Below are 72,089 nucleotides of genomic sequence, written 5' to 3'. Positions count from 1 at the left end.
ACTTACCGCTTCTCTCTTTCTTTCTCATGCCACCATGTGAAGACATGCTTGCTTCCCCTTCACCCTTCCACCATGATTGTAAGTTTCCTGAGGCCTCCTAGCCATGCTTCCTGTAGAGCCTGTGTAATTGTAAGTCAATTAAACCTCTTTTCTTCATAAATTACCCAGTCTCAGGTATTTCTTTATAGCAGTGTGAGAACAGACTAATACAGCCAGGATGTGGGGCCCAGCGGAGGTTGGGTGGGGAGATATTGGTCAAAGTGTACAACATTTCAGTTAGATAGAATGAGTAAGTTCTGTAGATTAATTGCATAGCATGTCAACTATAGATAATAATAATATATTGTGTACTTGAAAATTGCTGACAGTAAATCTGAAATGTTGTCATTACAAAAAATGGTAAGTATGTGAGGTAATGGATATGTTAATTAGCTTGAGTGTCATAATCATTTCACAATGTATACATCTATGAAAACATCATGTGATATACTGTAAATATATATAATTTTATTTGTCAATTGTGCCTCAAAATTGGAAAAATATAAAATCAGTATTCCTGTTAAAAAACAAAATTTGAAAAACAAATATAATGTAGTATCCCGATATGAGATGTTTTAATTTCACCTCCCTAAAAATTATGTTTTACTTTTACTATATCCTTTACCTTACCTGTTACAGTTTTACCTTTTAAGCTTTTTGATTTCCTTAAATAAAAATGTTATAATGCATCAAATTAATCAAATCAAATAACTGAATCACTCAGAGCTCTAATTACTTTGATTAGATCATTCAATTATAAAGTAGCTTTTTCATTATTAATCAATTAATGTCACCTGCCTACAAAAACAAATAAATATGACAGAACAGTTTTCTAAGCTCATTTCACTAAAGATATATATTATCATGTGTTCATCAAATGAGGATGTTAGAAAGTTTGCTAAGAGAGCAGAATCATATATTAATTCTAAATTTTTTGAAGGAAACCTTTACTGTTTTCTTGATTCTAATTTTTTTTGTTGATATTGGAGAATCCACACTTAGAAATAGTAACACCAAATATAAGAAAAAATTCTGAGAACAGTATTTCTACAGTATTTCTTCATTTTAAGGAAAATAACATTGAAACATACTGAAAGGTCATGTGGTTTGCATTAGAAGATAATATTTGTCTTGTATAACAAAATAAAATTCAGTAATTTTTATTTTACAAAATATTTACTATAGAGAACAGAATACTGTCATTATTATACGTCGTTGTAATATAAAAGTCTTTAATTTTAAAGCATTTTTTGTGTTTAATAAGAAAAATTTCAACCTCTACATTTCATAATTATGAAATTTACAGCTAATAAAATAGTGTTCACAAAATGACTTTTATTTTGAAGGTGAGCTCTACCCTTTCCCAAATAAATTTGAAGAATGGTAGTGTAAATTATTTTAGTTTTCTTGCATTGACAGCAAGAAGTAACCTCTGAGTTCTAAGGTGTTAATCAAACCATATTCTAATTTCAAAGGACCAGCTGATGTGGTACCTCACAGCTCTCTAGGGGCTTGCAGATAGCCGTCATTTCAGCAGGACCAGGATACAACCTCCCCTCCAACCTCCTCACCTTTCCCAACTTTTATTTCTATTAAGAGTTGGTTTGTTGTGTTTCAAACATCGCCCCTTTCCCCTCTATTTTTGGGGGTGTTACATGCTCTATTTTTTAAGTGCATATACTGTCTATTTTAGGATATGTTTTTAAATTTTAACTTACATGGAAATTATGGCTTTAGTCATCATTTTTTTTCTTGTTTTTATGCAATCAATGTTTACTAAGCTTTACTCTCATTTTCACAAACATTTTTCTTACCCTTCCTCCATTTGTTTGAGATGATTTTCACCTATGAGAAATGTGGTTGGTGGTAAATTCTGGTTTTATTATCTGAAAATGTCCTTATTTTCCTCCTTTTCTAAAAGACAATTTGCCAGAAATGGAATTTTAGGTTAGTTTTTCTCTAACTCAATGCAGATAGAATTCCATTAGGTTCTATCTTCATTGTTACTAATTGCAGTTACTCTATTTTTACCCTGAAGGTGGCCACCTCTCCAAAGTCATACACTTCCTATAAGATCTCTTGCTTTTGTGTTCTGCAGTTTTTCTGAAATGGGTCAAGACTGATATACTTTTTATTTATATTCTCTGAAATCTTAGCCCCCTCTTCTTGAATATCTAGATCATTATGGAACTTCTTTATATGTATCAAAATATTACCCAAATTTCCAAGATTTATTTCAGTGTTTTTCATTTCTATGCCTCTGGACTACATTTGAGATAATATCATCAGATTTATATAAGAACTATCAAACTCTCTCTTCAACTGAGTAAATGTGGTGCTTAAATAATGATGTATATTACATTTTAAATGTAACAATTACATTTAAATTAGCATTAAATTAATTTTGAATCTATTTCTTGAATTTTTTTTTTCATTCACATATGCTTAGTCATTGTATTAGTTCATTTCCATGCTGCTGATAAAAACATACCTGAGACTGGGCAATTTACAAAAGAGAGGAGTTTCATGGACTTACAGATCCACATGGCTGGGGAGGCCTCACAATCACAGTGGCAGACAAGGAGGAGCAAGTCACATCTTACATAGATGGTGGCAGGCAAGAGAGAGCTTGTGCAGGGAAACTCCCATTATTAAAACCATCAGATCTCATAAGACTCATTGACTATCAAAAGAACAGTACAGGAAAGACCCACCCCCACAAATCAGCCACCTGCCACCGGGTTCCTTCAATGACATGTGGGAATTGTGGGAGTTACAATTCAAGATGAGATTTGGGTGGCGACACAGCCAAACCACATCAGCAATTTTTCTTTTATAATCCTGTATTTTCTTCAAATATTTTGTATTTTTTCTAGCTTTTTCAAACATATGAATATGGTTATATTCTATGCTGTATCTGACAATTTCATTATTTATAATCATTGCAGATCTCTAATCTCTGTTTCAGCTAATTCTTACTAATGTTTCCACTCTCCTACAATTTTTAATTCTGAATTTGAGCCAATTGTTCTCTTTGAAATTTATTAGTAAGAATGCATTGAGGTCAATGTTGAAGTTGTGTTCTTTCAGTATTTGTGTTTACCTCTACCAGTTTCTGGGGGCGTTATCCACCCAGAGTACTTTAAATTCTCTATTTCAGGGACTAGGGACCTTACTGGTGGCATGGATTTGGGTCAAATGTCTGTATGACAGCCTGTTTGAAGTGATAAATTCTCAAGTGAGATATTTGCTCCTTCACCCACCCGTAAGTTTGATATAGTCAAGTTTAGTTTATGTCTGCTGGGAGGCTGATTCTAATTCTTATTCATCCTATTACCATCACTATTGTAAGGAAATCATAAGTATTATTGCCTGTCACATGTCATGTACTTGTTTATTCAAGTAAAAAGTCAAAGTTTCCAGAGTGTGGCAGAAACTCTCCGAATGTAAGTCTGTTCTGGCTCTTGCTTTCTTCTCAGGAATTCTGTTTTAACTCTATCTGGGAATTCTAAGGATTCCTTATTTTCATAATCATTCTCAATAAATTCATTTTTAATGTTTTTTATCTAGCATATTGTTTAATTTAGAGAGTCGCTCAAGGTATTTAACACACACTAGAGTTTACAAACAAAATCCCTATCTTCTTTCAAATAAAGAAAGTTCTGAAGGCAGGTGGCAGATATGGACCCTCTTCTTCGAGAATGTAGGGCTCACAATGCATTAGAGTTCCCTTCCCCTTTTCTCCTATTCTGCTCCATGGGTGGGTGGGGAATGGGTAGGTTTCTGTTAAACTTTCTCTCTTTCATAGGATAACAGTGATTCAGAACAAAGCCAACAAATGAATATTCAATTCACACCCATGCATAGAGTCCATCCTTTTCCTTTCCTTCTTCCTGAAATCAATCTCTAGGAGAATTTGAGGGAGAGGAAGGCATTTGTCCATATCTTCATCTCTACTACAATCTCTACTCAACCAGTGAGGTCACATGACTCTCAAAACTGTCAGCAATGTGGAATGGGAAGTTGAATTAAAAATAAGATTGAATAAAAATAAATCAAAATTAAATCAGAAATGGAGTGGGTTTTCTAATGATTGAAAATGACTACAACAGTATGGGATTTAACTGAGCTGCCATCTCTGTCATTTTGTTTCTCCAAGTCCATTTCAAATTCCTGCTTGTGAACTATTGTCCCAACTTGGATTAGGTGTCTATCCCTTGGTCAATGGGCATCAAGCATCGATTATTGGTGATTCTTCTACTAGGAATACACAAAGTGGGAAAGAAGTGTTTCTGTAAGGGTGTAGATCTTATTCTACTAAAATTAGCTATAAATGACAAAGAAAGAGATAGTGGCCTGACAAGAGAGCTACAGACCATGACAGACTGCATTAAAGTCAGGAATTTATCAGATCAGGGAAAGGAACAGTAATGCTTATTTTTATATATATATATATATATATACACACACACATACACACACACATATATATATGCCTAGAAAGATATTATGGGGGACTAACATGACTGTTATTAAACCCAGGATATTAGGGTTTAATATTTGAACACAAAAGAAACTTAAACAAAATTGCAAATAGACAAGTTTTTGTAAGAAGTCAATCAGGCAGATTTTACATGAGTCATGACTGCGTTAAGCAAAATAAATAATTACATTATTATGAATTTAAAAAGGAGATAATTACTTATATATTAACCATGGTTGCATGTTTTACATTTTCTTTAAAGTCATACTAAACAATGCAAATACTTTGAATAACTATTTTGTATTATACACAGGCATATTAAGAGCTAGTATTTTGCTATTTTCAACTTAGGCTTATATGTTTTGTGTAAAAAATATAAATTTATTAAAAGCAAATAATTTACCCTGAAGAAACAAAGAAATAGTGCAATGTTATATACCCCTTAATAAACGAATAAATGGATTGATTTATTAACAGAATAAATTGTATAGAAACTATGATGTGATCTTTAAAAGCAGATATAATCTGTGTGCTAGAAAATTAGTCACTGGCAAATAATAGAAGGTAGAAATGAGGATTGTGAAGCTTTTTTGTATCTTGTTAATTTTATTTTTTCTTCCCCATTCTTCCAAAGCAGAATTAAAAAGCTCATTTCCAATGTCAGCCAATATCAGGCATTTTGCCAGACAAGCAAAGAAGTGGAGGTAATATCATAACGGGTAATGACTAAATTTATTTTAGAGCCTCTGCTTCTACAGCTTTGGAGAGAAAGTGATTCATAGCTGAGAAATCAGGATAATGCAATCAAAAGTCCCCGTGGTACCATTCTTGACCTTTAAAGCCAAAGCACATTTGCAGAATGGAGAATTGAGCAGGAAACCTACTTTCAAACACTGACCTAACAATGCTTGGTGGTTCACCAGCTAAACAGAGCTCCTTATCAATATTTCAGAGTCTAATGGAACAGATGCCCTTTATAACCAAAGGTCATGTTACAACTGGAAAAGAGAGCGGCTTGAAGAAAGTCATCTTCAGTAGTACTAATCTTAGCTACAAAAGAACATAGAGAAACGTAAACAGAAATATTTTTGGCAAACATTTCTGAAAGGGAGTTTATAATGGTTTATTTAATTCAGAAGCTTGAAAAAGCTATAGCATATTAGTTATTATTTAATTGTAAGAACAGGCACTCAAGCTGATATACATATAGGTGTTTATTTTGGTTAAAGCTCATGGATGATTTTGAAAATATTTGTGGAACTAGAAAAAAATGCACTTCCATGGCACATAGATCTGTTATTGGAAAGTGAAGACCCTGAAACCATTTCTTCTTTTCACTTTTGCCTCTCACGGTATGTCTAACACTCTCCTACTTTTCTCCAAAGACAAGTTTGCTGATGAATTCTGTTCTGTCCTCCAATGTTTTGCTTTAGCATGCCATGGCATCCACTCTGGCTTCAAATTCGAATAACCACTCAATCTTTACACCTAACAGAATCCAGTTAGCCTAGACTCTAAGGTTTCTATATCAAATTTTTATAGAGTCAGAAAGACTCACTCATCGTAGCATATGGATTAAGTTCCTGGGGTCAAACTTTATGGTATTTGAGGGAAAACATGTCCCCCCACAAACCAAAAGAGGTAGAAATAAAAGATAGTTGAAACTTTGGTTGGCTGCAAAGTATCTACAAAAGGAGAATAAATAAGGAAGCAACTATTAGCTTCTCTACAAAAATTAGCAAAGTAAATTTAGGTTAGAAAACAGATTACTGGTCTACCAATCCAAGCCAGTTTTAAGGGGCTGTGTTGTAATCACCAGGATAAACACTCCAATTCTGAAAATACATGTGGACTAACTATATTACATTGCCTTATTTTTTTTAGGATTATAAAAAGCTTTTGAAAATAATGAGATATCACTGACCAGGCTTAGCACAACAGAGATTATTCTTGATCATGGAAAGAGGTAAAATGTTACCAAAGAATCCGAGGAAACATATTTAGGAAATATTACAGCAATTACAACTTGACACATGACACTATTGTAAAATTGTGACCAATTTTTCCTTTTTGATAAGAAGGTTGAACTAGATTCATGAGAGAGTCACTTACTGAAAACTATCCAGTCAAAAAGTAAATTTAAAGCTAAAATAGTCATAGCAAAGTAAACAAGACTCTACCTTTGGTGTCAGAGATCTCACAATCTAGAGATAATGTCCCTTCCAGCTCTAAAATTCTGCTGCCTCATGGGGCAGCGGTGGTGTTGAAGGAGATATTAGGCATAGCATCCTCTTACATGAGGGCCTCAGATCTGCATTGGTGCAGACAACTTTCCACTATAAGCTTCCCAAAGCTAGTCACACTAAAGAAATCTAAAACTTGAAACAAGTTAACACTTTCTATTAATGGAACTAATGCTGAAACCCCAGTGATACTTTGGCAGAAGCTGGATTGTAGAATGTAAAATACATTTATAGGTTTACAGTGGCTTTTGCTTGATTTCTAAACTCCCAATCCAAATTGGGTCTGGCTGCCTCTGCCCAGGGGCAGGCATAGGAGACTGACTTGAGGAAGGCCATGAGTGGGTCCATCTAACTCATCCTGCTGCTTGGCTGGTTGTGGCAGACAGAGGACAGAGAATCCACAGATATCTGCAAAACTTCTACCTTTTTATTTTATTTAAAAAAAAAAATTGTAAAGAGGCAAATGGCTCAATCACTTTCTTAGAGTCCAAAGCAAGATTAGCAAATTTTTGTGATAAAAAAGTGCCCAGTGGGGTTGGAAAAGATCTACTTTCTCGATATTGCTAGGAATCTGCATTCACAGGCTGTGCCAATTCTCTTAAGTCCATATTCCTTGCTATGGCTTATAAGGCTCTTCACAGTCTAGTCCAACATCATTTTCCAACTGTACTCTCAGATTCTCTCCTCCCAACTGCTGGCTACACTGACTTACATGCGCCTATACATTTGTAACACATTCTTCATGCTTTCCTGCCCTGGTACACCCTGCCCACCACCGCACACGGTGATGAATGCCTATTCATCTCTTCAGCTAGGGCTCTCCCATATATAGGAAACGTTCCCTAACTCCCACAGAAAGGCCTGACTGTTCCTTTATTCGTGACTTCCTCAATAAATTTTAGTTTGCGTTTTAAAAACCGTGATGTGTTTTTTTTCTTGTGTCTCTACTGTCTTCCTGATAAATTAAACTCGCTGAAAGTAAAGTAGATGGTGCTTCATCTTTGTGTCTGCAAACTATCTTACCTTAAGACATTGTATAATTTGCAACTGCCAACAATAATCAATAATAAAGAAATATTAAAATAATGGTTTGTCTTCTTTAAAACCAGTGGTTATTGTCATTTTAAAAAATCCCTTCTCAATTCCTGAAAGATTTGTAGTAATTTAAATAAAAGCTTATAATATGTGTTCAACTGATGTCAAAAAATGGCCCCTTTTCTCCAGTCATTCCTGTGTCATCTCATCCTTAACCACGTCACTTTGAAATTCTTCCTTTGACTCTGGACTGAGACTGTGACTTCCCTTAGCCCTTAGAATACTCACTTGTGCCATCTTGCTTGGAGCTATACCACCATGAGACAAAAACCCAGGCTAATGAAGTAGAAGCCTCTCAGTCAAGGTCTTCCCAGACCAGCCCATTCCCAGTTAACCCAACGTATGACTATAGATAACTAAATGATCATGATCCCAGCCCAGCCAAGTCCAGGTCAATCTGTAAAACCATCAAATCAACATTGATATGAGTGAAATAATAACTTTTTATTGTTAGAAGCCACTAAGTTTTAGGGTGACTTATTATTCAATAATAATTAACTGACATAAAACACAACAATACAGAAAATACAAAAGAGCAAAAAATGACTTAGAATTTAGATAAGATGAAGCAAATGAATTAAAATTATAAATATTTTAATATTTTATACAGAATAGCAGAAGCAAAAATCAGTATGCATCAGTATCTGAAATAAAATAATGTATTTTATTATTTTGTATTAGTTAGTATTTTTTATTATTTTAATGTAAGGTTAAAAATAAAATAATGTATTTTTTCTTTAATAAATAAGATAGTAAATATTATTATATCCTGTTTTAACTTTTATTTTAGGTTAAGGGAATCATGATCAGGTTTGTTTTGTAGGTGAACTGCTCATTTTCGGGGTTTGGCATAAAAATAATTTCATCACCAGGGTAATAAGCCTAGTACACAATAGGTATTTTTTCTGATCCTCTTCCGACTCCTATTCCCCACTCTCACGTAGGCCCCTGTGTCTGTTGTTCCCCTCCTAGTGTCCATGGGTTTTCATTGTTTAGCTCCCACTTATAAGTGAAAACCTGTGGTATTTGGTTTTCTGTCCCGGCATTAGTTTGCTGAGGATAATGGCCTATCTTCATCCATGTTGCTGAGAGGACATGGTCTCATTCCTTTTCATGGCAGCATAGTATTTCATGGTCTATATGTACCCAATTTTCTTTATCAAGCCTACCACTGATGGGCATTTAAGTTGATTCCATGCTATTGTGAATAGTGCTGCTATGAACATAGGTGTGCTTGTGTCTTATGGTAGAACGATTTATATTCCTTCAGTTATATACCCAATAATAGGATTGCTGGGTCGAATGGTAATTCTGTTTTAAGTTATTTAAGGAACTACCACACTGCTTTTCATAACCACTGAAGTAATTTATATTCCCACTAGCAGTATATAAGCATCTCTTTTTTCTCACCAGCATCTGTCATATTTTGACTTTTTATTAATAGCCATTTGACCGGTGTCAGATAGTATTCCATTGTGGTTTTGATTTGCATTTTTCTAATGATTAGTAACTCCAAAAAGTTTTTCATATGCTTGTTGATTGTTTGCATGTCTTACTTTGAAAAGTGTCTGTTCATGCCCTTTACCCACTTCTAAAAGGGATTGTTGGCTTTCTGCTTTTAAGTTTGTTTTTAAGTTTCTTAAAGATTCTGGATATTAGACCTTTGGGGAATGCACAGTTTGCAAATATTTTCTTCCATTCTGTAGGTTGTTTACTTACTCTTTTACTGTGCAGCAGCTCTTTAGTTTAATTAGGTCTCATTTGTCAATTTTTGGTTTTGTTACAATTGTTTTGGATGTCTTCACCATGAAATCTTTGCCAAGTCCTATGTCTAGAATGGTATTTCATAGGTTATCTTCAAGGCATTTTATGGTTCAAGTTTTACATATGAGTCTTTTAATCGACGTTGGGTGATTTTTGCATATGGGATAAGATAGAGCTCTGGTTTTGATCTTCTGCCTATGGCTAGTCAGTTACCCCAGGACCATTTATTGAATGGGGATTCCTTTCTCCATTGCTTGTTTTTGTCAATTTTGTAGAAGATTGTACAGTTGTAGGTGTGCAGCATTATTTATGGACTCTCTATTCTGTTTCATTAATCCATGTGTTCATTTTGTACCAATACCATTTTTGGTTACTGTAGCCCTGTAATATATTTTGAAGTCGGGTAACGTGCTGCCTCTAGCTTTGTTATTTTGGCTTAGAATTGCCTTAGCTATTTGGGCTCATTTTGGTTCCATATGAATTTCTAAATAGTTTTTTCTAATTCTGTGAAGAATGCCATTGGTTGTTTGATAGGAATAGCATTCAATCTTTAAATTCCTTTGGCCAGCATGGCCATTTAGACAATATTGACTGTTCCTATCCATGAGCATGGAATATTTTTCCATTTGTTTGTCTCATTCCTGATTTCTTTGTGCAATGTTTTGTAATTCTTGTTTTAGAGCTCTTTTATCTCCGTGGTTAGCTGAATTTCTAAGTGCTTTTGTGTGTGTGCAGACATTGTGAATGGGATTGTATTCCAGGTTTGGCTCTCAGTTTGGATGTTGTTGCTGTGTAGGAATGCTACTGATTTTTGTACCTTGATTTTGTATCCTGAAACTTTCCTGAGGTTGTTTATCAGATCTAGGAGCTATTGGGCTGAGACTATGGGGTTTTCTAGATACAGAATCATGACCCCTGCAGATAGGGATAGTTTGACTTTCTCTCTTCCTATTTGGATGCCTTTGAATTCTTTATCTTGCTTGATTGCTCTGTCCAACAATTCCAATACTATGCTGAATAGGTGTGGAGAGAGAAGGCATACCTGTCTTGTGCTGGTTTTCAAGGGAAATGTTTCTAGCTCTCATACATTCAGCATGATGTTGGCTGTGGATTTGTCGTAGATGGATCTTATTATTTTGATTATTTTTCCTTCAATGTCTAGTTTTTTGAGGATTTTTTAACATGAAGTGATGTTGAATTTATCAACAGCCTTTTCTGCATCTATTGAGATAATTATGTGGTTTTTGCTTTTAGTTCTGTTTGTGTGATGAATCACATTTATTGATTTGCATATGTTGAACCAAACTTGCATTCCATGGATAAACCCTACTTCATCATGGTGGATTAGCTTTTTGAGGTGTTGCTGGATTTAGTTTGCTAGTATTTTTTTTTATAATTGTTTTCTCTGTGTTCTCAGTAATATTTGCCTGAAGTTTTCTTCTTTTCTTGTGTCTCTGCCAGGATTTGGTGTCAGGATGAGGCTGGCCTCATAGAATGAGTTGAGAAGTCTCTGTTCAATTTTTATAAAATTTTCAGTAGTTATGGCACCAGCTTTTCCTTATGCATCTGGTCAAATTCAGCTGTGAATCCATCTGGTCCTGGTGATTTTTGCTTGGTAGGATTTTCATTACTGATTCAATTATAAAACTCGTTATTTGTCTGTTCACGAATCCAATTTCTTCCTCTTTCAGACTTAGGAGGCTGTATGTTCCAGGAATGTATTCATATATTTTAGGTTTTCTAGAGTGTCTGCACAGAAGTGTTCATAGTAGTCTTTGATGTTTTTTTCTTTTTGTATTTCTGTGGGTTCAGTAGCAAAATCCATTTGTCATTTACAATTGTGTTTATTTGAATAATTTCCCTTTTCTATCTGTCTAGCTAGCAATGTATCTTATTAATTTTTTCACATAGCCAGCTCCTGGATTTGTTGATCTTTTATGCAGTTTTCCTTATCTCAGTTTCCTTCAGATCACCTCTGATTTCCGTTGTTTCTTATCTTCTGATAGGTTTGAGGTTGGTTTGTACTTCCTTCTCTAGCTCCTCTACTTGTGATGTTAGGTTGTTAATTTGAGATCTTTCTACCTTTTTAATGCTTAGTGCTATAAATTTTTCTCTTAACATTACCTTAGGTGTGTCCTAGAGATGCTGGTATTTTGTACCTATGTTTTCATTAGTTTCCAATAATTTCTTGACTTCTGCCTTAATTTCATTGTTTGCCCAAAAGTCATCCAAGATCAGGTTGTCTAATTTCCATATAATTGTATTGTTTTAAGTGATTTTCTGAGTATTCATTTCTATTTTCATTTCCCTGTGGTCCAAGAGTATGGCTGGTATGATTTCAGCTGTTTTGAATTTGCTAAGGATTGTTTTGTCTAATTATGTGATCATTTTTGCTGTATGTGCCAAGTGGCAATGAGAAGAATGTCTATTCCATTGTTTTTAGATGGAGAGTTCTACAGATGGCTATTAGATGCATGTTATCAGGTGTTGGTTCAAGTCCTGAATATCTGTTAATTTTCTACCTCAATAATCTGTCTAATAGTGTCAGTGGTGTGTTGAAGTTTCCCACTTTTATTGTTTGGGAATCTAAGTCTCTTTTGTAAGTCTTTAAGAACTTGCTCCATGAATCCAGGTGCTCCTCTTTTTGATGCATATAGATTAGCATAGATACATATTCTTGTTGAATTGAATCTTTTGCCATGATATGATGTCTTTATTTATCTCTTTTTATCTTTGTTGGTTTAAAGTCTACTTTGCCTAAAATTAGGATTTCAACACTTGCTTTTGTCTTTCATTTGCTTGGTGGATTTTTCTCCATTACTTTATTTTGAGCTTATGGATGTCATTGCATGTGAGATGGGTCTTTTGTAGACAGCATACCATTGGGTCTTGTTCTTTATCCCGTTTGCCACTCTGTGCCCTTTAATTGGGACGTTTAGCCCATTTACATTCAAGGTTAGTATTGATAGGTGCAGATTTGATCCTGTCATCATGTTGTTAACTGGTTGTTATAAAGACTGGTTTGCATGGTTGCTTTGTATTATTATCTATAGTCTGTGTACTTAAGTATGTTTTGTAGTGGTTGGTAATGCTCTTTTCTTTCCATATTTAATGCTCCTTTCAGGACCTCAGTAATGAAGGTCTGGTGGTAATAAATTCCCTTAACATTAGCTTGTCTGAAAAGGATGTTATTTCTCCTTCACCTATAAGCTTAGTTTGGCTAGACATTAAATTTTTGGTTGGAAATTCTTTTCTTTAAGAATGTTGAATATAGGCCCCAGTCTCTTGTGGCTTGTAGGGTTTCCATTGAAAGGGCCACTGTTAGTCTAATGGAGATCCCTTTGTAGGTGACCTGTCCCTTAACCTCTAGCTGCCTTTAACATTTTTAAATTTCATTTTGACCTTGGAGAATGTGATTACTATGTGTATTGGGAATGGTCTTTTTTGTGTATTATTTCACAGGGGTTCTCTGCATTTATTGAATTTAAATGTTGGCCTCTCCAGTGAGGTCAATGAAGTTTTCATGGATGATATCCTGAAACATGTCTTCCAGGTTGTTTGTTTTCTCCCTGTCTGTTTTAGGGTTGCCAATGAGTCGCAGATTTGGTCTCTTTACATAATCCCATATTTCCAGGAGGGTTTTTTTTGTTGTTGTTCTTTTTAATTCATTTTTCTTAATTTTTGTCTGACTAGATTAATTCAGGAGCCAGTTTTCAAGCTCTGAGATTCTTTTCTCAGCTTGTTCTATTTTGCTGTTAATATTTGTGATTGCATTATGCAATTCTTGTAGTATGTTTTTCAACTTTATCAGCTTATTTTGGTTCTTTTTTATAATGGTTACTTCATCTATAAGCTCCTGTGTTGTTTTACTGTGGTTTTTAGCTTCCTTGAATTGTGTTTCAATGTTCTCATGAATCTCGATGATCTTCATTGCTATCCATATTCTGAATTCTATTTCTATTATTTCAACCTGGTTAAGAAACCTTGCTGGGGAACTAATGTGGTTGCCTGGATGAAAGAAGGCATTCTGGATATTTGAGTTGAATCAGCAGAGTTCTTCTGCTGATTCTTTCTTATTTGTGTGGGCTGATTATGCTTCAATACTTGAAGTTTCTGTCCTTTGGATGGATTTTTTTTTTTTTTTTTTTTTTTGCTTTTTTTCTTCTTTGATGTCCTTGGCAGTTTGATTATGTTATAACATGTGTTAAGTTGGCTGGCTTTGGTTCTAGTCATCTCCTGAGTCTTGGAGGAGCCCTCTCCAATTACTCTCCCCATGCTTGTGTTTCTTTTGTTGAGTGTTCTGGTCCATAGGGCTCCCTCAGGCAGGGGCCACAGTTGGCAGGTAAGCCATATCCTTAAGAAGTCAACCCTAATCTGATGTCTGTGTGCTTCCTAGGAAAACATGGGCTTGCACCTGTCCACAGAGTTCAAGTGAAAGAGGACATTGGATTGTAAGCTCTAGTGGGTGTGGCCCTTCTGGCTACAGGAGGCGGGCAGGAGTAGGGTTGCCCATCGTATCATCCATGTGTTTCCACGGCAACAGGAGGCTGCATTCCTCAGCAAATTTAGGCAGAAGTAGGACCACTGAGCCAGAAAGTCTAGGAGGCATGGCTCCTTTGGCTACCAGTGCCAGAGGTAGGTAGGGATGTTCACCCTGCAGTCCAGATGCTTCCTGGGACAACAGAAGGCTGTGTCCATCAACTGAGTTCCCACAGAATCAGGACTGGCCCAAATGGAAGCTGTGTTTCCTGGCTGAGTTCACACAGGACTCAACCTGTGTGAGGGAGGGAAGTTGTAGCAAATATTGCCCTCCTGGCTATCAGTGGCTTTGGGGGTGGGGAGCGGTTGGGATGCAGTCACTCACCCTGCTGTCAGGGTCTTTCTTGGAACATCAGGAGGCTGCACTCTCCAGCTGAGTACACACAAAATAAGACTGCTGGACTGGAGGCTCTAGCAGATGTTGCTCACCTGGCTACCCATGGTGAGGGTGGGCAATGTGGCAGGCCAAATTTGGGCCTAGGCGGGACTGCTGGAGCCAAGTCCTCTCTGGCAAGGTGGGTTGGAGCAATCCTACCATTCCCAGGCACAACACGTGCAACCTCTACTGGGAATGCGGCACCCATGCTGGTTGGCTCCAGGACCCAGGGCTTATAGAGGTCCCCTTGAACTCGAGAGTTGCCCCGAAAAAATATCTGACACCTTCCTGCTTCAGTCTAGAAGTGCAGTGATTTTCTCATGCCCAGTCTAGCACAGGTCCCTGTAGAAAGTGTGAATCTCTCAGGCACTCTTACTCACCCACTCAGCCTTTCCCATGTTGGAGAAGTTCTCCTGGCTCTACCCTGAGCCCGGACAGGCTGGGGTCCAGCCTCATTTCTATCTGCACTGTCTTCCCCTGCTGCTATGATGAATCCCAATGTGCTTTCTCGGATGATTGGCCTGTGGATTCAGTATCACTAGTTCTTTTCAGCACACAGGAGATGCTTCCTGTAGACCATCTTGGCACCTACCATTCTTTCTATATTCTTATAATCATAAGAATAATTTTGTCAGATTATTTTGTGAAAAATAGTTACTGCTACCTGAGTTTTATATTTACAGAAAATAATTATGTCACTTTTAAAAATTATTAGTAACAACATAGACACTTTTATTAATACTCTTTTTATTTATTTATTTGTACTATTTTTCTTGTTATGTTTAAGTATTAGGGTACATGAGCACAACGTGCAGGTTTGTTACATAGGTATATATGTGCCATGTTGGTTTGCTGCACCCATCAACTTGTCATTTACATTAGGTATTTCTCCTAGTGCTATCTCTCCCCCAGCCCCCGCTACCCCCGACAGGCCCTGGTGTGTGATGTTCCCTGTCCTGTGTCCAAGTGTTCTCATTGTTCAATTCCCACCTATGAGTGAGAACATGCAGTGTTTGATTTTCTGTCCTTGTGATAGTTTGCTGAGAATGATGGTTTCCAGCTTAAGCCATGTCCCTGCAAAGGACATGAATGCATCATTTTTTATGGCTGCATAGTATTCCATGGTGTATATGTGCCACATTTTCTTAATTCAGTCTATCATGGGTGGACATTTGGGTTGGTTCCAAGCCTTTGCTATTGTGAATAGTGCCACAACAAACATATGTGTGCATGTGTCTTTACAGTAGCATGATTTATAATTCTTTGGGTATATACATAGTAATGGGATTGCTGGGTCAAATGGTATTTCTAGTTCTAGATTCTTGAGGAATCACCACACAATCTTCCACAATGGTTGAACTAATTTACACTCCCACCAAAAGTGTAAAAGCATCCCTATTTGTCCACATCCTCTCCAGCATCTGTCATTTCCCGACTTTGTAATGATCACCATTCTAACTGGGATGAGATGATATCTCATTGCGGTTTTGATTTGCATTTCTCTGATGACCAGTGATGATGAGCATTTTTTTCGTGTGTCTGTTGGCTGCATAAATGTCTTCTTTTCAGAAGTGTCTGTTCATATCCTTTGCCCGCTTTTTGATGGGGTTGTTTTATTCTTGTAAATTTGTTTAAGTTCCTTGTAGATTCTGGATATTAGCCCTTTGTCAGATGGATACATTGCAAAAATTTTCTCCCATTCTGTAGGTTGCCTGTTCACTCTGTTGGTAGTTTATTTTGCTGTGCAGAAGCTCTTTAGTTTAATTAGGTCCCATTTGTCTATTTTGGCTTTTGTTGTCATTGTTTTTGGCATTTTAGTCATGAAGTCTTTGCCCATGCCTATGTCTTGAATGGTATTGCCTAGGTTTTCTTCTAAGGTATTTTATGGTTTAGATCTTATATTTAATCTTTAATCCATCTTGAATTAATTTTGGCATAAGGCGTAAGGAAGGGATCCAGTTTCAGCTTTCCACATATGGCTAGCCAGTTTTCCGAGAACCATTTATTAAATAGGGAATCCTTTCCCCATTTTTTGTTTTTGTCAGGTTTGTCAAAGATCAGATGGCTGTAGATGTGTGGCGTTATTTCTGAGGCCTCTGTTCTATTCCATTTGTCTATATCTCTGTTTTGGTACCAGTACCAGGCTGTTTTTGTTACTGTAGCCTTGTAATTTATTTTGAAGTCAGGTAGCATGATGCCCCAACTTTGTTCTTTTTGCTTAGGATTGTCTTGGCTATGTGGGCACATTTTTGGTTCCATAAGAAATTTAAAGAAGTTTTTTCCAATTCTGTGAAGTAAGTCAATGGTAGCTTGATGGGGATAGCATTGAATCTACAAATTACTTTGGGGAGTATGGTCATTTTCAGGATATCAATTCTTCCTATCCATGAGCATGGAGTGTTCTTCCATTTGTTTGTGTCCTGTTTTATTTCATTGAGCAGTGCTTTGTAGTTCTCCTTGAAGAAGTCCTTCACATCCCTTGTAAATTGTATTCCTAGGTATTTTATTCTCTTAGTAGTAATTGTGAATGGGAGTTCACTCATGATTTTGCTCTCTGTTTGTCTGTTATTGGGGTATAGGAATGATTGTGATTTTGCACTTGATTTTGTTTCCTGAGATTTTGTTAAAGTTGCTTATCAGCTTAAGGAGATTTTGGGCTGAGACAATGGGGTTTTCTAAATATACAATCATGTCATCTGCAAACAGAGACAATTTGACTTCCTCTTTTCCTAATTGAATACCCTTTCTTTCTTTCTTTCTCTTGCCTAATTGCCCTGGGCAGAACTTCCAACCCTATGTTGAGTAGGAGTGGTGAGAGAGGACATCCCTATCTTGTGCCAATTTTCAAAGGGAATGATTCCAGTTTTTGCCCATTCAGTATGATATTGGCTGTGGGTTTGTCATAAACAGCTCTTATTATTTTGAGATACGTCCCATCAATACCTAGTTTATTGAGAGTTTTAGTATGAAGGACTGTCGAATTGTGTTGAAGTACTTTTCTGCATCTATTGAGATGATCATGTGGTTTTTGTCTTTGGTTCTGTTTATATGATGGATTACATTTATTGATTTGCATATGTTGAACCAGCCTTGAGTCCCAGGGGTGAAGCCAACTTGATCTTGGTGGATAAACTTATTGATGTGCTGCTGGATTCGGTTTGCCAGTATTTCATTGAGGATTTTTGCATTGATGTTAATAAGTGATATTGGTCAAAAATACTACTTTTTTGTTTTGTCTCTGCCAGGCTTTGGTATGAGGATGACGTTGGCCTCATAAAATGAATTAGGGAGGATAAGCTGTTTGATGTGCTGCTGGAGTAATTTGCCAGTATTTTGTTGAGGAATTGGCATTACCATGCTGAATTATTTATTCAATTTTAGAAATGTAGCTAAAAGCATATTGCATTTTCTACTACGTAGAACTATTTTGTTACTATAATTTTCTATGTCTTTTTTATTAAGGAGTATTACAGATGGAAATATATCATAAAAGAAAAAAATTAAAACATCTGTTAACTAGTTCTACAGTAAATATTAAAATTTCTATATCCAAAATAATTATATTTCAAATTTGTAACATTGCTGAATTTGTATTGTGTCTTTTTCTTCAGTATAAAAAGGTTATACCTGATGTAAATGACGAGTTGATGGGTGCAGCACACCAACAAGGCACAAGTATACATATGTAACAAACCTGCACGTTATGCACATGTACCCTACAACTTACAGTATAATAATAATAAATAAATTTAAAAAAAAAAAAAAAAAAGGTTTTCTGAGGATAATAGCTTTTGACTTCATCCAAGTCCCTGCAAAGGACATAATCTCATTCCTTTTTATGGCTGCATAGTATTCTATGTTGTATATGTACCACATTTTCTTTATTCAGTCTATCATTGATGGGCATTTGAGTTGATTCCATGTCTTTGCTATTGTGAATAGTGCTACAATGAACATACACATGTGTGTAACTTTATAATAGAATGATTTATATTCCTTTGGGTATATACTGAGTAATGGGATTGCTGGGTCAAACTAATGCAGTAACAGCAAACCAAGCACCACATGTTCTCAGTCATAGGCGGGAGCTGAACAATGAGAACACATGGACACAGGGAGGTGAACAGCACTTACTGGGGCCTGTCGGGGGAAGGTGGGGTGGAGAGACCATTAGGGAAAACAGCTGATGCATGCTGGGCTTAATACCCAGGTGATGGGTTGATAGGTTCAGCAAACCACCATGGCACACATTTACCTATGAACCAAACCTGCACATCCTGCACATGTATCCCAAAGTTTTAAAAATAAATAAATAAATACATTTTTTGAAAAAGAAAAAAGAAAAAAGAAATAAAAAGAGGTTGTATATCTCACATTCACATGATGTTTGATAGACAATAAAGCATTTTTTATTAATAATCTATAAAACTCAGGAAGGATGGTTATTTCTTCAGTGCCTCTTACGGGTCTTGTACAGTACCTACCATTACAGTTATTGTGTTTTCAGAGCCAAATATGATTAAGACACCCCTGGAAGGGAGGAGTAGGAGAAGTGCAGTCATGTGTCCCTTAATGACAGGGATGTGTTCTGAGAAATGTGTGGTTAGGTGATTTTATCATTGCATGGACATCGTAGAGTACACAAACCTAAATGGAACAGCCTACTACACGGTATGGCCTATTGCTCTTAGGCTACAAAACTGTACAGCATGTTACCATTCTGAATACTGTAGGCAACTATAACACGCTGGTAAGTATATGTGTATTTGAACATATCTAAACACAGAAAAGATACAGTAAAAATACAGTATAAAGGTTAAAAAAGGTACATCTATATAGGACTCTGACCATGAATGGAGCTTGCTAAGACTGGATGTTGCTCTGGGTGAATCAGTGAGTCAGTAACAAGTGAATGTGGAGGCCTTGAACATTGTTATACATTACTGTGGACTTTATAAACACTGGACACTCAATTACACTAAATTTGTAAAGACCACTTTATTTCTTCAACAATAAATTAATCTTAGTTTACTGTAACATTTTTATAAACTTTTGTTTTTTTAACTTTTTGGCTCTTTTATAATTACATGTAGCTTAAAACAAACACATTGTACAACTGTAAAATATATTCTATTTTCTAATTGTATAAAGGTGTAAAGTCCTCTTTATTTTTTTTTCTGTTTAAACTTTTTGTTAAAAATGAATACACAAACACACACGTTAGCCTAGGCCCATACAATGTCAACATCATCAATATTACTATTTTCCACCTCCACATCTTGTCCAAGTAGAAGGACTTCAAAGGCAATAACACACATGTAGATAACATCTCTGTCATCTCCTATGATAACAATGTCTTCTGGAATACCTCCTGAAAATCTTGCTTGAGGTTCTTTCATAGCTAACTTTTTTTTTTAATGTATAATGAGTACACTCTAAGATAACAATACAAGTATATTATGGTAAATATATAGACAGGAATTGTTTATTGTCATCATCCAGTATTGCATACTGTACGTAAGTGCATGTGCTATACTTTTATACAACTGGCAGTGTGGTAGGTTTGCTTGCACCAGCATCACTACAAATATGTGAGTAGTTTGTTGTACTACTACATTATAATGGCTATAATGTCACTGGGTGATAAGAAAAGGAAATTTTCAGCTCCGTTATAATCTTACGGGACCACTGTTGTGCATGTGGTCCATCAAGCAAAACGCTGTTATGGAGTGCTTGACTATAATCAAATTGGGAACATACAACAATTCTGTTTTTTTATCATAGTTTTAATTCTCTTTCACCATTTTAGTAGCATCACTTCCACATATGGGCTTTTCTCATTCCCTACTCTTCCCTTATAATCTCCAAAATCGAATTTTAAGGTTAAATTTGACCAAGATTTGGGCAGAAGGTAACCTGTTAAGACAACAGTAGAGAACACCTCTCAGGTAGATCTCTAAACCCAAAGACAAACTTTTGAAAGACCATTGTCTCCAGCATTGTCTCCAGACTATAAGACATTTATGGAATCGCCTTAGCTGGTAGTGGAAAGCCACATCCAAGAGGGCTAATCCTGGCCCCAAATAGATCCACAGAGGCAGACAGACCTTTTCAGATAAGAGACCCCAAAGCAGTTAGTTAGAGCATCAGCATCTAAGAGTCAGATGCAGGTGTGTGTTTCATCCATTGGGATAAGCGTGAGTCTGTTTAGAGGCCATGCAAAGTTCATGAGAAGACAAGGAGGCAAGTCAGAAGCACAGTAGTCCCAAAGGGCATGATGCAGGGAAAGAAGTGAACACTTGAGAGACAAGAGTAAAAGTCACCCAGTCATGGACAATAGTGATGCACAAAGCAGGGCCTTGACCACAGGTTAAAATCCTAACACTCAGACACGGGTGGATGGATAGTCAAAGTTCAAGCACTAGAAATTCTGATTTTAATATGAACTATTCAACCCTTAGCCTGGAATCCTGCCTACTTCTCTGACATGGGATATGACTGGCCTTTAATCTGCACTACTGCTGAAACAGGCTCTGAGGACTTGAGCCTGGACTTGAGTCAGCCAGCCTAAGAGGAATACAACCCTAACGTACCCTCATGCAACTGCCTCTTCCTCGTCTCCCTCTTTATAAAATTGAAAGGTTGCATAAGATCATCTCTAAGGTATCTTTTTGGTCTGCAAGTCTCAACTTTTTTTTTTTAATCTTTCTATTATTTTTTCATATCATCTTTATAGAGATCAGCAATTCTTGAGGTCATCTAAACGACATGATCTGAAATTTCCAACTCATTGAAATAGCAGAATTAATCTAGCCATAAAAATAGACAGAGGTCAACACAGTGAACTGAGCCTAAAAGAAAAAGACGAGGGAGGCTCTGACGAGAAAATTACACCTGACCTCACCCTTCTATTTCCTTTGGCTTTAGTTTTTATAGGATGCTATATTTCTAGGGGAGCCATTCACATTTGCTGCAGGTAAATGCTTGTGTTCTGAATTTATTGAGACAGGTAACAGAGTGTCAAGGTATAGGCCAAGGGTAACTAAAACAGGGAAAGAGAGCATTGGAGAGTGATGTACACAGATGCAAACTTTGTGGATTAGATATGTGTTAGGGGTAGGGAATGGCCCATTTACAGAAAAATGTAACCAGCCAGATTTTAAACAAATGATAATAAAAGAAAGTACCATATCATTTTTTTGTCATTTCTTTTCTTGCTTAATTTTTTCCTGGGTTGCTACAAATAATTCCAAAGAAAATGAGTCTTTAAAATTATAATGCATTGCATGTAATATTTGTGTTTTAGTATATGCTTAACCAGCGCTTAAAGGGGGAAAACCCATAATTTTTACATAACATAAATTCAGTCTCTGAACTGGAGTTTTAGGAAGCAGGCGTGTAGCTGTTCCATCCAGATGATACTATTTTTATTCTAATATAAATGGTCAGTGATATCTTTCATTTGAAAAAACCAGGAGTTTAACTGAGCACAGACATTCTTATAAAAAATTTTAAGGTGGAAATAAAAACCTCTAACTTAACATGCTTTTATAAGCCTCCTTTATAACAGGTATTCTCTCTTAGCACAGGTATAATAGCTTAGGAGTGATTTTATTCTTAAATATTGAAAGCAGCAAATGAGAATGTTCTTCTGACTTAATCCTTTATAGAATATGTCACTATTTCCACTAAATTCCAGCTCACTCAAAGCACAGAGGAATAATAGGTGGCTTATACTTAAAAGCAAATGGGCATTTGAATATCAGTTCATAATTTAAATAAGGTGCTCTTACAAATGTATACATAAATGTTTAACCTGGCTAATAACCTGCTAAAAGAATGCAATTTCTATGTGTGTGTAAATTTAGGAGATATTCACAAAAGAATGTAAAATAGCTGTTTCTTTAAAGTTGCTTTTGAGATAGTTGTAGGTTTATATGCAGTTTTAAGTAACAATACAGAGAGATTTCATGTACCCTAGGCCAGTTTTCTCCAATAATAACAAATTGCAGAACTATATTACAAACATTATACTGACATTGATCCAATCCATAAAATTTACGTGTGTGTGTGTGTGTGTGTGTGTGTGTGTGTGTTGATTTTTATTCCTTTTTATCACATGGGTAGGCTTCCATATCCACCACCACAGTCAAGGTAAAGAACAGTTCCATCATCACAAGTATCCCTCATCTTGACCTTTAATAACTGCAAAGCCCACTTCTATCTCCAAAAACGCACAATGTCAAAATGAAGATTAAAAAAAATAAGGACATTGAGAATGGTAAGAATGTATAAAAAGAATTAGTAAGACACAAAAAAGACAATAGGAAATAAACACAGGTAACGGATGTCTTCACCTAGTTTGCCCCCAGAAAACAGAGTCTAGGACAAGGAATTTTGTATCAATAATTTCTTTTGAGAATTGAATAGAAGTAATAGAAGCAGAAAACTGGGAAGACAAAGAAATAGAAGGTGAAAAAACCAATACAATAGTGGACCTTTCAAGCTGGTAATCACCGAGGGCAACTGGGGTTTGACCTTACTGGGACGCTTTGAGGAATCAGGTAGAATGCATCATAGAATTCACTAGCAATGGGATAAAAAGGGGAGCTTGTGTCTACCAGTGCCTGCCACAGTCCCCGTTGGGTTGGGTTGATTAAGGACTGACTCACGAGGAATTAACTTCCTCACACTTCTTGATATGCACAAAGTCAGTGCCAAACTGGTCCTACAGACAGCCAGGTTGCAGCATCAGAGAAGGTACAGCACAAGAGCCACTGGCATGTAGTGCATTTGAAACAAGATCCAATAGGTTACCTTTGTGAAGTTTGTTGATACAACAAAAAGTGAGTCGACAGTGGAAATTAGGTGGCATACAAGAGGTATCTAATAGTTTGAGTTGCATAGGTGAGACAAAATAACTACTGCTTAGTTATAAGCAAACTCCTTTCAGATAAGGCACCTGACCGAACTTCTGTGACTTCCCTCAAGTAACTCAGGAAACCACCAATAAATTATTTAAACCATCTTACTTAGGGTTTCGCTCAAATAGACTTTATGTATTATTTTTCAGGGTTCTCCAGAGAAACCGATGAAGAAGATGGGGAGATAGATGACAGATAGATAGATAGATAGATAGATAGATAGATAGATAGAGATTTATTATTAAGAATTGGCTCATGCTATTATGGAGGCTGACGAGTCTAAAATCAGAAGAGCCAACATCCAGTTCCAAGGCCATCATGCAGGAGAATTCTCTTACTTGGGAAAGAGTCAGCATTTTGTTCTTTTCAGGCCTTCAACTTATTGGATGAGTCCCATCCACATTATGGAGGGCATCTGCTTTATTCAGTCTACCAATTTAAATATTAATCTCACCCAGAAATACCTCACAGAAATACCTAGCATAAGTTTTGACCAAATATCTGAATACCTTATGGCCCAGTGAAGTTGACACAGAAAATAAACCACCACACTGTACATTCTCGTTCTAGAAATGAATTTTTAAATGATTACAAGTGAATAGGCATGGAGATCTCTTTTGTCAAATGTGATCATATGTAAAGTACTGTTTTAAAGTAGCAATGTATAAATGAGAAATAAGATAGCGGAATTAATTTTTAAATCTTCATTTAAGTTAAACTGAACAACAACGTCTCCTCTGACACTAACATTTTTAAATTATTTGGTTTGATGATTTTTTCTAATAAACAACTATATAAAATATAAGACTATACAATTATCAAACCAAATAAAAGTCAATTTAAAACTATCAATAGTTTGGCTTGACTGAGATTTTAAACCTTCCTAGAAAATTACCAAGTAGTATAAGCTAAAATTTTGCTACATTAGTCACTTTGGTGGTAGTTGGGAGACAAGCAGTTTGCATGTATAAAGGTTAAGTATAGGCAACTGATTGAGGATTTAGCTTGATATTCATTGATTTAAAAAAATTAGATTCAGTTGGTCATGGCCTTTAAAGGCAGATGGGTAAGAATCAGACAATTCATGAGCATAACGCAAAGAATTTCAACGGCCGTAAATTAGAAATACAACAATAATAGAGTTCCCTTGTAGTAGTTTTCCAGCTGTGGTCATAAGTTCTCCCTTCTTTCAAACCAGTATGAGTAGACTGATAAGTAAGGTGACCATGTAGGTAAAACATGTCAGGCATTGAGCCTATGTTCAAACAGCTCTTTACTCCTACTCCAGACTAAGATATGTTGGTTTCCTAAAGAGATCATTAATTTGATGCTCTTTCACACCAATATTTCAAAATGTTTAAACATTGTTCAACAGTTGTTTACAATGAGAAGTGAGTAGTTCATTCAGTAAGGCAGGGAATGGAAGTGAAGCAGAATTTCTTGATATTGGCCTCCTCTCTATGATAGACTGAACAATGGCACCCAAAGCTGTTCTAATCCAGAGAACTGTGACTACATTATCTTATACGGCAAAAGGGATTTTGAAGATGGACCTAAGTTAAGGATTTTAAGATGAGAATGGATCTTCCTGAATTCCAGTAGGCTCAATATAATCACAAGGATCCTCATAAGAGGGAGGCAGGAGTGTCGGAGTCAGAGGAGGTGACGCGATGATGGAAACAAAAGTCGCAGCAAGGGCATTGCTGGTGTGCAGAAACTGGAACAGGCAAAGGCAAGAAATTGTCCCCACACAATATTCAGAGCCTCCAGAAAGCAAGCAGCCCTGTCAAGCCACTTGGGACTTCTGACCTCCAGAAGAGTAAGATAATAAATTTGTGTTGTTTTAAGTCATCAAGATTGTGGTCATTTTTTACAGCAGCAGGAGCAGCAGCAAACTAACACATTCCCACTATATATAAAGACTAGACACAAATATGAGAACCTCATTTAGCAAAACTAAATACCTGTGACTACATAGATACACCTCTTTAAAAGGCATTATAGCATCACTTGAGAACTCTGACCTCACCAGGTGAGACCTAATGAGACTCCTGACCTCCTCAGGGTGTCAAAGTCGATCACATGAAAACATACAGCGTCCCCAATAAAGGAGTGATGTCAAAAACATTTTCAACTTTTCCCAACATTTCCAGTGATATGTTAGAGCTATAGTCAAGCATTCTTGCCCCAAGAAACTAAACTCATACCAGATTTGCCTCATCCTGAATCTACCAGAGTTGGGAGATTGGAGGATAGCCCACACATCCTTCCAAGATGTTCTGACTTTCATTTTTTTACTTTGTAAGATATGTTCTGAAGCCGAGGCTGATATGCTCAAGAATCAGGAATAGATGGTTCTTGTTTATCATCCCTTGTCCTCTCCTAAATAGAGTAGTCACTGCAAAAGTCACTGGATAGGATCAAAATAGAACTGGAGGCGAACTCAAATGCCATCTTCTCAATGAGGCTCACACCGATCATCCTATTTATAAATTTCAACTCCAATGTCCTTTGCCTTTTCTTCCTTTCTTTTTATCCTGTAACACATACTGCCTTCTGACGCACTATACGTTATCTTATTTAGTGTGTTTATTTGGTATGTCCCTCTTCTCATACTAAAATGGAATTCATGAGTCGGGATGTTTATCTCATATCATCGATGCACCCAAAGCCCTATAAAAGTTAAATAAACAGATTCATGAATGAATTAACATTGAAATTGCAGAGGCTGGCTCAGGGAAAGCATCTCATATAGTGACTTCTCTGCTTCACCTCTGGGTACTATACCTTGTCTGGGTTGTTAACCCTTTTAGATGAGGGTGAACAAGGGTAAGGATGTGTCCCTGTTACTGGATTATTTTAGGTAGCCTTTTCTGAAGCTATTTAACTGCCTGGCAGATAAGAACTAGAATGTATATATAGACCATAATGGATACTTGAGAGTTAACCCCTCCTTGTCTGTGAAGCCTCTGTCCTACTTACAGTACAGCCTGAAGATCACCTATGCTGAAGGTACCTGCCTTGGTATAATGTGAGTTAAGGACCTAGACCACTACGTGATTAGCCAAAGAGGGTAATTTAGCTTAGATGTGGCCTGAAAGGAATGAAATCTAGACTGGATGGAACCTAGCTAACCCAATTTCGAAGAAAGATTAAATACCAGATAAGTGGAGAAAAATGCAAACATTAAAGTAGAGGAGTAGCAAAATGGGATCTGTAAGCAAGATGATAAGTAAGATCATGAGGCAGAAAAAGATAAGAGTCACTGGAGATTGCCAAGAACTTTCAGAGCAGAAATTGGAAAGCTGAGTCACTAGTTGAAGCACTAGAGCAAGGAGTAGGAGAGCTTGCTGCTGAAGGAGTCAGAGTCAATCACATTACCAGAGTCTCTGTTGGACTATTGTTCACTACCTTGACCTAAATGATGGAGTCATGTTCCTTAAGACCCTCTGTCAGGCTCGGAGACAGTTTCCTGCACCCATTACTTTTATTCTTACTAACAAGTTTGTAGCTTAGAACACAAATTCAAGTAGCATTCTTAATTATCTTTTACAATAACTAAACATTATTTCCATTTCTCTCCCCCATTTAGAGGGATGGTAGAAATTTAAAATAGGTCACTTTCTAATTCTCACCTTTATCCCTTTCTCCAGAGTTGTGTCAAGTTCCAGGAGGCTTACAAGGGGCAAGTGTTTTGGCTGCACTTGTATAAGAATAACAAGATTGAAGAGATGGGAAGGAGCCCATCTTCATGAATTTCCACTTATTTTTACTTACTATTGAACTTTGGGTCAAGGATTCACAAAATGATATCCTCTTGAATCATGAGATCTCTTCATGTCTCTCAGCTACTTCTAAGCTCTCTTCACTCCTTAAGCCTTGGATGTTTGAAGTCATAACTGCTTGGATATACCATGAGCCATTCCTTCATTGAGGTCTTTCTGCACTGCTGAGCCTCTGCCTTGGAGTAGTGGTTCATTTTACTTCTGTCCTGGGATTCTCTAAACATTCCAAGGCATTTGACTACCCCTCTCCCATCACACCTGGACTTCACATCCTTGGTGGAGTCAGAGGGTTCTTGGGCAAAGCTCAGTGCTCTGCACTGAATATTACACATCTCCTTCCCAAATATTCAGTTGCAAATATGTTTTCAATATTCAAAACTGTCTACCAGAACTCTTAATCCTGCCAACTAGGATGATTTTCCTGAATCAAGATCAGGAAGTCTTCACTAAGTATTCTCTAAAATATATTATTCAAGCCCAGAGAGTTGTTCTTAACACCCCCATCTTCAACATCAAGATTTTGGAAACAAAGGCCAACAATAGTTGCGTTCTGCTATGTCACCCATCTCTGAGATGATAAAGGTAGAAGACCCCAACTTTTGAATGGGGCAAAGGGCCTGGGGTACAGGGTAACATTGAAGGAGAAACTTTGATTATATTTTGATATAAATATGCTTAAATATTTGCATTAACTATGGAAAACTATGTAACCTAAATGCCATGAATTTCTTAAAATAAGAAAGATCCCAGTCAACCTCATATGAAAAGATTTTCCTCTGTGAATCTTAGTAGAGATTTTAGTGAGCCAACTACAGTGCTTTATGTATAGATTCTCACCTAAGATTCCTAAAACTGAATCATTAGTTACACATGCATACTCAAAACTGAGAAAGTGAAACAATGTTTACCTGCCACCAAAATAAAGTACATTATTTGAATAACAAATAATATTAATAAAGTATAATTATTTGATATTTTTTACATTTGCATATGGTTACAATAATTTTCTCTGGCAATAGAAATCTTTCATATTCCAGAGTTTGAGAATTAGTTATAATAACTGAAATCAAATGTTAGTATTGCACACTGGTATTTACAAAGTACTCCTTAATATATTGTTGCATTCTATCTTTATGGAAGAAATTGACTGATAACTTTAAGGGAACCAAATTTAAGGTGATAAATCACTTTACTTTTTTCCTAAAATGAAGTATGTAACTGGGAGTAGGATAAGTTACCCGGGTGCTCAGTCCAGTAGTAACTTTAGGGCAACTAAATTGTTATAATAATTTCCAAAGCTAAAGAGATTTACCCCCTTCACCTCGCAAGACTTGTTTGATATACTAGCATCGAATCCTGGCTCAATTCCATATCAGAGTTAGATATATTTCAATCTGTTAACATTTTTAGCAGTCTTTGATTGACTACACACATAATCTGGAGGATGGTTTATTGCATATTGAGTATCTATTTTTAAGCAGTTTTCTCTGTGTTTGGTTTTTCAAGTAATTACTTCTATTAAAGTCAAATATTTCATGTCTTCTCTTTCCACATCTATTTGTAACATGGTTGCATTACTTATTTTGTATTCTAAGAAGACATTCCTTTTCCCAAGGGTTTCTATGTTTCCTCCCACTTACATTGCAACCATATTCAGAACTTAAACAATTCATCAAGACTCTGACACTTTGCCAGTCTAATTCAGAAAAGGCAGCCATGTTTTAATCAACAAAGCTTAAAGAGACAGAAAGAAAGGAAGATTTCACTACTCTAGGGGTTTGTTGTATATATTCTTTTTATAGACAAATTTCTTTCAGTCAATCTTGAAGTACAGGTTACATAAGAAATATGTTAGTCAAATAACTACAAAATATGGGAGAAAATGGAGTTGTAATTTGCACACTTAGTATTTTCGTTGCTAACATCAATGAAAGGAATTAATTTTGTATTCATGAGCATGAAATTAGCATGAAATACAGCTATTCAAAAACATATAATTTGGTATATTTATAGGATAATTTATTCTCCAAAATTAAAAAGTTATCTACTTCATTAAATCTAATGAATCAGTATAATGGGCATTTTCACATATAATTATACCGGAAAGCACAAAGAAGGAGGGAGAGAGACACACACACACACAGATAGAGAGAGAGAGAGAGAAAGAAAGGGGAAAAATTGTGTTATTTGTCTTATTTTCTTTTTTATGGTATTATACATATATATGTTCAATTTGCTTCATTAAACTTCCTTGTGGTCTCAGTCCCTCTCTGTATCTGCATGTGTGTGTACATGTGTGTATTCTTATCTCAGAAGGGGGCGGAGGAAAGAGTTGACATAGATATTAAACGTTCAAAGAATTAGGCCAATACAATGAAGGTAGAATCTCATATTTCATGTTTGGAGGGTAAATCTGAAAATAACAGGACTGCAGATAATTTTATGGTACACAAAAGTAACCATTTTATTGTCTGAAAATCTCATATAACATATTTTATTCAATCTACTTCACTAACCTACAAGGTCCATCACATGAATTGGTCCTATCAGATTCCCAAACACTTACAATTTGGTGAGAGTAGCAGATAGACAAAATAACTGTGTTCCCAAGAAGAATTTAACATTTCTCATGAGATTAGAAGATACGTTTCTACAGTGTGAATGAGAGAATGTAGCAATGCTGATACCCCTACAAATCAATCTGGGCATTGAACTTGTCTGGCGAAAGGAGGAGAATATTGATTTAATGTTGGGCTTGTTCAACTTATTTTCATTTGCCAAATGACCAGGTAGGAATATTAGGCAGACAATTACATGCATGGGAATGGGGATTAGATAAAAACCTCGACTGGCCTATCGAACAGACTTAGAAATAATGTCAGTTGATGAGTTCATAAAGGTATTACTATCCATAGAATTTCTTTACACTGGACCTAGAATTGAGGGGAGTAATTCACTGTGGTACAATAACACATTTCTGTGATTCCAAGTCTCGCCTTTTATTCACTTTGACATGTTTGAAATTTTTTTTAAAAGACTGTACACACATACATAGATGTATTTATGTGCATACACATACAGTATCCCTTATGATTGATGTCACCATAGAATCAAGGAAATATAGTCATATTTTGTATTTCTACTTGATATAATTTTAAATTCTCATTAGAAGAAACATAGCTGTGCAAACCAAGTATTTGGGGACAAGTTTTTAACTTGACGAAGGTCTTCCAACTATGCAAACTTTATAGCATGTGGATTTCAAATACTGCAAGCAAGAGGTGGAAATGTTATCTAGGGAGTCAGCAGGTTGAGGCCTGTTATGGTCTCAATGTGTCTCTCAAATTCCTGTGTTGAAACTAAGTAGCCAAAGTTATAGTGTTAATAGATGAGGTTTTAGGATGAAGCCATGAGGATGAAGCACTCATGATTGGGATTAGAGCCTTTACACACGACTATGAGGGGATGGGTTTGTTCTCTTCTGCATTTCCACCATGTGAGGACACAGAATTTGTCCTTTTTTGCCCTGTCTCTCTCACCACATGAGGACACTGAGACAGCACCATCTCTGAGGAACAGGCCTTCTCCAAACACTGAGCCTGCTGGCACCTTGATCTTGAACCTCCTAGCCTCCAGAACTGTGAAAACAAATCTAGAAATAAATTTCCATTCTTTATAGACTACCCAACCTCTGGTATATTGTCAGAGCAGTACAAACAGACTATCACAAAGCCCATGCCGTTTCCTTTAAAGACTCAAAGATATTGTGACAGTCTTTAATTGAAGTAGTTCCAAGCAAGATAAATTGCCTGCATATTCACTATCAGTGGTTTTGAGGAAGTGAAGAGACTGGAGGGAAAAAAAAAATATTGTGTATACACTCAAGTGCTAGCCCTGGTGACTTGGTGAATGATGCCATTAAATGATATAAAGAATACCAAATAAGCCAGGGGAGAAATTGGGAGAGGAGAGTAATTCAGCCTGAAAATTGTGAATTCAAATGGAAAATGAAAGTTAATATTTCTGCAAAAATGTTGATACAGAATGTAACAGCTAACTATTGATACGCTATACATTTAAGGAAAGTGTATAGTAAGAGCTTACAAATACTTTCTGAACAAATTTTAGAATGTTTTGTGTACATATCCTTTAGTTATAGGGCTATAAATATATTTTTATAAGGGCAATCATGTCTTAAAGTTTAGATCTGTACTGTCCAATATTTTCAGATTTCTTATTCTTTACATTTTAGATGTGTTCCTCCAATATAATAAGGTAGCTCTTTAATTTGAGAATTTGGTCCATTTGTAGTTAAATGACTTACTTAGATGAGTATGGATTCATGTCTATTTATCTTAATCTTGCATTTTACTCTTCCTTTTCTTTTTTCTTTTAACTTCTCTTGAGTTATTTTTTCGTTATTCTATTTACTCTGGTTGGCTTGGTAGATTTACAAGATTTGCAAGATTACAAGATTGTTTTACTATGCTTTTTAATGATTACCCAGCAATTATAGCACATGTTCTTGAGTTATCACAGTTTAGTACCTTTATGGCTTCTCATATCAGACAATTTCCTTTAATCACCTTCATTTCCTTTGTCCTCTTCCTGACTTATAGCCTACCTCTCTCATGTGATTTGATTCTTCTAAGTTAGTTCTCTTTTCTCATTATTGGGGGTTTCTCCACAAGTCATAATCACCACAGTTCTAACAGAAACTATCCATTCATATTTACTAATATATTTGCCATTTCAAATGCTCTTCTTTCAAGTTTGCATCTTCAAGCTTTTATCCAGCATTCCTGCCCTTCTCCCTAAAAAATATAGTTATTTAATGTACTTCTACTAGTGACAAATCCGGTGCCACTTTATTTCTCTAAAAATGTCTTTCTATGTTTATTTTCTGAAAGATATTCTGATGGGTTTAAATTCTAAGTCAGCTGATATCTGCTTTTCCCCCTTTGAAGCTCCCGTTCTGTTGTCTTCTGGCTTCCCTGCCTCTCTGGGGAAATCCAGGGTGGTCTTCAGGTCATCCTTTTGAAGGTATTGTGCCTTTTTTCCTCACTTCTTTTAAGATTTTTAAAAGCAAATATATTTTACAAATCTTGAGTATATGCATTCTAGTTAATCATTAACTTTGGGGACAGTAAAAAAAAAACAAAACTGTTTAGTGATCTCTGGCAACTCTCTGTCCCATTTTCAATAAATTTGAGAAAGGAGTTATAGTTACAATACACTGACAAATGGAAGACACTTTTGCCTGCAAAGCTTATTTAGAGCAGCTCTTTAGTTCATTGTTCTCTTGCCACCAGACCATGAAGTGTCTCATTTTTCCTTCTCTCTTATTTATGAGGGGAATTTATGTAGAATCTTGTATTATTTATGTCAAAAATGATCATCCATATTCAAGACTTCTTTCAAATAAAATATATTTAATGTCTTCTCAAATAAAATCAGTCAAAATTAAACAGCATGCTTTCTTCATAGTGTTTACTTAAAATGTTGGTCTGTTTTGATAACTAAATTATTTTTAATTAAATATTAGCCATCTATATATGTCTTCTAGGTAATTGTAAGTAAAGTCTCTAATTACAAAACAATATGTGAAAACTTCCCAGTGAATTGTCACTAGGTTCTTTACAAGGCAGGAATGGGATTCTGGAATGCGTTGATGGCCTGGCTGTTCTCTTTATCCCTAGTATGTTCGTGTTGTGTATGTGTGCACATGCACATGTGCGGATGTGTGTCAGTTACTTCTGAATTTGTAAAAGTTTGAGTGAGAACTCCACTACAAGCTTCAACTTCTCTGCTATGAAAGACCTGTGAAAGCCAGTTTTTCTGTGAGTGAGCGGTACAGTCAGTTCAACATTTGATTTAATGTAAAGAGAAAACATTCATTAAAGATAATGTACTAACATACATATATATTTCAAATATACATAGGTCAAATATAAAATAAATAATTAGATGCACAGAAGCACACGATTACAGAGTGGACTAACATAAAATTTAAAGAACCACCATTTACTACATATACATTCAATGCCACACTTTCCACTACAATGAATAATATGTCCAATGTGCAAATATTAAACTAGTGTATAATAATATCATCATATACTTAATATCTAAACCTAAACATGTTTTCTTCTAAATTCATAGCTCATAGTATTTGACAGTGTCTGGCTCTTACCGTTACTTGTTGCCTGTTTGTGAAGCATCCAGAATTTTCAGAGTGATTATTTTCTAGCCATTAATTTCACAACAGTAACAACAGTGATCATGTTTGGTACATCAACCTCCCGCTGAGAGCTGTCCACACTCTGATTTCCTTATGGCCTTCCTCTTTAAAATAACCATCTCTCTTTCCATCTCTGTTACTGTAGGTCTGTATTCTGATAAGTTAGGTCACAGTGTCAGGTCATACAGGACAGTTTCCTTTAAAAGTAAACAGGCCTCCAAAATAACTGCTCGTGTGACAGTCTTGTGAGTCACAGTGACATTCTGTCCCTGAGTAAAGAATCTTATCATTAGTTTCTCAAATTGTTGATGTACAGATTAATGCATAACCTAATGACACTGAGAAGGACTCCGATTTATTTCTGAAACATGAAGTTTTACCGATGGTCTTGCAGGTAGACATTTTAGCCTGTATGTTGCCATCTGTATACAATGATTGTAACCTCTGTATCACACTCTCAAATAAGAAGGGACAACTCTGGTATGAAGCCTCTCCTCCCTCTCCTAAAGCTTCCTATTCACACCTTCCAACTTGTAACAGATTCTGGAAACTCCTAACCTTGTTGGTGTGTCTTCCCAGGTCAGTCCTCACATTTGGCCGCCAATAAATCTTTATTATTAAATTTTTTCTGCCTCAACAGCTGTAATTTGGGTCACCATTCCAAACTGATATAACTTGAATGATTTTTTTTTCAACGTATTCTTCCTAATTTACCACATACGTTACAACATTTTCATGGCTAGTCATTTATCACTTGGATTAAAACAAAAATTTTCCAAAATTTAGTGGTACAGGGCTTAGCAAAGTAAAGATTTAGGCCTCTGAATATAACGAGACTGTTTCATGATGTAAAGACATTTTGCTTTATTCCATAAATATTTCTTTTAAGTGAGCATAAAAATCTCACCTTCATTTCCAAAATTTAGTCCAAATTAGTTAACGTAAAATTTTATAGTACAGTTGATTTATTATTTAGAAATAACCTATTTTTCTATATATGCTCACATTTTAGATCTTGTGTTCCGGACTCAATTAAATGATTGAATTATATTAATCTCAATCAGTGTTTGGGGTTTAGGACATCAGTTTAGAAGTATAAATGATTTAACGTAATTGAATTTACTCACTAGGAACTTCCAGCAATATTACAGAAAGTCAAAGGAGATTACAGACATGCACATTTTTCAAAGAACAGAACCATATTATTAATTAACATTAAACTCAAAGGAATGTTGATACTTCAATTATATTTAAAACTGCTGATCAGGAAATGATGAATCAGAGTCAAAAATATAAGTAGGAGTGCAGTCACCATTAAGCAGTTACTGAATATTTTATCTAAATGTTAAGAGCTTTTTGGTATAGTGATTACATATTAAGAAAGGTTACTAGTGAACACTAGGATCTCAAAAACAGTTTCATTAAAAATAATAAAACATTAGAGAATTCGTGTTTAACTGGGGATTTTTTAACTTAAGGAAACAGTATCATCCCTGGCCTCCACCAAAGATAGAAGACACTAGCAGTTTCCAGTTATATACAAATTGAATGTCTCCAGTTATTGTCAAATGTGTCCTAGAAGGCAATATTGCCCTGGGTTGAGAAACATTGTTTTTAGATAAAAGTCAAAAAAGTTTCCTAAATTCTTACCATGTGCTGAAATTTTATTTATTAACTGGCCTAATATTAAGGTATTTGATATATTGTATCTTTAACTAGGGGCTAACCTGCATTTTAACAAACCACGTTTCTCACCTACAACAAATGTCTGACTGTAAAGATTATTCAATCCTTCTTGCCTGGGAATCACCTGTTCCAAAAATTAGTGCCCCTGGGAGCACCAATCTCTAATGGGCATCAGTAATCTGCTGAAAATTCCACATTGGTGAAGTAAACTCCCCCGTTGTGAGAACAGTTGTCCCTCAGTATCCACAGGGGATTTTCTGGTACCTTCTGCAGATACCAAAACCCACTGATGTTTAAGTTTATATAAAATGGCAATATATTTACCTACAACCTCTGCACATTCTCTTTTTACTAACTGTATTAAGTATTATAAGTAATCTGTTGGTACTAATACTTTTTACTAATTGTATTAAGTATTATAAGTAATCTTGTTGGTATACTCAATACCATTTTATTAGGCATTATATTATAAATATAATATTATATATTATAAATATTACAAATATAATATAAATATTATAACACCTAACACAATGTAAATTCCTCATAGTTGTTTAGGGAATTGTTTAGGGGAATAACGTATTGTATAGGGGATTATGTGTATTGTTTAGGGAATAATGACAAGAAAAATGTCTATACATGGTTCGAATTCGAAGGTTGCATGGTTCCAGGAATTTGTTCATTTCGTCTAAGTTTTCTAGTTTGTGAGCATAGTAGTCTCCGACAATCTTTTCCATATCTGTGGTGTCATTTGTAATGTCTACTTGTTTATTTCTGATTGTGCTTATTTCCATCTTCTCTCTTCTTTTCTTGGTTACTGTAGCTACTGGTCTATCAATGTTGTTTATCTTATCACACAACCAACTTCATTTTGTTAATCCTATATATATATACACACATATATGTGTGTCTCAATTTCATTTAGTTCTGCCTCAGTCTTTGTTATTTATTTTCTTCTGATGGCATTGGGTTTAGTTTTCTCTTGTTTTTCTCTTTCTTTGAAGTACAACACTAGGTTATTATTTTGTGATCTTTCTGTTTTTTTGGTTTAGACATTTAACACTATAAGCTCCTTTCCTAGCACTACTTTTGCTGTATCCCAGCGGTGTTGGTTTTGGTATGTTGTGTCTCCATTTTCATTTGTTTCAAAAACTTTAAATTTTCATCTTAATTGATTCCATCTTTGAACCAAAGAACATTCAGCAGCAGATTGCTTAATTTTTCTGTATTTGTATAGAGAGTTCCTCTCAAAATTCATTTCTAGTTTTATTCCACGGTGGTCCAACAAGATGTTTGATGTGACTTTGACTTTAAAAATTTTATTCAGATGTGATTTGTGGCCTAATATATTGTCTATATTGGAGAATATTCAAAGCACTGAGGAGAAGAGGGTGTATTGTGCAGCTGTTGGATAGAATGTTATATAAGCATCTGTTAAGTCCATTTGATCTAAAGTCCAATTTAAGTACAAGGTTCTTTTGTGGATTTTCTGTCTTGCTGATCTGTCTAATGTTGCCAGGGGGTGTTGAAGTCCCCTATAATTATTGTAGGACTGTCCGTATCTTTTCTTATGTAGAATACAATTTGTCTTATGAATCTGGCTGCTCTGATGGTAGGTGCATGTATATTTAGAATTGATATTTTCTTGTTGAAGTAATCCCTTTATCATTATACAGTGACCTTCTTTGTCTTTTTTGCTATTATTGATTTAAAATCTGTTTTATCTGCTATAAGAACAGCTACTCCTGCTCACTTTTGATTTCCATTTGTGTGGAACATTTTTTTCAACCCCTTTACCTTCAGCCAAAAAGTGCCTTTGCCAGTTAGGTGGGTTTCTTACAAGCAGCTTGTAATTAGATCATGTTTTTTCAATCCATTTAGCCAATCTATATATTTTAAGAAGAACATTTGATCCACTTATGTTTAAGGTTAATGTTGATATTTAAGGTTTTGCTCCTGTCATAATGTTAACTGGTATCCAGTTGCTTTGCATTCCCATTTGTGTAATTGTTTTATAAGACCTGTAAGTCTTATAGTTTCATGTACTTTTATGACAGCAAATATCAACCTTTATTTCCATGCTCCCTTGAGCATTTATGGAAGGGCTGGTTTAGTTGTGACAAATTCCCTCAGCATTTCCTTATCTGGGAAATACTTTATTTTTCATTTATGAAGCTTATTCTAGCAGGTTACAAAATTCATGACTGACAGTATTTTTCTGAGAGCAGAACCTCATCTCTTCTTGTTTGTAAAGTTTTGGCTGAGAAGTCCACTGTTTATCTGATGGAATTTTCTTTGTAAGTGATTAGATGTTTTTCTCGTGCTGATTTTAGGATTTTTCCCCTCACATTGACTTTAGATGGTCTGATGATTATATGTCCTGGTTAAGCTCTTACAATGTGTCTTCATAGAGTTCTCTGAGCCTCTTGTATCTGGGTGTATAAAACTACAGCAAGACTAGGGACATTTTCCTCAATTATTGTCCCAAATAGGTTTCCCTAACTTTTTGCTTTTTCTTTTCTCTCAGGAATTTCTATGACTTGTAGTTCAGACTTTTTACACACTAGAAAGATTAGCTCATTTAAAATTTTTTTTCTTTATTGTTGTCTGACTGGATTAATTTGAAAGACCTATCTTCAACCTCTGAGATTCTTCTGCTTGGGCTATTCAATTTATAAGCTGTCAACTGTATTTTATAATTCCTTCAATGAGCTTTTGATTTCCATAAGTTCTGTTTTTTTTTTTTTTAAAAAGTATCTATCTCTTTGGTAAATTTTTAATTTATATCCTAAATTGACTTTTTTTGAATTCTTTGTATAGGCTTTCAGCTGTCTCTTGGATCTCATTTAGTTTCTTTAAAATCAGCATTATGAATTCTTTATCTGGCATTCAAAGATTTCATTTTGATTAGGATTCATTGCTTGAGAGTTAGTGTGATCCTTTGATGGTGTCACATCACTCTTTTTTTCATATTTTCAGAATTATATTTTTATTCTCATCTGGATAAACTATCTTTTCTTCTTATTTTTGAATTTATTTTTGTTTGAATAGGTTTTCTTTTCCCGTCAGGATGTGACTATAGTGTATGTGACATAGGGTTATTTGGCTTTGGTTCTGTGTACTTTCAGTGGCAAAGACTCTATGCATTTCTCGGTTATAGATAGCCTTAGTGTGGTAGCTTTCATAAATGCTGGTTATAGTAGCATATACTTTCGGTGTGTGAGCAGGCTTATGGCCTCCTACAGGGCTGGAATGGTGGAAGTCTCAGGAAAGATATATCATTCCCAAGTGCTATGCACTGTGTTCTCAGATTTTGTATTGGATTGTGCAGTTCAACCTCCAGGCTAGTAGATGGTACTTGCAGATAAGAGCCAATTGCAGCACTAATAGTCAGGTTTATGCTTGGCCTCGGTTAACTGAGAGAAGCTCTCGTTGGCTCAGGCAATGGGCTAGTCTGTGGAATGTACAGCGGCCTGAGCTCCCTGTTCAGCCTGAGAAGGGGGGATAAAGCTGGGTAGAGATAGACCAGGAAAGTTCACCCTAGGATTCCCCAGCAGTAAGCACAAGCACCAGACTTGGGTGAAATGCCCTGAAGTCTCCATAGGAGTGGCAAGTAGTCTACCCCAGCTCCACAGTCTTCACAGGCAGGAATGCAATATTAGCTTATAGAATAATAGCTCCAAGTCTGATCTGCAAGTAGGTTACAGTACAAATCAAACTCATTTTTTACCTTCACCTTAGTTGTTTTAGGGTAAATCAAAAGGTGTGATTATCTTCTGGAAATTCTATGAGATTAGAAAAATTGAAATAAATAATAGTGTTAATATGTAATATGTATAACATCCAGAATTTTAAGCCCCAGATATGAAAATGAAAATGACAGAAATTTGAAACAAATAGGATATCACTTTCTATTTTTAAGATTTCCAGTTAGTAATTTAATGGATTATAGCTCACCTTTGTGATACTCAACACACAGCAATGAGCAGCATTAGAATGGAGGCAACTCCAAGGGTATGAAGGATGTTCCTGGGGTGAGGAAAGTTTTCTTAGATAATAGTAATAGTTAGATCTAATAATAATCACTATTTCAATCGTGAAAACAGTGTTACAAATGGAAGACCATTGTGAATTTTTAATCTCTTTAGATGCAAGTATATATTTCCTTTAACTGTATAAGAGTTGAAATCTAGGAGTTTCAAATGCCTCTTCTGAACATACACAAGCTTTGATGAGTATCTGTTAAAATCTACACTTCTGAGTACAGTAATAGTTCTTAAACGCACGAGTGTTTCTTTTGGTAGAAAAAAATATTTGGATCAGTTGGTAATTTGAGAACTTACAATTTTCTACACTTGAATAATTTAATAATTTCCAAGTTTACTTCTAATTACCATGACTTAAATAACTGGCACTTTGCACGAAATTATTCAAGGCCTTATTGCCACTGCTTAGAGTCAGTGATGATGATAAGAGCTCCTTATTGATGCAGGGTCCTGAGAGACAGCACCCGGATGGGCTTCCTATTCTCAGCTGGGACAGGTGGGTAAACCTTTGGAGGGTCAAATTCCTGGTCATGGCTATTAGCGAAGAACATCTGGAGCCTGGAAGGCCAGTCGTCTCGCCGCCGAAGCAGCCCGTAGGTGCCCTTGTGCCCGCACATCATGTAGCAATTCCAGGGGTCTTCCTTAATGGCCCCCTGGGCAGCCTCAGGCCCCACCAAGAGGTCCACACACTCCACGCAAAAGCACCTGCAGCAGTTGCTGTTTCCACACTTGAGCAACTCGCGGCCCCTGCAGCAGATGGTGCAGAAGGACTGGTAGCCGTCGTCGTACTGGTATGCACACTCCAGAAAGCAGTTCTTGCAGTTTTGATACACTCCTCCAATGAAGAGGGGGTGTTCCAGGGTGACGCTGAGGCTCCCACAGGAGATGCAAATGTCCTCCATGTTCCGGCACTTCTGCCGCACCTCATACACCAGCTGCTCTCTTGCGCACTCATCGATAATCTCCTTGACCTTGGGCTTTTCCATTGTGCTCTTCCGGGGCCTTTTGGCTGGTGGAGGTGGTGCATAGGCGGCTGCCTCAGATTCCACCCACATGTCCGTGTACACTTCTTTGTAGGGATGCTTCTCCTCTTCTGCTGGCTCCAGGCCCTCGGGGCCAGAGGGCTGGAAGTCTCCCAGGGCCCATTCAATCGTCTGCTTGCTCTGCACCTCCACGGCCTTGGCAGTGTCACTCTCGTTGCTGTCGTGGCAAACCGGGAAGAGCTTCCCGGCACGGCTGCTGGCCACCTGCAGGACCTCGTAGATGGCTTTGCGGTACATGGGTTCCTTGTTTCACGTGGCCTGGTGGAAAGCACTGCAAAACGAGCTCAGCGGTATCGGCTTCTCACCACACACCACTGAGAATTTGCCGTCGCCGAACCACATGACCCAGCGGGTGCCTTCGGCTGCTCGGCTCCGGCCCGTCATCCACCAAGACACAATGCGGCCTGGCCACCAGGAGAAGCCCCGCAGTTTCCCCTGCACCAGCTCCCCAATGCCAAAGCCCTGGCCGTCCTCGTACTCCGGCTCATGATCGCCTGCTTTGGTGGCGTTCTTGTCCCCAGCATTGATGCCCAAGGGCTCAGGCGTGGTAGCCACAGTGGGGGATGCGGGGTGAGTGTGCTGCTGCACAGCAGAAGGGCTGGCCTCCTCCACCTTCTGAGACTCCCCGGGCCCCTGGTTTTCTTCCACAGCATTCATTCCTGCAGTGACCTTGGCTTTCTTCTCAGCCCATGAGGCCAGGTGCAGCCCATCTGCAATCGCGCTCAGGTGTCAAGATCTGTATTATTTTATAGGCTACATTTAAATGTTCAATTTATTTGGACTTCGTTTTTTTCTATGGTGTGAAATAGATACAATTTCATCTACTTTGAATGATAAGTCTTTTTTGTTAGCAATATTTATTGAATAAGGTATCATCTTTGAACTGAACTAACTTGTTTGATATATATTAACTTTATATATACTGAAGGACATACGCATTCTGTTACATATATTGAAGAAAGTTAATTTACGTATTAAACATATCTATGCTAGAAGAAAATAAATTAGAACATATAATTATGTTCATAGACAAACGATAATTCAAATATGAAAATAAGCATTTTCTTGAATGAAAGGACTAAAATGTATTTCTCCTAGATCACCTCCAAAAAATTTCTATAGGTTTTAACCCCGGTAAGACGGAAATGAAGACAAGCTGATAAATTTGAAGTCAACAAGCACAGATTTTCAAATAATTATATAATTGTTGAATCATATAAAAGATATTTGTGAAAAAATAATCGATTTAGAATTATTTATTTCATATAAATAACATCAAAGCAGAAAGAAAGAGGGGGAAATATATGAATACAAAAAGAATGTAACTTTTATTAAGTTCCTTGTCTCCTTCAGTGGCCAGATATATTGAGAAAAACCAAGACACAATTTAGATACATGATATATCTATTTGTTTAAAATATTGTGTATTTGTATGTAATAAATAATAGGTGGATTATTCACTAAATAGTGTTTAAATGACAAGCTTTATGTCTTGAAATATATATTATAGTAATAGCTCAAAACCTCCAAAGGTCATTTTCAAGTGGATTAAAGATTTACAAGTGTAAATGAATTTATTTTAAAAAATTAGGTTAAAATATTAAAAAAAAAAGTTAGTGATAATTTGTTTTGGGAGATTTGTGTAGACATGAAAGTCAGCAATATAGTTACATATCAATTAAAGTAGACCTATAAAATAAGACAAAAGAAAAAATAATCGTTTACAGAATAAAACTAAGAATAATGTATGTATGTTGCAGAAAAAATAATGAAAGTCCACAAAAATCTACAAATCAATCAGAGAGAGAGAGAGAGAAAGAATTCCATAAGAAACATTAGCAAAGGCTTTGATCAGGCAATTCACACACAAAAATGTAATGACTAATTAGAATAGAAAAGGATTTTCCACATTATTAATATTTATAGTAAAATAAGATGATAAAGTAAAATCCCTAACATAATATTTTATATATTAAAATTTGGAGATCCAGTTGCTATGAGGATGTTTGCAAATGAATATTAGCAGACACTGCAAAAATAGTGTCTTTTAACATAATTATACACAATAAATAAACCATAAAGAAAAATGAATAGAGGCCAGTATAACAGTATCTGCAGAATTAAAAATCACATGATTTTAACTCAGAAATTTGCTTTCAGAAATTTATCTCAGTTAAACATATGTATATGCACATGAAAAGTTGCTTGTAATTGGTGTATAAGTAAATGTGAAAGCCACCCATGTACCCATAAATCAGGAAATTCTAAATACACTGCTAATCTAATATTGTAGACTGTTCTGTCAGAATTTTATAATATACTGCCATTGATCTGGTGTGGCAGTTGTGAGAGGGTATGAAAGTAAGTTAAAAGAGTATGGTCCCATCTCAATAAAGGAATTACCATATTCGGTAAACCATGCTATATATTTTCAAAAGATATACAATAGATAGATTGACATGAACATCTGGAAGATCCCCAAACTAACAGCAGTTCCAACTAGAGCACGCATGGGTGAAAGATTATGTACACTGCATCTAAATTCTTCTAGGTTTCTTTTTAAGTGTCATTAATTGATGTGTTATGTGACTAAAATATAATGATTATTTTATATATCAAATGAATAATGGATATTTTAACAATAACTAGAATAGAAAATATTTATTAAGAAATTTCTATCTGTCAGACTCTTTTGTGCATACTTTAGAAGATTTACCTTATTTCGAAATGACCACATCAGATAGTCAATATGATTGCCCTTATTGTACAGGTAAAGAAACAATGGCCGAGTGAAGCTAAGTATATTGCCCAAGGCTGAATTACTGATAAGTGACAAAACCTGAATTCCAAATAATGCACCCTATCCCCAGAATTCTGCTTTTAACCTGCAGGGTATTCCATATGACACATTACAATAATATTGTGATGTGGATACCCATCTTTCATCTTAACAAATTAAGAAACATTATAAGCAACAAATTATAGAGGAATGATGATTAGCTGACCATGGAGTGAGAGTAATCTTACAGGTGTGTTTCCCTGACTGAGTTGATGAATACCATGACTGACTTCACTTGCAGATTGTATATAACATACAATTATTTGGTCAAATTGAGCAAACATTTTCACACATTATGAATTTCCAGTCTATAAAAGTAAACAATTTTATTTCTACTCTTCATGAAGTTGCTTTATAGTAGACCTTCCATATGCCTATACCCTGCAATTAACAATCAATATTTAATAGTTTTAGATAACCATCTGTTATGGTTGAATGGTGTCCCCCAAAAGGATATGTTGAAATCCTAACCCCCAGTGCTCAGAATGTGATATTGTTTGGGAAAAGGGTCATAGCAGATATAGTTGGCTAAGTTGAGTGATACTACAGTGTGATGGATCCTTAATCCACGGGAAATGTGCACACACACACACACACACACACACACACGAGAGCAGCATGTGACGACACACACACACAGGAGAAAGCCATGTGAAGACAGAATCAAATTTTGAAGTTATATTGCTCCAAACCAAGGAATGCCTAAAACTATCAGAACCTGAAAGATAGAAGGAAAGATCCTCCCCCAGAGGCTACAGAAGGAATAAGGTCTAGCCAACACCTTGATTTTGGACTTGTGGCTCCAGAACTCTGAGTGAGTATATTTTTGTTTATTTTAGCCACCCAGTCTGTGGTATTTTGTTATGAAAGTCCTAGGAAACTAATTCAACATCAAAATAATTCATCACTGAACTAATCTGTAGAATAATCATTTTTAAAAATTAAGTTTCTGGAATAATTTTGGAAAATGATACTTCTTGCCTGAATCAACAGATTGTAATTTGTTAAGGGAATTTTCTTAGTACGATGAAATCAACATAAACATCACAACCCTTAGTTCTTCACTGCAGATTAATCATAACAGACAGTTTATTGTCTGAAGTACAAACTACTTGCAAGTAAGTTCATGAAGACTTTCTACTAAGTGATAAAAGATGATATGCAATGCATTTCTTCCCATCAGGAAGAGGAATAGCTGTCCATAAACTAGCTGTCTATTTCCTTCGGGGATGAAGACAGATTTCTAGCATCCCTGTGAACCTGGAAGGACACCAGCAATTGGCATGGGACAGCAGAAAATGGGTGACCTATTGTCTCCTCTTCACAGTGCTAGGACTCATTGGGTTAGAGATTCTGTGTAACGAAAGAACATGAAGCAATTTGGTGTATATTTGGGCAACTACATTGCTGATAGCTATGAGAAAAAATATTATTTGACAAAAATATTATTTGACAAAATGTGATTAGAAGTATCAGAGATGTCAGCATCTTCTCCCTTGCATAATATAGCAGAGACATCAAGTATAGTATCTTGAGGGTTTTCCTAAGGGCAGTAACCAAATGAAAAATTTTAAAGTTCCTAAATAGAGGTCATCCCCAAGCCTAAACCACAATATTTCAAACATAGATCTCAAATTAGTAGCTTTGGTATTTTCAATCCACAGGATCTCTTAGATAATGCACTGCTCTAAATACTGCTTTGTAACAGCCGGGCAATGTATTTAACTAGATGGCCAATAATTTAATCTATGGTACACGCTATATACCAAAGTTATATATTCTTACCTTATTGTCTACAGGGAAATATTTTCAACTTGCAAGACATTAACTTAGATATACAAAATGGTATTCTAATCTTTTTTAAAAAAGATTTTTAAAACACTCTAAGCATGCACCAAAATGTTATCTAAAGTATAACCTTTTGTAAAAGGAACTGCCAAAACAGTTTGGCTAAACTTAACTGAAAATTACTATCTCACCTTGCATTTCTATGAAAAGACATTTAATAGGCTCATGATCAGAGATTTATAATAGGTAGAAAAATACTATCTGATCAAAGATTTAACTTAGTACAATTATGTGAAGGATAAACTGCACACTATAATTTTAGATCATGATGATTTGAGGATAATGCCAGGGCAATGAAAATTTTTAATGGATGATCACTACAAAATTATTTTATAACTTTCAGTTATAGAAAGGTATTTGGTGTTTAGAACCCTGGTTAGGTAACCTGAGACTTTAATTTGTTGAAAGAAAAATGACTGGTAATATGTAATATTATGATAATATGTAAGGACTAGAAAGAAAGTCTTCAGACTTTTAAGTGATTATGCTTAATTCCGTAGAAAATAATCTTATTTTGTTTAAATAAATATTACATAAAAATCACCAAGCCTTATGTTAATAACTTATTGATATAGAGAAATACTGCTAAATTTTGAAAAAGAGGATTAATGAAATTGAGACCTAGAAGGCCAAACTATCATTTTATGTCTGTTGACAAATATGTGTGTGTGTGTGTGTGTGTGTGCACGCATGGGTGTGTGTGTGTATGAGAGACAAAGAAAGAGAGATTTTTATGTTGCCTGCTCATTTCTACTACTTAACTAAAAAATAACATAGAATTACAATTTTCTCTAAAAGTAATCATCCTAGTTGATGTTTAGATGGATAATGCAATGTAAGGAGGCAAAACTAGGTAGTGGGGTACCAGCTGGGAGCCTGCTGTAGTTGTATATAGACCAAGGATGGTGGCTTGGACCAGGATACTGGCAGAGATGTGTATAAATACAAACAAATGAAACATACATGTGATGAAGAGTCAAAAGAGTCTGATGATAAATGAGAGAGATAGAAGAGCCAAGAATGACCTCTAGATTTCTGGCAGATGCAACTAAATTGATGGTGAAATCATCCACTAAAATGAAAAGCACCGAAAACTTGTATCACCGGCTATTGTGTGTAAAGTTCTTGACCATCACTTATAAGGAAAATGCAGATTAACAGGAAAATAAGTTATTGCATCACTCTCAACATTCTACAACCATTTGTTGATGGTGGTGAGAAAAAGGGGACGCTAATATACAGCCAGTGAAAATATTAATTGATAAAACCTCCTCAAGGAACAATTAGAAAACATTTTGTGAAATTAAAGATGCAAATACCCTATGACTTAGCAATTCAGTGTTGTGTCCTGAAGAAATGCTCCCATGTTGGCCCAAGGAAACATATCCGGGCATCTGCTCTGTAGCATTGTTTGTTGTAGCAAAGTAGGGGACCTGCTTATTTCCTTCTCAGCAAGAATTACACAAGTAACTATAATTGTTTCAAACAATGGAATATTCCATAGCAGCAGAAAGAAATAAATTGGGCCTCCATGTGCTAACATGGATAAATAACTAAAATGTAATATAAAGTTCAGAGGTTGCAGAAGGATATGTACATTACCATACAGCTTATGTAAGCTCTAAAAGCATAAAACACTACTACATATTGTTAATGGTAATACAAGTTACAAAATGGTACTTGGGAATGATTAGCACCAGCATTATGGTAATGATTATCCCTAGGGAAGAAAGAAAGGGGTGGGAGAGCTTACATATACAATACAAAAAAATCTGAGAATTCAAAATAACAGTTTTGGGTAGGTAAAATTATTAGTGAATTTTATTGCCATCATTATATACTTCTGTACTGTTGGCACTTTAGTAATTTTAATAAATAATAAAATATTCACTAAAAATTATTTCAACAATTTTTATGCCGAGAATTACCGCCATCTTACTCCACCCATATCCTTCAATATGGTGTTTTGCAAAATAAAGCACACACATTATTTCAAGAAATATGTATACCGTCACCATCCTAGACATGTATGCAATGTCATGATTCTTGCGTTTGTCACTAAGTGTCCAGTAGCTACCTACTGATGAGAAGGTATTGTTGTCATGGTCTCACATGTTTCTGTCATCTCTACCAGCTCTGCAGCAACTGCAGTGAAGATCAGTTATCTCAGCATTAGTCAAATCCAATTAGTCAGTTTCAAGTCCTCAATCTATCATTACATTTGAGGTTAGACAATCAGACAAAAAGTTGTGAAGTGCCCAAAATCACAATAAAAAGCCAACTTGTATGATGTCTAGTGCTTTTAGAAAACTGTGGCCAGAGATAAGACAAACTTGATTACTCAGCTTGGCTATGCCCCTCATCCCCTGTGAGACTTTGTTTTTCAATTAAAAGTCATTTAATCTTGGCAAGGTGCAATTTCCTCATTGTAGGTACTGACTGCATCTCTGCACTGTCTACATGTTTTACATACTTGTCTCATTTAATTCCTAAGCAACTACGAGAGGAAACATTATTGTCATCGTCTGATATACAGAGAAACATACATTTACCAGCCTAATGTCCCCAAGTTGGTAAGTGTTCCAGAGACGACATCTCAGCCACATTTGGGACCATCTGCCTCCCACTCTTACGATCAAGACACAGCATTTGGTCTGTTGAATGCAAAGCATATGTAAGATTTATGCAAAGAAAGTCAAAGAAATGTTCAAAAATGAGAACTTTAAAGCATACTACAATTATTATCTTATCAATATTAGCATACTGTTACATCAAACATAATCTTCTGAGAGCCAAATCTCAAATAAAGCAGTGAACAGTTAGACAGGTGTTTGCACTCACCTTACGTAGAGATTTAAAATAAAAACAATGTCATGTCATGATTATTTAGTATCATCCTGTTTCTCTTGCTCAATTCCTCATCATAGCCTCCCTTTTCAGTCCTTTTCCCACACCTGCCATGCCAAAAATGTTTCTTTGCAGGTGTAGCTAGTGGCAGATTACACTTAGGTAAGAAAAGGCTTTATTAACTATAAATCGTTTTGCCCTCTACTAAACGTGGAATCGTAAAACTTGCTCTGGGTCACACTCACAAATAAAACAATCAATGGATATGTATGCGTGAGTACTAAGGTGTGAGTATTGGGGTTAGATCAAGTCCACTTAATATGTAACTGTGCTGAATAGCGGACTCTAGGGGAAAACCCAAATGACTAAGCCTGTTATATTTTTTCATGATTGAATGCTCTCTTAAGGTTATCTTTGTAGAGGTACTAGGCCCTTAACATTTGCAAAATTATATACCTTTCAAAAATCACCAAGCTCATTCCATATCTGTATTTTGAGAACATTTTTGCCTTGGTTTTTTACCTCCAAAAATCTTTTACATTTTGAACATGATATAAATATAAATCTCTGTGGTGAGGATCTTCATTATTTATGTTTCTGATGATGTCTAAGCAAAATAATTTCACTCTAGGGTAGGTATGGTGATAAATTTTATTGTCCCAGAGAATATTGATAATTTAAGTTCTGTGCTCTCTGAAGTTGCTTATTCATTCTGCTTAACCCTCAGGATCCAATTTAAAATGAAATCTTCTTTGCTTGTAATAGAGATATGGAAAATGCTTTAAGAGTGGAGAAATCATGATAATATATACATAAATATTGGCCGGGCGCGGTGGCTCAAGCCTGTAATCCCAGCACTTTGGGAGGCCGAGATGGGCGGATCACGAGGTCAGGAGATCGAGACCATCCTGGCAAACACAGTGAAACCCCGTCTCTACTAAGAAATACAAAAAATAGCCGGGCGAGATGGCGGGCGCCTGTAGTCCCAGCTACTCCGGAGGCTGAGGCCGGAGAATGGCGGGAACCCGGGAGGCGGAGCTTGCAGTGAGCTGAGATCTGGCCACTGCACTCCAGCCTGGGCTACAGAGCGAGACTCCGTCTCAAAAAAAAAAAAAAAATATTATTTCATTTTCTATTCATCATTCCTTCTTAATTCCTTATTTAGTCTTTCTTTTGTGGTTGTCAGAAGTAGAGCCCCAGGTACTATTTTAAGGATTTTGGAAAAACTGGAATTAACCTAGGGTACCAATCCTGTCCCTGAGTTTCATCTTTGATTTCTCTAGACTTCAGTCATTCTCGAGACATTGGAAGGTCTAAGAAAAATTAGGAAGTTTGGAGAGCTTTCAGGACTAAAGTTATTTCTAGGTGAAAAGGAGGGTCCTTGTTGTCTCGTCTTTATACTGAAATTTATTCTTTGAATTTAGAATCACTTTTTTCCCACAAGTACTTTTATTTATGTTTATTTTAAAAAGACTATTTTAAGCACTTTATATATGAAAACAGATTTGAGTATCCCATTACTGAGGTAGGCACTTCTCTATCCCCATCCTAAAGATTAAAAATCTGAGAAGCAGAGAGCTGGGGTATCTATCAAACATCATATCGCTTGTTAGAAGAAAGTCCAGGCAGTCTGCCTCAAGAACTTATGCCCAGAACTACTCATGCTGACACACAGGGGGGATTTTCTTTGTGTTTTTGGTGCACATCATTGTCTACTGTATTGCAGTGATCTAAAATAAAACTAAAGTGCCCTCTAGTTCTGAGAATGTTTTCATTTGGTGGGGTTTTGTCTCATTTATGAAAGGGATTCCTTCTCTTTCTACTAAGAACATGGTCGTCTGCATCCTCATCTTTCTGGATTATACCACTGCCAGCCTTGCCTGCCTTCCTCTCGTCTTTCATTATGATCAGAGCAGAAGAAATAATGACGCCTGTTCCTCTACGATGTGTTCAGAATTAATCACTTAGTATTCTCCTGCTACCTAACATTAGTTGTACTCATTTTCTTTTTCTGCTACTCAAGTCTGTCTTCATCTATCATTGCTCACTCTTGTTTAAAGGCAATTTTAAATATCAATGCCTGGTTCCTTCTTGCTTTGGAAAAATGATTGATTTTTCCTGACAAGAGCCTGGAGCACTTTCAGCCTCACCATTTACTGCTATTCTTCGTGCCAATCTGGGTGAAGACAATCAACTGTATAAAGAAGGCCTTTCTTTGAGATCCCTTCACCCCCGCCCAAACCCCACCTCCATGTGGAACGTGTTGCTGTCAGCATGCTCTTCTTTTTCCTCCTCGTCTTGTCTTACTTTCCTGTTGTCTGACCCTGCCAGACCCACTCTCTTGTTAGCACGACCTCAAATTAAGCCAAGAAACTGATCTTGTGAGTGTATAAACAGGCATAAGAAATTCACCCTTTCCAAATTAAATAGAACCTGACTTCTGACTTTCTCTTTCCTCATAATGCCGTTGTAAATGTCCAAAGTTAAAGTAACCTGGCCCACTCTAATTAGAGTCCAAAGTGACAGTATTCTGGACCCATTGTTCCTTTTGCTTGATATGTGTTTACCTGTTAATTCATGAAACATATGCTTTTAAAATCTCACTCATCTATCCTGTTTCCAGATTTTACTATGTCTCCCCTGCATTGCCATAACATGGTTTTTAACTGGCTTGTTTAAAAGCCTTATATCTCTATCTACACTGTTGGTTATTTAATATTTTTAAAAATATTTTTATACCAACTCTGTGCACACAGGCAGACAAAGTTCTTGTTAAATAAAGTTTAATAATACATTATCCTTCCTCTTTAGAAAGCTTGGTAGTCGAGAGAGAGAGAGAGAGAGAGAGAGAGAGTGTGTGTGTGTGTGTGTTTGTGTGTACCTGTACTCAGGCTTCACACAGCAGGCGTGGGAATCTATGTTCAATTAAACATGTACTGAATTATTATATGCCCTTACTAAAAACATTAGTAAGTCTTTGTTTTCCATTGAATTAGGTGAATACCATGTATTCTGACCTTAGAGCCTCAAATCTTACAAATCTCCTAAATACACCAAACCTCATGACATATAGCATTCAAACTAGACTCTTTTTTTCTGGAATGGCCCTCAGCTTTCCCCTTCTCCTTACATGTGCGGAACACTCTTCCTCTCCTCCCTGCTACAACTGACTTCTTTGTTAATTCTTGGGCTGCTTCTTTTACATCCTTCAAACACCATCTCCCTACAAGAAGGGCTGTCTTCCATCATGCCACCCTACGTCAAACTATATTACCAGCCTACAGTAACCAAAACAGCATGCTACTCATACAAAAACAGTCACATAGACCAAAGAAACAGAATGAATAACTCAGAAATAAGACTGGACACCTACAACCATCTGATATTCGGCAAACCTGATAAAAACAAGCAACGGGAAAAGGATTCCCTCTTTAATAAATGGTGCTGGGAGAACTGGCTAGCCATATGCAGAAAATTGAAACTGGAATTCTTCCTTACACCTTATACAAAAATTAACTCAAGTTGGATTAAAGGCTTAAATGTAAAACCCAAAACTATAAAAATCCAAAAAGAAAATCTAGGCAATTCCATTCAGGACATAGGCATGGGCAAATATTTTATAACGAAATTCCCAAAAGCAATTGCAACAAAAGCCAAAATTGGCAAATGGGATCTCATTAAACTAAAGAGCTTCTGCACAGCAAAAGAAACTATCATCAGAGTGAACAGACAACCTACAGAATGGGAGAAAATTTTTGCAATCTATCCATCTGATAAAGGTCTAATATACAGAATCTACAGGGAACTTAAGCAAATTTACAAGAAAAAAACAAATAATCCTATTAAAAAGTGGGCAAAGTAACATAAATTATTCTGTTATAAAGACACATGCATGCATATGTTCATTGCAGCACTATTCACAATAGCAAAGACATGGAATCAACCCAAACGCTCATCAATGGTAGACTGAATAAAGAAAATGTGTTACATATACACCATGGAATACTATGCAGCCATGAAAAGGAATGAGATCATGTCCACTGCAGGGACATAGATGGAGCTGGAAGGCTTTATCGTCAGCAAGCTAATGCAGAAACAGAGAACCATACACTGCATGTTCTCACTTATAAGTGGGAGCTGAACAATGAGAACACATAGACACAGGGAGGGGAACAACACACACTGACACTGGGGCTTGTCAGAGGAAGACGGGGTTGGGGAGCACGTCAGAAAAAATGGCTAATGCATGTGGGGCTTGATACCTAGGTGATGGGTTAATAGGTGCAGCAAACCACAGTGGCACACACTTACCTATGTAACAAACCTGCACATCTTGCGCATGTACCCTGGAACTTAAATAAAATAAAATAAAATAAAAAAGGACTGCTTTCAGTCCTTCGAACAGAAATGAGTTCCATCCTTTTCTGTAGGCTCATAATACTTTATCTCTTTCTTAAGATTCGTTCTTGATTACAGCTTGCATTTGTCACACTTAAGGACAACAGAATACGTCATGGAAAGGAAAGGGGACTTGGAGCAGGCACATCCAAATTCAAATTCTTCCCCTTTCCATCTCTGAGATCTAGTCAATTACTTCGTTTTCTGTCTACATTTTTCCTCATCTCTAAAATGCAGATAATAAACACCCATCCTGGAATTGTACAGAAAGTATTTGGCACCAATTAGGTGCTCAGTGAAATGTTTCTTTCTCTTTGTGCAGCTGGCTTACTTTCTCTCGTTCATTGTCCACTTCTTAGGGACTTAGGTTTGAATGCCTTCAGGTTCTTCACGTGGTACTTTAAACATTTTGATAATCCAATACCTTGTTATTGACTGAAAGAAAATTTAATATTGGCCTTAAGAAAGTATGCATGAAACCAGAGTAATTCTGGAGAACCAGAGAGTTTGCACATCTTAACGTGGCAAGGAGCGAGAAGTGTTAGAATGAAAGAATCTTGTTATTTAATCTTTCAAATCACACCAAAAGGATTCCCAAACTGTAAACTCATTACCACCTTGAGGTCCTGATCACCAGTTCAGAGCTTTTGTTTTAGGCCTTTACCTTTATAGTCCTTCTCCTGTGTCCAGAGAGCTCCTCCTCCAAGGCCCTGCTGAAATATTTGGTTGTCTTCAATATTGCCCTGTTCTTCACCCCCTAGTCACTGACTTCTAGACAAGGCCAGTGTCTTCCACCTTTTCCTATCCTAATAAGTTGCTGATGTGTCTATTGTTTCACTTTTCACATTGTATTGCAAGTATTGTTATCAAGATTTTTTTTTTTTTTGGATGAAGTCTTGCTGTGTCACCCAGGCTGGAGTGCAGTGGCGCAATCTCGGCTCACTGCAACCTCCACCTCCCAGGTTCAAGTGATTATCCTGCCTCAGCCTCATAAGTAGCTGGGACTACAGGCACATGCCATCAAGCCCGGCTAATTTTTTTGTATTTTTACTAGAGACAGGGTTTCACCGTGTTTGTCAAGATGGTCTCGATCTCCTGACCTTATGATCCACCCGCCTCGGCCTCCCCAAGTGTTGGGATTACAGGTGTAAGCCACTGCGCCCGGCCTATTATCAAGATTTTAAGAGCTGGTTGTCTCTGTTTAGACTGAGGTATCAATGCAATGGAAATGAGATAGGTAGTTGAGTGCAGGAAAAGATCCTCAAATGCAGAATCAATACAGGAATAATTATGAAATGATTCTATCTCCAGGGCCTTATGGCACCATCAGAATTATAAAAAGAAACCAGAAAGTGGAGCAAGATAGTGAAGAGATGTGTTTTTGGAGAAAGGTGTCTTTGAACTTTGTGTCCTCACCCAAAAGGAGAGGCATCTGCAGGCTGCCTCATACATGATGCAAGTGGATGTGGAACAGAGGTCAGTTTCTGCTATAGTCTGGATGTTTGTCTCCTCCAAACCTCATGATGAAATTTGATCCCCAATTTAGAAGTGGGACCTAATGGAAGGTGTTTGGATCACGGAAGCAGATGCCTCAAGAATGGCTCCATGCCACCCTCATGGTAATGCCTGAGTTCTCACTCTATTAGTTCCCACAAGAGTCGGTTGTTAAAAAAAAGTCTGGCACCACCCCACTCCCTCTCGTTCTTCCTCTGTCATCGTGTGATCTCTTCACACATCTGCTCTTTTTTGCCTTCCACCATGAGTAAAAGCAGCCTGAGGCTTTCACCAGATGCCCAGATTTCCAGCCAGCAGAATCATGAGCCACATAAATCTTTTTTCAAAATAAATTAATCAGTCTCAGGTAGTCCTTTGTAGCAACACAAAATGGGCTAAGACAGTCTCTGAGATTACCCAGAGTAATGCTTTGACACACATTCTCTGCAGTGGAGGAAATGCAGAGAACAGCTAGGTTTCTATCAGAACCAGCAGGAAAAAGCGAAAATGAGTCAGGGAGCAGATGTGAGGCTATGAAAGAGAGAGCTGTCTTGGGTTCTGCTCAACGGGATGCAAAAGGCTGGAGGTGAATGTCAGAGACTGGAGACTGGGAATGGCTGGCAAGCCAGCACCCAGAGTACACAAGCACCTATTCAGGCAAAGTGAATGGCAGCAAAAAGACCCAGGGTGATGGAAGTAGCAAAGAGTTCACTAAAGTGACAGAAGAAAGTTCCAATATCTGCCTGTTCAAGAAAATCCTTCCACACTTTTCATCCTTTCTCTTTCCCTGAAAAAGTCTGAAACAGGCCAAGAGGGTTATGAGTGGAAGTTGATAAAAAAACTGGCCAGAGGAATAAGACAAGAGACCAACCCTGCCTCTTCCCAGTGCTAGAGCCCACACTCAAGCAGGCCAGAGCTGGCCAAGATAAAAGCAAACCTGACATCAGATTCCTGGTGTCGTTTAACAACTTGGAATGACTATTCTAATCATAACATGTGACAGTAGAGTCATCTTTCATTATATGTGGGGAATTGGTTCAAGGACCCTGTGTATACCCAAATTCGTGCAAGCTCAAGTCTGGTAGTCAGCCCTGCAGAACTCACAAATAAGAAAAGTCAGCCCTCCATATATATGGATTTTGCATGCCACAAATTCTGCATTTTTAATATGCATTTGGTTTAAAATTTTTGAATATAAGAAGTGGACCATGCAGTTCAAACCCATGTTGTTCAACAGTCAACTGAATTTATAATGTAAAGTGACCATTAAACATTTTATTTCCTATAAAGGAACAGGCAAGTGAGGAGACCTACTCAAGGTTTCATCCTTTTGGGGGTGAAGCATTTCACCACTGAATTTAAAAATAAAGTTTCCTTCAGGTCGCATCTCTTATCTCAATTGTTCAATATGCTGCTTATATTCACAGTATGGGGCTCCAGGTGACTGAAAGCAGCCATGTTTACTCATCTCCACTTATGCTATGCCCCAACTGCCCCAAGTCATAGGCCACACTCTCAGATAATAGGCACTAAATAAGTGAACTATGTGGACTGTTCTGGAACATAAGAGCAAAATATTTGTCTCATGTGGGTTTGTATTTCTTGTCTGCCTACAAGGCTATACCTTTGATTTCACACGTAGCAAATACTGAGCTGTAATGATTTCCCACATTCCTCTCCCTAATCGCAGCAAGAGGCTTTTATGTTAGAACAACTTAAAAGGGGAAAATATGGAACCCAAAATATAAGGACACAGTTTTAGGCATCCTAATGGAAATGTTGCCAAGCTTGGCTGCCACAGCGGTCTGTGGCATGAAGGAGGAAGTGTTCAGTTTAGAGAGGAAGGGAATAAAGAGAGTGGCAGGCACAAGACACCCTTTTAAGATTCCACCAGGGACAACGAATATGCGGGGGCAGCATTGCCAGCTCCCAAGGTGGGGGCCCACCTTAATTGCCCACTTTCTAGTGTTTTCACGTGATGCTTTGGGAGAAAATTGTCTGCAGCTTATTTGGGGGGTTCCTTAGGCATTGAAATCAAATTCCCTGTAAGGGCTCTTCTTTTCTTCCCCCTTCCTTACCCTATGGCACTCCGAACAACCTTCCTCTTAAAATCCTGTGCAAATGCTGACTTGCACTATATGTATGAATTCCCAAGAAAAAAAATATGCTTTGGCTTGAAATGTTCATTTAATTAGAAATAAAATCCAACAAATAATTCTAAAACAAAATATATGTCTGAATTCCTGGCATAAATTTTTGGTGATCAGGCCAGTTTCCTAAACATGATTTTAATTAATTAATTTATTTATTTATTTATTTATTATTAATTTTGAGACAGAGTTTCACTCTGTTGCCCAGGCTGGAGTGCAATGGTGCGGTCTCGGCTCACTGCAACCTCCGCCTCCCGGGTTCAAGCAATTCTCCTGCCTCAGCCTCCCGAGTAGCTGGGTTTACAGGCATGCACCACCACACCTGGCTAATTTTTTGTATTTAGTAGAGACGAGGTTTTACCATGTTGGTCAGGCTGGTCTCAAACTACTGACCTCAGGTGATCCGCCCAACTCAGCCTCCCAAAGTGCTGAGATTATAGGAGTGAGACACTGCCCCAACCCAAACATCCTTTTATAAACAACCCATTCACGTCTTTACTTCTCACGGCCTGCATGTGCACACACACACACACACACAAGTGTGGACACACATGCACACACACAAAACTTGCTTGACTTTTACCTAGAGGGTAAAAGTGCTAAGAACTGCATAATTCCAGGTAATTTACTCTTGATCTTCCATTTCTGAATTATATATATGGAAGTTATAGGAGTCTGAATAACCTCATGAGGACATTCATGGGACATTAAGAAGTGTGTGCAATTTTCTTAACAGTCATAATTGCAAATCATTTATACAAGCATATTCACTTGGAAGAATTTACTTCTATTTCTTGTATGATTTTTTTTTAAGAATGTTAATCATTTCTCTGAGAGTTGCTAACTGACTGTAATTTTTTGCTTGTGGAATCAAATCAGTTCCTCATTGATTCGAACCAGGCTTACAGGGTGGGCACCACAGTTTGGAGGTAACAGTCACAAAGAGAATCTTTTTATTGATTTGACCGTAAAAAGACAGCAGTATCCTGAGAATATTTACAGACAAGAGAGGTAATGCAGCCCAATATTCCACCTTTATGGCAAAAAACTGACATGCAAAGACTGAGATGATCTCCTTTTTCATTACTAGTTGTTGATGCATATAAAAAAGATTAAGTACATGTGGAGACTGGTTCATACACACTTTATGCTGAATATAATTATTAAATTGTTTTATGAATATGTTTTTAAAGTACATGCACTTCAAGCTTATGAATCTGAAAGCAAAGTGATGAAACAATAGTTTTCTATAACAAGCGTGATCAGAGACTTCCTGTGCAATCTGCTACTAAGATGGCACCTCAGGGTTTACAAGGCATGTATTTTCTTTCAACTAGCTAAAATAAATTTTACCCAACCAAATATGGATTGTGAAATGTCAGGCAGATTTTAAGACAGAGACATCTCCTCTCTGAATTTTTAGATATTCTATCTGCAAAGCAGAAGACATTTTATTGTTATGTAGCCAAATGTCATCGTTATGAATACCTTATTAAAATCATTTTAACTGTACGAGGTCACTTACAAAACAAATTGTGCTTAAAAACCAGATGAGTTGTTTACATTACGGGTAGATGGACAGAGAAATGTTGGTGATTGCTTTGTGAAAATTAAAAGGGAACTATATGCAAGTTAAAATGTATACATACACATATATGTATAAGCTCACTAAACAAAATACTAAAACAAAAATTGATTATTCAAATATAAAGCATAGACATATGATTACCAGCAAGTATTCTATACACGTGTGATCAGTTATTTATTGGCTTACAGTGACTGTGTAACTTCTTAGTGGGGAAGGGATTTTAAAGAATATTGGACTAGTTTCCTGTTGCTGCTATAACAAGTTACTGCAAACTTGGTGGCTTAAAATGGTACAAATTTAGTCTCTTACACTTATAAAGGCCAGAAGTCTGACAGTTTCACTGAGATAAAGTTAAGGTATTAGCAAGCCTGGTTATGTCTAGTAGTTTTGTGGAAGAATATGGTCATTGATTTTGCCGTTTCTAGAGGCTGCCCACAGTCCTTGGCTCCCAGCTGCATCACTCCTCTCTCTGCTTCCGTAGTCCCATGGCCTTCTCCCTCACCATAGTCAAATCTACCTCTGCCTCTCTCTTTTAAGGGTAATTGTGATTTCATTTAGGGTCTACCCAGATAAGACAAGTAATCCCCCATGTCAAGATATTCAGTCACATCTACAAAGTCTCTTTTGTCAAGTAAGGTAACATGTACCTGTTCCTGGGATTAGGGTGTGAATATCTTCGGGGTCTTTATTTAGCCTACCATAGAAATGCTAGAATTTTCACCGATGAACAGGTTAGAAAATGCAGTTAGAATTTCCTAAAATATCTGAACAAATAGGAAGTTGAACCGTGTCATCAGCCAATAACATTGGTAATGTTGAAAAATGTTTTAGGTTTATGTCAATAATTTACCAAATGTGTATCATCATTAGAAGCAACACTTTTCAGAAAATAGTAGATTACTTACCTGTAAATCCTTTTCTAGACAAGCCCTTGGGAAGGATTCTTAAACTCCACTAAAAGAATACTAACATTGATATTTGGAACTACTCATTAGCGAACTCATTATTGGAATGTAACCATCTCTGTATTGAAATAATTCCAAAATTCTGACAAAATTAGACAAATAACAAGAAATGAGAGATAAACTAGGCTTTTGAATAAAGAGACCAATGATAGAAAACCACTACAACTCAGTTTTTTTAAGGTATCAACTAGTTATAATATTCGATTGTATGAATGAGTGAGAAATAAAACGTGTTTATTCTATATACTTTAAAGTAAAGTGAGTATTTGAATAGTTGGTAAATTGTGTAGTAAATTGAGATTTTTAGTAAGCATAAATGATTCTTCCAAAAGAAAAATAACTTTGTTTAATAATAGTTGTTTTGCCTAAATTTGCTACAACTTTTCACTTTCTCACATTAGGCACAGTGTTAGCCAGACATATTGAACATTTCTCCAATTAAATGAAAGCTTTCTCATTTACAGATGCAGACTAAACATATAAGGTTTATTACAAAGCTATGCATGCAGGGTGCCATGCTAGCAGCTGGAAAATAACTGTGTGTGGGTGAAACTGGAAGCTAATCAACTAGGCACTCACAACTGTTTATAAAGAAGAAGAGGAAGAGAGAGAACAGGAAGTAGAATGATGAGAGAAAGGGGAGGGAGGGCGAGAGGAAGCAGGAAAAAAGTGGTGCTCTTGATCTCATTGGTAGCATGTAATTCACTAAATTGAAATTCTCCAAGAACACAATCACCTGACTCTTTCAAGGAAACGATGACACCTTCGATGACTTTAGACAGCCAGTTCCCTGGAAAAGAATGACCTTTGCTATGAGAATGGTAGACAACTGTCTCTACTGAGTTTTTATATTACCCAATGTCTAGTTAATTTTGGAGGTAAATCCATTCAAAATATTGATATGAATCATTTTTGTGCATTTATGACATGAAACTTTGCTCTATTAACAACAATAAAATTGAACTATATTTCAATTTCATAAATAGAGGTAAAAGGACAACCCATTGAGATCACTTAAAAGTAAAAAAAAGATAATAAATACAGTTTTTAACAATTAGTATTTTCCCCAAGCACATCAATTTACCAAGTTTTATAGGCACAACATTAATATGATGGCAAACCATGGTGAGTCTATTTTTGGCCTACATCCACATTATTAAATGTTTAGTTTGAATTAATAGCATATAGCCAGAATGTTCTAAATTGCAACAGAATTATGGAAAATTTGTATTGTAACAAAGATAAGACTATGGTACCAGTGCTCAAAACAGCCATCACCAAAAATATATGACAGACTGTGCTTCAAAATATCTCATTTGTCTCCTGCTTAACAAATCAAATCTGAAATAAATAATCTTGAAATAAAATGTACATATCAGAAATAATTGTGAACTCCACTAGTGTTATAATAGATTTTTACCCCATTTATGGCTTTCTTTTAGTGAATTGTCAAGAAGAACATTTAAATTCTACACTTTGTTAAAGTTCAATTTATTACACCTTAACTTAGGAAAAGGGCATATTTTTCTAGAAATCAGCAACTTCACAATAAAGATAAGCTGAATTATACGTGCTTTATTTCCCTTTTATTTTACCTACCTAATGTTGATACATATTGCAAATGTATGTGAAGACATACCTGATACAATTTTCTTCCCAATGAATCTAGTATAACCTTCCTTTTATCTAACAGAAGTAACATGGTTCTTGAGAGTATTAAATTAATTATTGGAAAAGTACTTGGAAGATAAAAAGCCCATAAGTGCTAACTATTAATTAGTATTTCTATTATGAGTATGACTTTGAAAACTGTAGCTCATACAATTAAATGCTGGCTATACTTAGCATATATAAATACATTTCAGTGAAAAATCAGATTTTAAATTGAGTGAATATACAATATTTTATCTAAATACATTCCATCTTAAGAACTGAACGATTATACATGTATGATACATATGTATATCATACATGTATCATATGTATATCATGTGATATGTATATATCTATGTATTCTACATGGATGATATAATACACATATAATTTAAGCCATCATAATTAATATTTTATAGATTACTTAAGGACTATAATAAATTAGCCAAACTAAGGCTAAATCAACTTGTAATTCAAATTGTGGGGAAGTTATAAATTGCAGTGGATATGAATATCAGTTCATAAATCCATTTCTCTAAAAATACTATTTCACAATTTCTTGTAATACAACTTAAATTCTGTTTGAATCTCTGTCTCATATGGTAGAGGTGACATACCTTGAATCAATTTAGATTCTCCTCTTTGTATCAAAGTTCTGGAAGACCTAACAAGTAACCAAAAAGTGTCTCACTGTATATGTGGGTGGGTGCATGCCATGTTTGAATATGTCCCCCAAATTTCACGTATTGGAAACTTAATCATCAAATTCATATGACTAGTGAAGGTGGGAATTTTAGGAGGTAATTAGGGTTAGATAAGGTCATGAAGGTGGGGCCCCTATGATGGAACTGGTGGCTTGATAAGAAAAGTAAGAGAAACGTCAGCTGAGGCTCATGCCCTTGCCCTTTTACCATATGATGCCTCACACTCTTGCCCTCTCGCCATGATACTGCAGCTGTGTTATGACATCAAAAGAAAGCCCTCCACAGATGTGGGCACCATGCTCTTGGACTTCCCAGCCTCCAGAACTGTAAGAAATAAAAGTATTTTCTTTATAATTTGTCAAATTTAAGGTATTCTGTTATAGCAACAGAAAACAGACTGAGACAGTTTTGTTTTGTGTGTGTGTGTGTGTTTTTTTTTTTTTGGTCTTTCATCTATCAATACTAGCACTGTTGGTTGTCAGCTGATCTATGCGGGTTTCACTTGAGCATGCTTGTTGCTGTTGTGTATTTCTTATTCTTGAGAGCAGGACACAGAGCTAGCTTGCTCTAGGAATCACCAACACCTCTTTATTCATTGGTCATTTCTAACAACCACATGATATTTTGCTTTGAGAAAATTAAGAAACATTCTACAAAGCACAAACATAGCAAAAAAAAAAAAACCTCTACAACAATCACAAATTTATATTTGTTCACTTATTGTTATATTATTTTTTAATTTTAATTTTTTATTTCAATATTTTGGGGGTACGAGTGGTTTTTGGTTACCTAGATGAGTTGTATTGTGGTGAAGTCTGAGCTTTTAGTTCACTCATCACCTGAGCAGTGTGCATTGTACTCAACATGTAGTTTTTTATCCCTCACCACTCCACTTCTGAGTTTCCATAGTCCATTATATCACCCCATGTGTCTTTGCCTATCCACTGCCTAGCTCCCGTTATAAGTGAGAACATACTTGGTTTTTCATTCCTGAGTTACTTTACTTAAAATAGTGGCCTCCAGCTTCATCCGAGTTGCTGCAAAAGACATTATTTCATTCTTTTTTATGGCTTTGTAGGATTCCATGATATATATACCATTTTTTTATCCACCCATTATAATGAGTGAGTAATGGGTACTTAGGTTGGTTCCATATATTTGCAATTGAAAATTGTGTTGCAATAAACATACACATGCAGGTGTCCTTTTGATATAATGACTTACTTTCCTTTGGATAGACACCCAGTAGTGGGATCGCTGGATCGAATGGTAGATCTACTTATAGTTCTTTAAGAAATCTCTATAATGTTTTCCCTACAGATTTTAGTAGTTTACATTCCCACCATCAGTGTATAAGCATTCCCTTTTATTAGAAATGAAATACTTTTTAAAAGTTGTTTTTAAAAATAGAAAAGAGTACAGATAAACTTAAGGTCATTTTATCCCCAATTATTAGTTTTATTTTACTGCCCACTTTGTAGAAACAAACTTCCCAATCTAAATATATATGCTTACATGCACAGAAGCGTGAAAAATAAAAAGATACTTATTATCATTTTTATTTCTACATTATATAAATGCTACCTTAGTATTTGTATTATTCTGCAACTTACTCATTTTTACTAAATATAGTATTTCTGTAATCTGCTTTGAACGGTACATGAATTTCTTTCTATGATTTCCATTTGGATGATGCACTTTCTATACCTTACTCAACTTCAACCATTAGAGCTTTAAAATATGCCCTGAAACCTGAAATGACAACCCGCCACATACCCCACATATTGTGATGATTTTCAATAATTTTTAGAATCAATTTTTTATATTCCACAAAATGTCCTATTGAGCTTTGGCTAAAAGTTGCATTAATTTATCACCTGTAGAGAATTGACAGTTTAGTACATCTTCCCTTTCTCCTTTAAAGCTTTCAATAGCATCATATATTCTAGGCACCATGCACATGTGCATATATTTTACACATATTCCTAGTGACTATCGAGTTTTTGTTGCTCTTTAGAACAGGCTTAAAAGATGAACATTATTGCATTTATTTCTTGGATAAAGATACTAATGATTTTTCTTTGTTATGTATCCATACATTTATTGAACTCTGTCATTATTGGCAGTATTTTATACATTTTCCTGATTTTTTGTGATTTCCTTTATTCCATTTCACTTATAATTCCATTTAAATCTTTTAACTCTTATGTCTTTATCTGACTTTATTATATTATCTAAAATTTCCAATAATAATGCTAAATAATAGCCATCATATGAGGCACAATTTCCTGTTGCCGACCTTAATGAAAATATTGTATTCTTTCTGTACAATTAACCACTGTTTCATGAAAATGAATTGCTTGTTACACAGATACAATTTTATCCTATATAACCCTATATCATCTTGAGAATATCTTGTCAAAATTGGTTTGAAAATCCTCAGAATTATTTGCCATTTTTGCATTTTTTGTTTTGCATACACAGGTGCATATGGCTTTAATAAGCAGCTTGGCTTAAACATGTTACATAATACTGTTCAATCAAAGATTCTAAGCATTTTACACTTTTGAGTATTCATTTTATAAGTGTTATCTAAAACTGAATGTTAGCGCTACTCGAAATGCTTGTCAATATCCATTTAATACATTTCACTGATTTAGTTAAACTGTACATTTTCCCAAAGGTGTTGTGCCTCAGGCTTTGTTCCAGATGCATGTAAGATTTAATGTGCAAACAAATATACTGCCTGTCTAATATTTTGTGCTAAAATGACATTCTTTTCCCCGTGACCTAGTTATAGAACTACAGTGACAATAAATAGATAAAAAGAACCTTTAGAGTCTTAAACATTTAAGCTCTCAAGTCTTTCAATTTGGTGCTGCAAGAATAAAAATGTTACACCTTTTGAATTCTGATACTCCTTCTATAAATACGTAGGAATTTATTAAAATATAGAATTGCATGATTAAAGCACAATGTGTAAGGATTCATAAAAGTGATACACATTTTAATGTTAAAGAATAAAAAGCTAGCCAAAATGTATTTTTTTGGTGTGCTATGAAACATCATACTAAATATGCTAAATTACTTTTGAGATGCAGCAGTGGTCTTGAGAATATTATCTACCATGCTAAGCCAATCAATCTCTGGAGAATAAAACTATTCATAACTCTCCTTTGAATATAAACATGATACTATTGGCAAAAATCAGATTTCTGTGTCTTTAAATTTAGATTTTAATTCACTTCCAAGATTCTTAAGCAGTGATATTATCATGGAAGTGAACAGTGTGCTAAAAAGGGTTTTGCAGTCCGTCACGTGAAGCAGCGGTTAAATTAATTATCAAGACAAATCATGCAGTTATCTGAATTTACAATGTGTAGCAAAAATCTTCCTTGTTTAACTAATATCTAAATTACACGATTCAAATTCCATTGCTTTTTCCAAATCTGTTCTCCATTAGTATCTTTTTTCCCTTTTTTATATTCTAGCAAACTTACATTCAAAATATTAATCATTCTAGGATAATTTTGCATAACTTCCTCCCTGTATTTATTTGCTCCTACTCCTTTCCCAACCAAAAATACTTTTCTCTTTCCCACTGTTTGCCAGACAGGCTCTACCCAAATGTCAAATCTACCTCTGAAAATCTATTACATTTGTGAATGCATATAAAACAACTTTGCCATCATTATTTATTTTATACTACTTGACATGAGATTTTAGTAAATAGTAGATATATTTCTTAAATTTTATTTTAACCAACAGTCATATCAGTTAAGAGCTTCCCCCCCCCCCCTTCAAGATATTTAGGTTTCTGTCAGTTTCTTCATTAGACCCTTTTCTTCTCACTCTCTGCAGTCTCCTTGGATTCTGACTGGCTCACAGCAAGGCCATCTCCCCGCATCATCCCTGCCAGTTTCTGGGAGCCCCAGTCTTGTATATTTGCCTGGTTAATGTGGAGCTCCACCATAAGTTTGTGTGGGCAACACAAACTTAACATATAAAATCTGAATTTACTCCCCTTCTCCCATATAATTATGGCTGTTCGCGGTACCACTATGTTTTTAGTAATCAAGGTCAAAATCTTGGAAATAATTCAAATATCTTTATTTTCCTAGTCTCCTGTATGCACTTACCTTCTGGCACCAGACTAAATGTTTGTGTCCCCCAAAAATTCTTCTGCTGAAATACTGACCTCAAATGTGATGCTATTAGTAGGTAGGGTCTTGGGAGGTAATTATGGCTAGATGAACTCACGAGGGGCCTCATGATGGGCCTCATGAGAGGACTGGATGACAGTCACACTATTGAATCTTAGAACTTATTCCTTCTATCTAATAATGTGTTTACCCATTAAACAATCTCTCTTTATCCCCTTCTCCCAACACACACACCAACATACCCTTCACATCCTCTGGTATCTATAATTCTATGGTTTACCTCCATAAGATATTTTTAACTCCCACATATGGGTGAGAACATGCAATATTTGTCTTCCTGCACCTGGATGATTTCCAGTTTCATCCTTTTTGCTGCAAATTACATTATTTCATTCTATTTTGTGGCTGAATAATATTCCATTGTGTATGTATAGAACCTTTTCTTTGCCTGTTAGTTAGTCTGTGGATGGACACTTAAATTGATTTCATGTCTTAGCTATTGTGAATAATACTGCAATCAACTTGCAAGAGCAAGTGTCCCTTTGATATACTGATTTTCTTTTCCATTGGCTAAATTCTGGAATTATATGGTATTTATGTTTAGTTTTTTCAGAAATCTACACACTGTTTTTCGTAGTAGCCGTATTAATTTACATTCTCACCAACAGTGTATACAAGTTCCCTTTTCTCCACATCCTTGCCAGCATTCATTGCTTTTTTTTTTTTTTTTTTAAATAATAGACATTCTAACTGGGGCAAAATGATATCTCATTGTGGTTTTATATTCATTTGTTTCAATAAATTTTCGTATTTCCTCCTTAATTTCTTTCTTGACCCAATGGTTATCCAAGTGTATATTGTTTAACTTTCATCTTTTTGTACAGTTTCCAAAATTACTCTTTCTTGATTGCTGGTTTTATTTCACTGTGGTCTGAAATAATACTTGATATGATTTCCATTCATTAAAGTTTGCCAAGAACTTGTTTTGTATTCTAAACTATGTTCTATTCTGGATAATGTTCCATATACTGATGAGAAGAATGTGTGTTCTGTAGCTATTGAATGAAATGTTCTGTAGATTTTGGTTAGGTCCATTTGTTCTAATGTGCAGTTTAAAGCCTATATTTCTTTGTAAATTTTCTGTCTGGATTATTTGTCTAATGCTGAGAGTGGGGTATTGATGTCCCCAACTGTTACTGTATTGGAGTCTCTCTCTCCCTATAGATCTAATAATATTTGCTCTATATATGTGGATACTCCAGTGGTGGGTGCATATAGGTTTAAAATTATGTCCTCTTGCTGAATTAATCCCTTTATCATTATATAATAACCTTGTCCCTTTTTGTTCTTTTTGACAAAAAGTCTGTTTTATATAAGTATAGCTACTCTTGCTCACTTTTTTTTACTGTTTATAAGGAAAATATTTTCTACCCCTTTACTTTCAGTCTATGTGTCTTTAACGGTGAGATGACTTTCTTGTAGGCAGCATATAGTTGGACCAATTAAAATAAAATTCATCCTGCCAGCCTATGTATTTTAAGTGGAAAGCTTAATCCATTTACATTCAAGGTTATTATTGGTATGTACGAGCTTGTTCTTGTCATTTTATTAATTGATTTCAGGTTGTATGTACCTCCTTTGTCTCTTTTTTTCTGTCTTACTGTTTACCTTTTTGGTTTGGTGGTTTTCTGTTTTGAGTCCTTTCTTTATCGTTTGTGTGTTTGTTCTATCAATGGGTTTTATACTTTGATGCATTTTCATGGTGGCAGATATCATTCTTTCACTTCCACGTATAGAACTCCCTTAAGCATTTCTTACAGAGCCTGTCTAGTGGTGATGAATTCCCTGAGCTTTCACCTGTCTGGGAAAGACTTTATTTCTCCTTCATTTAAGAAATATAACTTTATGGAGTATAATAGCCTTGACTGGAAGTTTTTTCTTTTAATACTTCAAATGTATCATCCAATTCTCTCCTGGCCTACAAGGTTTCTCCTGAGAATATCACAGTTATCCTCAAGGGGGATACCTTATAAATGACCAGATACTTTTCTCTTTCTATTTTTAGAATTATCTCTCTGCCTTTGACTTTTGACGGTTTGACTATAATTTACAACAGATGACACCGTTTTCAAAAAATTGTATCTGCCAGTCTCTGAGCTTCCTGTATCTCAAAGTCTGATGCTCTTCCTAGACTTGGGGACAGTTTTGTTAAATAGGTTTTCTATTTCTTTTATTTTTCTCTTCACCTTCTGGGACCCTAAATATTTGGTCACTTTATGGTGTCCTATATGTCACATAGGTTTTGTTCATTCTCTTTTATTCTTTTTGCTTACTTTTTGTCTGTATTATTTCAAAAGATTTGTCTTCCAGTTCTGAAATTATTTATTCTGCTTGATCTTGTCTATTGTTGAAGATTTTGAATGTCTTATTATTTTATTTAATTAATTCTTCAATTCCAGAATTTCTGTTTGGTCTTCTTTTATCACCTCTTTGGTAAATTTCCCATTCATGTCTTGAATTGTTTTCCCGATTTATTTGTATTGTTTTTCTGTATTGTTTTGTACCTTCCTGAACTTCTTTAATGTCATTATTTTGAATTCTCTTTCTGAAATTTTATAATTGTTTTATTGGACTCTGTTGCTGGACAATTATTGTGACCCTTTCAAGGTGTAATGTTTTCTTACCTTTCCATGTTTCTTGTGTCTTTATGTTGGTATCTGCACATCTGGTATAACAGTCACCCTTCTTAGCTTTTGAATTTACTTTTTAAGGGGAGGACATATTTCTGAAGATGTATTTTTGGTGTTCATTGGGTAACATACTTTAAGTTTGATTCTGAGTGTGTGCAGTAGTGTAGTCTCAATATAATTTACCTGGCTATAAACAACATCGATGATATCTGTTATTTTCCCATTGGTCTAGGGTACAATTGTTAGTGGAGGCTGTGATAAAGTTTTGGTGGGTACGGGATTATGAAATGGGCCTATTCTTGAGCCCCGGGGTGGTATAAGTTGTTATCAATGTTAGTAGGTCCAAGAGGGTCAATTTTGGGGCTTCCTGGTGACTTGCTTGGGTGCTAGTAATGGCAGAAGACAGCTAGGTAGATGGACAAGTCCTCAGGCCCCTGGGCAGTGGGTGTGACAAGAACAAGGGCAATAGCAGGGATGGGACAATTTTCTGGCTCACAAGAAGTTCACTTCGGTGTTGGCAGTGGTTGCAACAGGCTGAGTGAGCTGGTCTCCAGGCTCACAGGAGGCACACGTATGGTAACCAGCAGTTGTGGGTGCCAGCTGTTGTGGTAATGGCAAGCGGGGTGGGCTTGACCTCAGGCCCCTGGGAAGAGTGTTCCTTGACCAATGGTGGTGGACTTGGCTGGTTGGTCTGCGGGCTGCCAGGGGGCATGCTCAGGCACTTACAGGGTGGTTAGGTCCTGGCTGGGCAAACCTGCCCTCAGAACCCCTGGTGGTGCACACAGGTGCTAATTGTGGTAGACATGGGTGAAGTGACCCCCAGGAACCCAGTAGAATTCTTAGGTAGGGGCCACAGCAATGGCACTGCAGCCCAGATACTGTGAAGGGTGGGGTTGCTTTCAATGGCAACAGGCTTATGCAGGTGTTGGAGGTGCATGCATTTCACTGTGCTTTGGTCTCAGTGGCAGCAGCCTGCAGCTGCTGGAGGGGTTTGTGCTGAAGGTGCATGAAAATGCATGGTAGCTTTGCTGCTTAAAGAAGTGAGGTTATTGCCAATGGATTGTGCTTCAGCCTTGAGAGAAGCAGCCAGCCATGACAGTGGTTGTGGGCAGGGGATGTCAATGAGGCTCCAGGGATGTGAAAATGCAGGGGTTGTTGGGCTCCTGGCAGGACATGGTCTAGAGGGGACTGGGCTGTCTGTATGGTGCCTTGTTGTAGCTGCTTAGGGCTTGTGGAGGTGTGGTACGCAGCATGAACTCCCTCACTGAAGCAATGCCTTCATGCAGTGTCTAGGGGACTCCCTTTGTTAGCTTCAGGGTTCACAAAGGTCTAGAGTCTCTCATGTAGCTAGGAGCATGGGAGTCCATGGTGGGAATATGGATTCTGGGAAGGCCACTCCCCCTTTCCACACAATATAGAACCTCTCCAGGATCCCTACTTGTCCCAACAAAGCAGGCTGTTTTGGTTTCCTCTCTTTCCTTGCTGTAAATGTTTCCTGTCATTTCTCCGTTGAACTCTAGTGTTCTCTCTTAGATAATCTACTCAAAGTGTGATTAGAATTTTGGTTCTTATTTGTAGAAGAGGAAAGTACCAGTTGCTTCTAATCAGATATCTTAAAGGTCTTTCTCAAAGAAACGTTATTAAAAAAAAAGATTCAAGTCTACAAATGAAAAATACTCCAATATCTCTCATAAAATTGATGCACAGTTATCTATAATGAGTGCCTTCTTACGCTACTCACCAGATTTGAAAAGTAAAATAAAAATCATTATGAATCTCAAGGCAATAAAAGAAAAGGAAATAAAGTTAGATAATGTACAAAAGGGCAAAAACCAGGCTCCTCCCAGGTTCTGTGCACTATCATCTAATAATATGTAACAGTGGAGTAATATCTACAATGACTGCAGTAAAAAAAAGTGTGAATTACGAATTTTTTATGTTTTTAGAATTGGAACTAAAAATCTTAAAGTACTTGAGAAAAGGCGGCTTTTTAAAAGTGTGCATTAACTCAGGAACTATGGTTACCGATATGGTTTGGCTGTGTCCCCACCCAAATATCATCTTGAATGTTGTGGGAGGGACCCAGTAGCAAGTAATTGAATCATGGGGGCAGGTCTTTCCCGTGCTATTCTCATAATAGCAAATAAATCTCATGCAATCTGGTGGTTTTAAAAAGGGGAGTATCCCTGCACAAACTCTCTTTGCCTGCCACCATCCACGTAAGAGGTGAGTTGCTCCTCCTTGCCTTCTGCCATGATTGTGAGGCCTCCCCAGCCATGTGAAACTAAGTCCAATAAACCTCTTTCTTTTGTAAATTACCCAGCTTCGGGTATGTCATTATCAGCAGCGTGAAAATGGACTAATACAGTAAACTGGTACCAATAGAGTAGGGCAGTGCTGAAAAGAAAAGATATCCAAAAATGTGGAAGCAACCTTGGAACTGGGTAACAGGCAGAGATTGAAACCGTTTGGAGGGCTCAGAAGAAGATAGGAAAATGTGGGACAGTTTGGAACTCCCTAGAACCTTGTTGAATGGTTTTGACTAAAGTGCTCATAGTGATATGGACAAAGAAATCCAGGCTGAGGTGGTCTTAGATGGAGATGAGGAACTTGTTGGGAAATGGAGCAAAGGTGACTCTTGTTATGTTTTAGAAAAGAGAGTGGTGGCATTTTGCCCCTGCCCTAGAGATACATGGAATTTTGAACTTGAGACAGATGATATAGGGTATCTGGGGGAAAGAATTTCTAAGCAGCAGTATATTTAAGAAGTGCCTTGGGTACTGTTAGAGGCATTCAGATTTCTTTTTTTCTTTCTTTCTTTCTTTTTTTTTTTTTGAGACAGTCTCACTCTGTCGTCCAGGCTGGAGTGCAGTGGCATGATCTTGGCTCACTGCAACCACTGCCTTTGGGTTCAAGTGATTCTCCTGCCTCAGCCTCCTGAGTAGCTGGGGTTACAAGCATGCGCCACCACACCCAGCTTATTTTTGTATTTTTAGTAGAGACAGGGTTTCACCATGTTGGCCAGGATGGTCTCAATTTCCTGACCTCGTGATCCACCTGCCTCAGCCTACCAAAGTGCTGGGATTACAGGCCTGAGTCACTGCACCCAGCTAGGCATTCAGTTTTGTAAGAGAAGAAGAGCATAAAAGTTCAGAAAAATTTGCAGCCTGACAATGCAATAGAAAATAAAATCTCACTTTCTAAGAAGAAATTCAACCCAGCTGCAGAAATTTGCATAAGTAATGAGGAGTCAAATGTAAATCCCCAGGATAATAAGGAAAATGTTTCCAGGGTATATCAGAGGTCTTCATGGCAGCCTCTCCCATTACAGACCCAGAGGAAGAAAAAGTGGTTTCCTGTGCTGGGTCCAGTGTCCACATGCTGTGTGCAGCCTAGGGACTTGGTGCCCTGTGTACCAGCCATTCCAGCCCTAGCTGAAAGGGTCAAAGTAGAGCTTGGGCTGTGGCTTCAAAGAGTGCAAGCCTTAAGTCTTGGCAGCTTCCACATGGTGTTGAGACTACTGCAGTGCAGAGAAGTCAAGAACTGGGATTTGGGAACCTCTGCCTAGATTTCAAAGGATGTATAGAACGCCTAGATATCCAGGCAGAAGTTTTCAGCAGGGGCGGGGCTCTCATGGCGAACTTCTTCTAGGGCAGTGTGGAAGGGATATGTGGGGTCAGAGTTCCCACACAGAGTCTCTACTGGGGTACCACCTAGTGGAGCTGTGAGAAGAGGGCTGTCATCCTCCAGACCCCAGAATGGTAGATCCGCTGACAGCTTACACTATGCACCTGGAAAAGCCACAGACACTCAATGCTATCCCATGAAGGCAGCCAGGAGAGAGGCTGTACCCTGCAGAGCCACCTGGGCAGAGCTGCCCAAGACCATGGGAACCCACCTCTTGCATCAACATGACCTGGATGTGAGACTGTTGCTGTTGAATGGCATGTTAAGTGTATATGTTTTTTAGATCCATTGGGTCTAAAGTATTGTTAAATTCCAATGTTTTCTTATTAATTTTTTTAGTCTGGATAATCTGTCTATTGTTGGAAGTATAGTGTTGAAAATTCGTACTATTTTTGTATTACAATCTATCTCTCCTATCAGATTTTTAAATTTTTATTTTATATATTTTTATATAAATATAAATATAGACACCATGCATTTGTCTCAAGCTTGTATATAAGTACTGGAACTTTCTAAGAGACATTCTATCCTGTGGATTATTGCTACTTTTCATAGAATGGAGTCAAGACTGAAAATTCCTATGCTACCAGCTTGCTAATATCCCCCATAACTGCTTTATTGTTGATGCCATTTAGACTATTCCTATTTCTAGTTTACTGAAAGTTTCATCATGAATAGATACAGAATTATTTTCAAATGCTTTTGTATACTTACTGAAATGATGTTACAGTTTCTCTCCTTTATTCTACTAATGAGGTAAATTTCATTGATTGATTTTTAAATATTACATCAAACTTGC

The 72,089-nt window shown here is 36.5% G+C and overlaps 1 pseudogene; it reads right to left on the bottom strand.

Moving 5' to 3' along the window:
* Nucleotides 1–39,655: 39,655 nt before the first annotated feature.
* LOC112626973 lies at nucleotides 39,656–40,945 on the bottom strand (annotated as a pseudogene).
* Nucleotides 40,946–72,089: the final 31,144 nt, after the last annotated feature.

Source organism: Theropithecus gelada, chromosome 6 (assembly GCF_003255815.1).
Source record: "Theropithecus gelada isolate Dixy chromosome 6, Tgel_1.0, whole genome shotgun sequence".
Taxonomy (NCBI): Eukaryota; Metazoa; Chordata; class Mammalia; order Primates; family Cercopithecidae; genus Theropithecus; species Theropithecus gelada.
The sequence above is the reverse complement of the archived record's forward strand: the minus strand, read 5'-3'. Positions and strand labels throughout refer to the sequence as shown.